Source organism: Hyalella azteca, unplaced genomic scaffold, assembly GCF_000764305.2.
Source record: "Hyalella azteca isolate HAZT.00-mixed unplaced genomic scaffold, Hazt_2.0.2 contig6292, whole genome shotgun sequence".
Taxonomy (NCBI): domain Eukaryota; kingdom Metazoa; phylum Arthropoda; class Malacostraca; order Amphipoda; family Hyalellidae; genus Hyalella; species Hyalella azteca.
The window spans coordinates 62,733-134,608 of NW_025936455.1; the positions used below are offsets into that span (position 1 = coordinate 62,733).

The 71,876-nt window shown below is 37.0% G+C and overlaps 7 protein-coding genes across 11 annotated transcripts in view; 3 read left to right on the top strand and 4 right to left on the bottom strand.

Moving 5' to 3' along the window:
• Positions 1-2,565, bottom strand: part of LOC108677894 — an 11,077-nt gene extending 8,512 nt beyond the window's left edge. Inside the window, exon 1 of the mRNA XM_018166198.2 lies at positions 1,256-2,565. Within this exon, the coding sequence (XP_018021687.1) occupies positions 1,256-2,371 (1,116 nt within the window). The 5' untranslated portion in view covers positions 2,372-2,565. The remainder of the gene's footprint in view (positions 1-1,255) is intronic.
• Positions 2,566-10,612: 8,047 nt separating this feature from the next.
• Positions 10,613-32,392, bottom strand: LOC108677899 (protein zntD-like). 2 transcript variants are annotated; one of them, XM_047880794.1, is made up of 6 exons: positions 30,549-32,392; positions 30,171-30,506; positions 18,069-18,347; positions 15,981-16,127; positions 13,230-13,529; positions 10,613-12,930 (listed from the first exon to the last, which is right to left on the bottom strand). In XM_047880794.1, the coding sequence occupies exons 1-6, from the start codon at positions 31,905-31,907 to the stop codon at positions 12,811-12,813; spliced, it is 2,541 nt and encodes an 846-aa protein (XP_047736750.1). In that variant the 5' UTR covers positions 31,908-32,392; the 3' UTR covers positions 10,613-12,810. The 2 variants fall into 2 exon arrangements, with proteins under 2 accessions (XP_047736750.1, XP_018021692.1); XM_018166203.2 differs by having other exon boundaries at positions 30,171-32,390.
• A 2,414-nt stretch (positions 32,393-34,806) lies between these two features.
• Positions 34,807-39,972, top strand: LOC108677902. 4 transcript variants are annotated; one of them, XM_018166207.2, is made up of 14 exons: positions 34,807-34,874; positions 35,288-35,369; positions 35,602-35,638; positions 35,933-36,068; positions 36,314-36,706; positions 36,887-37,153; positions 37,454-37,489; positions 37,701-37,736; positions 37,903-38,073; positions 38,360-38,432; positions 38,671-38,755; positions 39,036-39,129; positions 39,356-39,494; positions 39,688-39,972. In XM_018166207.2, exons 1-14 carry the CDS (start codon positions 34,820-34,822, stop codon positions 39,902-39,904), a joined length of 1,821 nt encoding a protein of 606 aa, XP_018021696.1. In that variant the 5' UTR covers positions 34,807-34,819; the 3' UTR covers positions 39,905-39,972. The 4 variants fall into 4 exon arrangements, with proteins under 4 accessions (XP_018021696.1, XP_018021698.1, XP_018021697.1 ...); XM_018166209.2 differs by having other exon boundaries at positions 36,314-36,694; XM_018166208.2 differs by having other exon boundaries at positions 35,291-35,369.
• Positions 39,973-40,789: 817 nt separating this feature from the next.
• Positions 40,790-48,836, bottom strand: LOC108677900 (structural maintenance of chromosomes protein 4). Its single transcript, XM_018166204.2, has 8 exons — positions 48,074-48,836; positions 44,945-47,425; positions 44,507-44,674; positions 43,698-43,871; positions 43,078-43,269; positions 42,499-42,731; positions 41,992-42,175; positions 40,790-41,554 (listed from the first exon to the last, which is right to left on the bottom strand). The coding sequence occupies exons 1-8, from the start codon at positions 48,551-48,553 to the stop codon at positions 41,336-41,338; spliced, it is 4,131 nt and encodes a 1,376-aa protein (XP_018021693.1). The 5' UTR covers positions 48,554-48,836; the 3' UTR covers positions 40,790-41,335.
• A 7,952-nt stretch (positions 48,837-56,788) lies between these two features.
• On the bottom strand, positions 56,789-61,352 carry LOC108677901. Its single transcript, XM_018166206.2, has 2 exons — positions 61,272-61,352; positions 56,789-58,931 (listed from the first exon to the last, which is right to left on the bottom strand). The coding sequence occupies exons 1-2, from the start codon at positions 61,281-61,283 to the stop codon at positions 57,315-57,317; spliced, it is 1,629 nt and encodes a 542-aa protein (XP_018021695.1). The 5' UTR covers positions 61,284-61,352; the 3' UTR covers positions 56,789-57,314.
• A 4,236-nt stretch (positions 61,353-65,588) lies between these two features.
• Positions 65,589-67,469, top strand: LOC108677898. The gene is made up of 3 exons (XM_018166201.2): positions 65,589-65,604; positions 65,916-66,103; positions 66,661-67,469. Exons 2-3 carry the CDS (start codon positions 65,936-65,938, stop codon positions 67,213-67,215), a joined length of 723 nt encoding a protein of 240 aa, XP_018021690.1. The 5' UTR covers positions 65,589-65,604; positions 65,916-65,935; the 3' UTR covers positions 67,216-67,469.
• A 3,924-nt stretch (positions 67,470-71,393) lies between these two features.
• Positions 71,394-71,876, top strand: part of LOC108677896 — a 3,682-nt gene continuing 3,199 nt past the window's right edge. The window contains exon 1 of the mRNA XM_047880795.1: positions 71,394-71,416. The gene's annotated coding sequence lies outside the window, so the exon portion shown is untranslated. The remainder of the gene's footprint in view (positions 71,417-71,876) is intronic.

Here is a 71,876-nt window from a genome sequence, read left to right on the forward strand (position 1 = left end):
AACTCTCATTATAATTTGGAATGGAAATTTTGAAGCTAACGGTTGAGTGACGTCATAATAACGCTGATTTATAATAGGGATGAATCGTTTCAGTGCTGTAAACTAGAAAAAATATTGGATGGAGAAGAGTAAAATGCATATTTTAATGAAGATTTTATCGTATATAAATGCATAGGTTTTATTCTGGATTAATTATTAATCGTCTAAATGAATGCTGATAAGCGGAGCAGCCTTCTTAGAACACGCCTTATGTAAGAGTACACACTTGAGATTACAGCTGCTAAATAAGAATAGGCGAGAACGGAGATCGAATATATAAGGAACTTCCTTCAAACATTATTATTATATTTGGCATTGCCAAGCTGCGACACGCCACAAGAACTAACTTATCGCGTACGAGTTTTGTCCAGCATCCAAAATAAAGGAGTCTAACCTTGATCCCGTTCTTGTTCCAATGCTGAACAATGATTGATTGCTCTTTAGGCAAGATAACATCGCAGTAAATGAGTTGAAGAAAATTAGTTACATATTACTCCCAAATAAAGCGATTATATACACAATTACTCAAATAATTGTTTTACACCAGCAGTAAATTAATTTATAATCGCATTTAAAACAATCTTCAACACTCATAAGTAGCTTAGAAGCGGAGGAGTTAAATAAATTTGGAGTATAATGCTGTAATTATTAATATGCATTAGAAAAGTTAGGATTTCTTTGTAGATTTACAATTTGCCTGAGACGCTTTTCAAACTTTCTTTTTCTAAATTAGTTCAGTTGCATGAAGCACCTCGACCAAAAACCTCGGCCCTACAGCTCTGAGCGACCCCCTGTCAGTGGTGTCGTACTTGCGCGAGGGGGGTCTCATATAAAAATGAGACCAGGGAAACCACAACAACCAAAATTATCAGAGATTGTTTAAAAAAAGCATAAACAGCACAGTAATGTGCAGCATATGATGTACTGCCCTCTGTTATAGTTTAATGTATCACACGCTTAGTATTCGGACTCTAGCTACGTGGCCCTTTAAAAGGAAATTTCTAAGCCACCAAATTATACACACTACAAAAGAGACTTTTTTTTTACAAACGAAATACAAAACAGCCATTGGATGAACCTGCAAAAGTTATGGCTCACCTAATCTAGAGAACACATGTTGCACCAATTTCTGTAGAATGAAAGTGAATCCATTATAATAGTTCGCTGAACAATCATGAACGACTCATTGTATTGAAACTTTATTAGCAAGACTCACCTTATGAATTACTTCCTCGATGATGTACACAGTGAAGAAGCCGATGCAAATGAGCAGCTCTGCCACAGGGTAAGAATGAGCATCATGTTCATGCTCGTGTTCTTCGTGGTCATGAAAATTGTGCAGGGTATTCCATGATTGCGTGGTTAATTCATTCAAGGATTTGGAGTTTTGATGGTTGACATTAGGCACCATATCTTGTTCATGATGATCCACGTGGCCGAGGGAGTGAGGGGAGTCATTTGTGAAGGGAGCATTTTGGTCATCTCCGAGATTGGCATAAGTTCGGGCGTCGGGACCATAAGTGTCAGTGTAATCGTGAATGTGATCCACATGGTCATGAGTGTGAGCAGTTTCTTCATTCAGTTTACTCAATGAAGTCGTTCCCTTTATCAGGACATTGAGCTTACTTGAGACAGGAATGGATGGAATTTCACTATCCTCATGGTCATTATCCCGTCTGACATGATAGTGGTTGAAATCGTTAGTATTTTCACTATGTGTATCTAACGTTTGAGGTGACATGCCGACCTTCTCGTTCACATGACTGTCGTCCAGAATTTTCAGTCTTGAGGTTTGTTCCGTGACGTTATAAGTGTAATTATGTTCTTGATCATGTCTATGATCATGGTCTCCGTACTCGCGTGCTTCATGTTCGTGAGAGACCTCAGAATTATTTGCATTCTTCACATGCCCATGTATAAAGCCATTTTCGCGGACATGTTCTTCGTGAGCATTCACCTCATGTGCATGCAAAAAGTTGTGATCATGGATATGATCTCCATCATGGGCCTCATGTTCATGGCCTCTGTGAACTTCTAGGCCCTCATGGCCATGTTTAACCTTTTTCTTCATGGCATTAATTAACTCAACACTTTCCCGGGTCTCTGGCAGCATGTGGAGGAAAACCGTGGCCAGCAAAACCCCGGCGCCGAAGCACAAGAGACAACTTACCGCCAGGTCCCGTCTCCGCCTCTGCTTCTTTTGAGTCTCGGCAGACTTGGCGTGGTCAGTTAGTAACATTTTCTTCCAGATTTTTAATGGTATGAGACCGAAAAATATCGAAAGTAAACCCAATAGAAGCATTGATAATATTTTTACCGTGAGAAGATCCATCTTGGAACAGCAATTAAAATTCGCGGATTTGTATTAAATTTTGTTCTATTGCACGACGGAATAGATTGTGTACGACTTACTGAGGGATTATAATTGTTCCTTAAAATAAATTATTAAATCAGGTGCGTTTTGATCAACATTAAATTTTATTTTCAACAATACAAACTTCGCCTCTTTAATTTTACTCTGTAAAACTTCCTGTAAAAAACTTGGTTAGATATCTGCCGAAAATTTGATTTTAAATAATTGCTCTCAGATTTTGCGATAATTTTCATCCCATAAGTTAATAATTCCTCCGTTGGAGAAAGGAAGTAAATCCTGTAGACAAATACATGATTTCTGGTATCCTTTCTGGAAGGATACCAACAGATTTCTTGTTATCATTTATTCAACAGATGCTTAATAAACAAACGATCAAAATAAGTAACACAATATATTCCATTTTTTATTCAAAAATAATATTTTTTAGCAAATTAGTCGTGATATCGAAAATATGTTTGTTGCATTTTGACATTGTAAAGTAGGTACAATGCAATACAAACATAAGAAAAAATTTAAAAAGCATTTGCACCATATATCTTTTTTTTTAACTAGTCAAATATTTTACCTTATTCTAATATTTTAACTTGTACTTTAGCCTTTTTCCTAATACAATTACAATACATTACAAATAATACAATTACAATACATTACAAAAAAATACAATTTGCGTATTTTTCTAGCAATCAATCGAATATTGGTTAATTAATTTCTAATTTTTAGAGTTAATTATTACAAGATACAGGAATAATTTAAAATCCTTTTTCAGTAATTTCAATCTTATTCCCTAGGATTGAAAATTAATTAAATCTTGCTGAACGAAATCTCTTAACAAAGTGGCTGCAGCGAAGCCAGTGCGCTTATGGCACTGTCAAATAGCCAAGGGAGACATTCCGTGGCACCTCACACACGACGCTACTGTAGCGACACTAGTTGAATTTCATCTGGGATTTGCTTCAAATACTTGCTGAATAAATCCATGACGACACACAAGCCTTCCGAGGAGCCCAAACAGAAAACAATATGGCCAGCACACTATAAAGCAGCCAGGCCACGTACGAACATTTCATCAGCGCAAAAATGTCGTGCTCTGAATTCAAAAGATTAAACGATGAATTTTCCTTCTGGGTAGATAATTTCTCTTAATGGCGATTTTAAAGTTTTTGATGAACCCGATAACAAATAATGAGGCATTGATTTTGTTAATGAACCTTGAATTCTGGTGCAAAGAAAATGGCTAAAGAATTAAACTTATTTTTAATGAATTCGGTTTGGAGACTAGATTCATCATCACCTCAAAATTTTATAATGCAAGTAACAACCCTTTACTGTTTAAAATACAAACTATGTATATTAATGTATTTTGTGTAATAATTTCATATGTATATTGATACACTTTGACCAGCGAAAAATAGATTGACGAGAGCAACCTATTTATTAAAAGTCAGGGAAACTATAATAGGCAGACCCAATAAAAGGATCTGACTAACCTCAGCTTGCACCCTGATATTTATCATTGTGGTCATGATGATGACCACAATGGGTCATCAACTATATCAACAACAATAAGTTTACTCTTCTGGGAGCCCAGAACAAAGTTATTTCAAGCTCATGGTCTAGATTTTTTTAATGATTACGTCTAGATTTACGAGAATATATCAGCGCAAGTAAGATTTTCCCATATGTAGCTTAAAAATTTTACAACAATCAGCAGTCCGGAATCCATCGATAATCAACACAGAGCTACACATGCAAAGCCTGTTTCGGCTTTATATGATTCTCACGATTACGATTGATGTTAGTCGAGGCATGACACAGGTAGAAGGCAACTGTTACAACGATAGCCTTGAGGATATTTTCTCTGACTCGTCAAAATTATTGACGTTACAAGTCTTGTCTTTGAAAATACTTATTTTTTAATTAAAGAGAAAATCGATAACTTTCTTAAGAAGCTTCAAAATTCCTCAAACACCATACTCGAAATTATTTTGAATTTTACGGAGAAGGCTCATGTCAAAGCATTTGTTCGAAATTAGGAAATTAAAAAAATAACTCAATACTCACTGCAGTGAGTGACAGCTAGAGAGCGCATTTTCTCGTCGACGAAAACTTGAAGTCACGGACGGACAGACGGACATGGCGAGCACAATAGTGCATTTTTCCATAAATGAGAAAATGCGCTAAAAAGAATAAAAATTGAAAAGCAAAAAAATTTTAAAATATTGCGAAATTTGACTTCCACTTCCGGTTCGTCCGACGTTACGATCTTGAAATCCCGATTTATTTATTAACAAAAGCCTCATACGAGCGACACTTAATTTGCTAATAGAGGTGGAGTACAAAAAGTTTTCAATGAAAATATTTCGAGCTATCGTGGCTTTGTCTCTGATTTTCAACTTCTGCCGAATTTTCGATATATGCAATGAAATGATCCAAATTCATGAATGGTTGTTTAATGAAAATAAACCCTAATAACATCGGCCAAGGATTTGATGTTTTGTTTTGGAAAAAAAATATGCACATGGTACGGATGAATAGTTTACGCGCTATTATGGTCCAGCTAACTAATAAATTTTACATACCAGTTTCTTAAGCAACACTGACCAATGATGAAAGTCAATATAAGGAGATAATAACAATAAAGTTGATTGAATATTATGCATCAACGCAATGCATAAAAAAAGTTGAATTATGATAATTTAACACGTATGAACTCGCTGAATAACTCGGTCAAATCATATAGTAAGTACTTATATTAGCTCTATTACCTATATTACATTACAATCTATTATATTAGCTCTCTAAAACATCGAGGGTGGCTAAACCCCGTAGATTTATTTGACAGGTTTGGTAGCCGCCGGCAAACTGCTAAGCGGCCCGAGAGAACTGAACATTTTATTTAAGCTGTAATATCCATATCAATTTGAAGCATACATAACCATTTTATTCAGACCTTCTTTGCAGTCTATTAATTTATCATAATTAGAAGGCCCAATCGATATTTTTCTGTCAGGTAGCATACTCCATCATGCATAGCTTCTGATCTGTTTCTATCAGACTGAGATAGTTAAAATATTTTTTTTTTGACGGAACGGGTTAACAGGTTTAACTACATTGTAGCAAGGATGTCATTCTAGTGCATGATCTCGTGAGAAATTTAAATAACGTTCTTGTGGACTCGGTACTAATGCGACACTGAGAACACACTCGGTACCAATGCGACACTGCGTTCAGAATTGCACAATCAAACCATATTTACTCTTTTATAATCAAGAATTATAATCATATGTTCATTCAGTCAAATTCCATCAGTAACTATTTACGTGATACTGGCCTTGTGTATAGACTATACTGGCCATTTTTGGCTTTGTGTACAAGCCCCTAACCTGCAATTAGAATTTGAACAGCTTTCATAATTAATCCCGTACTGTCATGGACTTTATTAGGAATTATTTGCTCTGATATACCGCCGTCTCGGATTGTGATCAACATACATATATAATAATTGTCTTGATTTGGCATATGTTGTAAAAAATATAACTCAGTACTCACTGCAGTGAGTGACAGAGAGGACAGAGAGCGCATTTTCTCGTCGATGAAAACGTGAAGTCACAGACGGACAGACAGGCAGACGGACGGACAGACGGACATGGCGAGCACAATAGTGCATTTTTTCATAAATGAGAAAATGCGCTAAAAAATGGGTTGTGATTAACCGTTACAATATTATATTGGCTGGAATTGACATTTTAATTACATTTAAGAGTCTGTTGCTTTCAGTTACTCGTATCTGTAGCTATGCTTTTGCTCGTATCTGCTTTTGTCATGTTCTGCAGGGAGTGAACTTTTCATTTCATTTTAATTGAAACGCTTCGGTATCCTAAGGCAGATCCTTAATATAAAAATAAAAATAATAATTCGATGATTTCCGCTAACCTAAGTGACAAAGTATTATGACTGATTGACCGTATTTAAAATTGAAATTATATTATTGTTCCGTTTTATTTTATCCCCATAGTCATTTGTTTTATTGAATTATATTTATTATTCTAATCAAACTCTGGTACCTTTGGCAGCTGCGTTGTCACCAAAATTCTTCCACTCGGAAAATGTGAAAAAGAAGATTCTCCTCGAATAAATTGAAGAAGAATCTTCTCGTAGAAAACAATTAACAAGAATATATCACTTCACCTATAAAATTCTTCTCGCAGAAAAACCATCAGTAAGACACTTCTTCAACTTAGTTTTCAACTCTACTTTTGCCAAGATATTTTATAGGAGGCTAGATCGTCTAAAATTAATGCCCTAATCTGAAGTTTATTTAATAAAAACTGGCTATGAATGAAATAAACTAATAATTCCATATAAAAGAAATCGGGAAATTAGAAGAACCATTTTTGTGTAGTCGTTTCTTATGAACGCCTGTGAAGGACTGCTCCAATAAGTCGTTACTCCATTATTGTAATATAAACAGACTTTGGGATTAAGTAATTTCATTTCTATTCCACAATTAAGTTGTTGTCCTTGAGCTCGAAGGACAAGGCAAGGTCCTGCAGCGACCATGCATGGCTGGCATCAGTGGCATGACCTCACCGTCTGCAACTCCATATAGTCCATGTCGAACAGGAAAATATTACCGAGACAACACAAATCCATCTCAAAAAAAAAATTTTTTTTGCTGTGAAATATGAGATACGACTCATAAATAATCTCGCAAGCATGTATGTTTTCAATCCGTTATCAATGAATGGCACAATACAGTATCGGAAATTCATAAGTGTCAGTTGAACCTATCTACAGAAATTTTCGCACAGAACGTTGCAAAAAATTCAAGGTTACGACAAAGGTATATATGGTGTTACATACCCACAAGTTAAATTCCTCCTCTTATGTCTATTTTAGTTTCCCTGCTAGCTGTAAAAGTGCACACTAAGAAAAAGATTTGTGTCTTGTTGTCCAAATGGTGATCCACTTTCTGCAAGTAGCACTGATACGCCCTTTTGCCAGGAGTAAACTTGTTTGGGATGACCCACACGAGGCAAAAAATGCTCAATATTTAGACAAAGCCTCGTTCATTCCTCTGAGCAGAGGTGGGCAGTAGCGCGCTACATGTAGCGGTAGCGGCGCTACAATCTAGTGGGTGTAGCGGTAGCGGTAGCGCCCGCTACATTTAGACTTTAGAGCATGTAGCGGTAGCGGGAGCGGCCGCTACATTTCAAAGTAGCGCTGCCCAGCTCTGCCTCTGAGTGATGTTTTATTCACCGCAGGCTCGTCCTTGTCTGTTCCATGCAGACAATCCCTTCCATGCAGACAATCCCTTCCTATGAATCACCGCCGGAGGAAGGCGCGCGCCGTCATCGCTCACATCCTGGAACGACGCCAGGGAGAAAAATCTGCATGGTGCTCGTGACGCTCGGAGCGTCCGCTCACTTCGCACTGCTGGATTCCAGGAAGCAAGTATAGCGCTGGGTGTAAAAAATAGGCAAGCGATTGGATCGGAAGTTTTAAATTTGTAACATTCCCTTCCATGACATGGAAGGGAATGTTAACTACATCGTTAACTCTCCCTTAAGAGTTAACTCTCCCTTAATTTCTCCCTTCCATGTTAACTCTCCCTTAAACTACATCGTGCATGAAGATGCTAGATATGATGGAGCTCACTTCCATGCTACTGATTTTGTATCCTATTTATTAGTATATTATCACTGATTATTATTATGGTTCACCGATTATCGAATAGTTATATGTTTGTATATTAAATGGAAGTGTTAATCGAAGTGAAGTAGTTCCATATCACATCGCTGGGTACGGTCCTCAAAATGTACGTAATTAAATCGTGTATCAACCTCATAGTAATAGATAGCAAAATACTTAGTGTTATCTGCGAAGAGCTGCGGTCTGGATAGAACATCGCTTTTAGAGTCCTTGTGGTTCTGACCTTCAGGCGTCCCAAGACCGGTTCATGAAATCCTATGCGACCCTAGACCGGTTCATGAAATCCTTCGCGATAGCTTAGCATGTCTGGTTTGAACCTTCAACGTGCACTTCATGTTTAATATAACATAACAAAACATATTGATCTCGGCGCTGAAGTGTAAGCCTGATGTGGCCTGTTGCCGATTCTTTTCCTTTTCGTGCCTTGTTCACAGAAGATCTAAAATCATGTTTGACTGTATATTTATAGAAATAATGCAATGAGAGTAGTGATGTATTTACGTGTAATTTCATCAGTAGACATAATTTTCTAGTATCAATAATTTTTGAAAAATGTACCCGAGGCACATTGTGCAAAATTGCGTTCAGTTGATGTTTTATTGAGACTTTATTCGAGCGCCGCCTATTGCGCTGCATCCATGCCACGAAGGTTTGGTTAAAATGTCTTGCTGCTATAAACATTTAATTAAATTCAAGTTGATCCAAGTCTATGATTAATTTCATTCTATAAAATTGAAATTAATTCTATAAAACCTGTGCGCTAATTTTCTCCACCATTCCATAAAATTAATTTACGAAAATCTGCTAATTTTTAATCTGTTTATTTTCTACGATCTCTTGAGTTTAACTTTAACTCACTTAACTTTTGTATTCACATCAATTAATCCAAATAATATGAACTGAAATTTTTGCTCAGTCTTTCTTAAGAATTTTTCGCGCCAAAAATTCTTTAAAAATCGGATATTTATAATTTTCCTGTTCAGGTTTCCAATCATATGGTTGTCTGTAAAAATATCATAGAATCACACATCTCGCATCGAAACAACACAAAATGTTTAGAGCTCTCCTTTGGGTACGAGTGACTAGCATTTGAACAACCGATTAACTTCTATTATTCTGTTAAAAAAAACATGAAATTTATGCCCAGACACGTGCATTGCCACGTAAGGTGACGAATGAGATGCCCTACAGACTTAATGTCGTTTCCGCCGCGGTCTTAGGAATTCGGTGCAATGCTATTCAAACATTTTTAAACCATTTCTGCCCAGGCACATAGTTTAGTCTAATAATTCTTGCATAGTTATATTCCTGCATATTTTGATAAAGTTATTGGTACATATAGAGTTTTTTTTATATTTTAATAACGACGTGACTAAGACTTTGATGAGTGTTAATAAGGCAAAAAATGATAACTTTGGCTTTAAATAATATAACACTCAATTGAACTAGAAATGATGCACCAGTACACAGAAAAAAATTCGTGTATAATTATTTGATGATGAATAATGCGATACAAAATTTCCCTAGTAAAATACTCTGAAATCCACTAGGTTTGGGAGATGTTTTGCCTGCATGGATCAGGAGATCCCGCATCCCTCGTTATCTCCTACACTCATCCGGTGAACTCCTGGTGAATAACTAAGTACAAATTACTGTACAACCAAGTCAAGGCACCAGCGTGATGAATTACTGTAGAAACTTGTCAACGCGCCAGCGATATGAATTATTATACTAACTACTTATTAATTTTTGAATATCGCCAATACTATTGTATTGCTAGGGTTACATACAGATTATCTTTTTCTAGCTACAAAAATAAAATCTTACGAATGACATTTGCCAAGAACGATTTCTTTTCAATAATTCAATTTACTTGAGAAATTATGGACCAATCATTTCTGTTAAGCAAAGATTATTTCTGGTGATGTTTTTGATGTTATTTGAAGAATTCAAATTCTGCCCTGGAATTATATTTTCTGGTTTCTATCCCACGAATAGTCATAATGATCACAAAGTGAAACTATTTTATTATTGACTTGCGGACTGATTGCAAATATACTTTTACTCTTGAATTAACTTACATTACTAAGAAAATAAAATGTATATAATTGAATGAGATAAATATTTATAACCACTTAGTTTTTTTTATTTAATTTGTAAATTTTTGTGTTATCTAGACCTGAATTTGTACTGAATTAATTTGTAATTAAGACCTGAATTACTACGTAATTCAGGTCTTAATTTCAATAAAAATTATTGTGCTCTCCATGTTGCACACATCATCCGCCATTGTACACTTTTACAAAGCACATTGTAAAAAAGTACTATTTTACTAAGCATATTATAAAATAGTACTGTCTTACAAAGCACATTGTAAAATATTATGATTACTCTGTCTAATGATTACAAATTTAGCGAAAGATAATATGTATCACCGCTGCAGTACATTTGAATCATTTTACAGTATATAGGATATAAATTGTAGGATATATTTCACGGTAATATTTTTTTAAAGAAGTAAGAAAATATTTACATCAACATCTTAGAATTAATGGAATGTGATATCAAAAGTATGGACGGACGGCTTGGATAAGCACTTTATTCATTATAATTAATATTTCCTCAAGAAAAGATTATGTACAGTGATCCATTAAATGGATAAAAAATACGGAAGATCGTCAAGATCGTTCATTAATTTTCTAAAGTCGTTCTCAAACCTATTAGGTTTTAAGGTTCTAAATCTGTCATGAAGTACTAAATGAGATTCAGGAGAGTTTGAATGAATAATAAAAGTCTTTTTGTTTTGAATACGCTTCCATCGGATGATGGGAGCCTGAAAAAAATGAATTATTTTACGTTTAAACTCATCGTAACTTTCATAAACTTGTAATAGAATTTTAATTTTTTTAACCTTAAAAATTGTAGATGTTGATTCACAATATGAGTCATGAAAATATTATGAAATTCATAGCAGAGTTGGAACCATTCATTGCTTTAGGCTAAATTATATATAATATATCGCTTGCATTGAAACTTCACAAGGATATGTTTCGATGCAATCGATTTTTCTAACGAAGGAATATACAAGTTCAACATTATGCATTAAATTACGTTTTATATAATGTACAAATACTTGGCTGTCATGTTTACCTAAACTTACGTTTCCAGTTGCATTTTAGATAAAGTGCAACGGCTTAGTCATATTGTCATCATTAGCATTATGCAGTCTGTTGCTCTTCAGATATAGAACAAGAAATTTGTCGTCATGGCAACATCATAATTATGCTTCCAGTTGCATTCAGGCACATTACAAAATTGTGGCTGCCAGTAGTACATATAAATATATAATAAAATTCAACTCTTTTTATCACGGGTTGTGACGATACAATAATTTTATGACGCAATGAGCAACGAAAACAAAAAAAGTAATCACGTGTCATTACATGATTTTATAAATAGGTAGTTTTTAGGGAGAAATATGATATATGTAAGCCTAATTTTCAGGCATAGTTTAATCGGGACTTGTAAATTTGAAATTCCCTGGAGGAAAGAATATTTCCACCGACAATTCATTGCTGTGTCAAAACTCACATTTAAAATCTATATAAAATATAAAAACATATATTCTTAATTATATGTGTTAATTATAAGAGTCATCTAAATTCTACAACATAAGTCTGGATCCTTTTTATCCTGCCAACAAGACTATCGAAATCAAAACCGGTGAATGATTTCAATCTCCTTGTTTTCAGCGTTCTTCAAAGAAGTTTTTACTCCTTTAAAAAATTAAACTTTAATGATAACTCAACTTAATTCAATTTTTATGTCATTTTTTAAATCACTCAGATTGCATGCCCAAAAATCACGTTCTAGTCTCAACTGAAAACAATGAAAATATTAGCCAATTCATCTCACATATTCATCAAGCTCTCAATACCAACTCAGTTGCTTCAATAACACTATCCAGTAGCAACAAGTCTGTAATCTAGTTCCAAAGCTAATTTTTTATTAACAACTATGCAATTAAGCTCGTTGATGATACAGCTAAGAGAAGGTTACGTTGATGATACAGCTAAGAGAAGGTTACGTTGATGATACAGCGTTAGAGAAGGTTTAACAACATCAACTCTTACGCTTGGAATTATATTCCCATTAAAGAGTGATGACAGTTGAGTGCAGGCAAAAATTTGAACTGATTGTCCTAAAACTGCACCTAAAGCTTTTGAAGACCGAATATTTCAGAAGATCATAAAAATAAGATATTTTGTGTGATACTAATATAAGACAGCACTTTATCATTTTGCTGGTAACACTCAAACTAATAAACTGTGCAAGTTATCTCAACTTGCATGGGGATATACGGTCCTTTCTTCTTAAAAGCGGATGCCACATCCTACAATAAGAAAGTTTTGTTCGCGTGAGAAATTTTGTTTTCCTTGTTGCTTAAACGGTAACGAATCTTATCATCATCATCTGAATAAATTTCTATTACTAACAAAATCATTGTTTAACAATGCGCAATTTATCACAAAAAATATCTCTCAAACGACCTGTGGATTAAAGTCCCCGTGTCGAGTGCCCAAATCTTCATGCTAATTTTTAATATTTTAAACAAAAAATTATCGCAAAATTATAAGTAGATCATATTATTGAACACAATTTGGATTATAATATTATTAATGTAACTAATGAGTGTGTTTATGGCCGCCCACAAGCTGGATGAGAGCCATGGTCGCGAAACCTACGATCAGCGCGGCTAGTTTCGAAAACCGGCCGTTCTTGCGGTTTCTTTCGCGTTCTAAAACCTGTGGAAGAGAATAAATTTGAATTGAAAATCAATTAATTTACCTATAAATCAATATGTATTTGTGCTTTTAGAAAGGTAAACTCATGATAGAAGAGTCATTTGTCGTCAAGTTTTACTTATTTGTACCGTTTCTGATTTGGATTCATATTTTTGTAATTTGATTCGGCTGTAATGAATGGAAAAACTTTAACGTAAAAAATGTCACATCTTATTCAAATTATTTGTGTTAATTCAGTGGTGATTTGTTCAATATTCAACATTAGTCAGATGTAAGATAGTTAACAAATTAAAACTCACCTCGCAGAAAGTTACATATAGGATGGTACCCCCAGCCATCCCTTGCAAGACGGTCACGGTCCATAGATGGGACAAGCTGTTGGGTGAACCTATTCCTTCTGTAACGACGATGCCAATGGCGATTCCTAAAGGTGTGACCATTGCAAAGGTGATCATGTAGACGACTGTCAGGACGAGCTTCGTACCACCGGAAATTAGTTCGAGTCCAACACAAAAAGCGATAACGAATTTGTGAGCTGCGATGGCGTAGAACAGATACCATACGTCGGCCACATTCTGCTGTAGGCCCACAGCCAGACCCTGAGGATAGAGATAAAGAAATGTTGAGAAAATATCATATGATTTAAAACTCGATCCTAATTAGGGCCGTACTTCACTAAAACAACGCATTCGCATAATTGTAGTCGTTGCCATCAGTAAATAATGTCAACTGAATTAGGCAAAGTTACTCTAATACCTCGCTATTTTCCGATAGTCTAAATTGACTTACAATTGAAATTGCAATAGAAAAGTCATAAGTTTGATAAAGTCAATATAGAAGAAGTGGCAAGTACAATCTCATTCACCGCCATCGTCGGGACTGCTGTATTGTAGCTCTATGATTTGTATTGCTCACGGTCACGTCTGTTTGGTGCTGCCGTTCAGAATGTATTATGCGTAATACAACAAAACGACCAACAGTTAAAAACTTCATTAATTTTGAGCGTATGATTAAATATGACAGTATTTGAATTGATTCTGGTATGCAACAGTGCAATTAATTCAAGCATGGAACATAACATTTCTATATGACCAATGTCCTATAGTGGCCGAAAAAAGAAGGGGTCTTGCACTGCTGCTGCTAATAACTTCCTTTCGTTCCTCATATTTAATGATGTTATTTTCTAAAATTAAGATAAATTTAATAGCGTTCAAGTATCATATCATATTTTTCCTCTTATTGACATCCCTGATAATTAAATCAGTAATATCTTATCTTAGGAGCTCGTGGTGCGGCAGAAATGCATTCGTATATATAAAACTGATATAAAAAGTTTTTACAATGCCATCATTGTTCCTGCATCATCTAGCACCCTCTTTCTGGGAAAAATTGTTCATCCTTTTCATATTCATACTCAATGCAGATAAATTCTCTAAGTTGTATTAATCTGATTTCAGTTTAATTCTCATTCTAGAATTTATTATCCTTCAAATTCTTAACATCTTCCCGTTACTCCTGCTGCGTGCAGAGTTACTCGAGTTAAAGTTAAATTTTTAAACTGCGAAATTTTACTAGCAATGCATTGCAGCCACACTCACTATGTTGCAAGAGACCATAACGTGCAAATGCAATTCGTGCCTGATTGAGTCAGGTGAAATTGCAACATAAACGCTTGTAAATACATAGGTTTTCCGCAAATGTCAATAGTAAACCTTTCAAAGAAATCTAAAAGGTAGCGCAATGAGGCCTTAACATAGTATGACTGCTTTCTAAAAAAATTCGAATCAGTATGTTACCAAAATCATGAATGGAGAAGACAGAAGATTTCATTCTATTGATGCGATATGTTTGAATGTACGAATTGTATAATTCGTGAGATCACATACAAGGAAAATGCCAAATTAAATTTTGGAATTGTGACACGCCAGCATCTTAAACTAAACTCGTACGGTATATGGTTTTTATTTAAGGATGGGAGCTCCGACATTACTAAAACACACGTGACAATCGAAGTGCGCTGCGACATCAGCCCTTATATTAACTATGCCAATCTGCCATACTAATGCTTAGATTATGAATTAATTCTAATGAAATTATTAATTCATTAGAATTAAGAAATTAAATTTAGAAATTCATTAAAAATTAATTTTCTAATTATGATGAATTAATTCGCACTTGGAAGTCAATTTACACGTGTGCGTCGGTTGATGATTACAAGCACGTGTCTTAGGTTCAATTCGCGAGCCGGTAACTTTCATTTGCGCACAATCTGTGCGTGTTGTGGAGTGGTGAACGGTTAGCAAATGGTTATGATTAGCATAGTGATGACACGAAGAAATTTAATCCCGGATTTTACCGGAATGTTTGAAGGAAAATTATTTAAAGATCTTGTAAGATGTTGAAAATTTGTTAAAAATCTGTTATTTGTGTCTTCTTGGGTAACGGAGACACATATGGGATGAATGAAATTTTACAGTATATGTTAAATCAAAGTAATCCGATAATCATATCATGAAATTCAGTCTATTATATTATATTTATGTCCATAGATTATAGGGATTTTGGAATAAAAAAAAACACATTTTTATTTACAATTTCTCGCATTGCTGTTGTATAAATTTATGAGTCAACTTATACGAGTATAGCTAATCAGAATTATAAAATGAATATATAGTTAAAGAAAACGGAGCAAAATGGACTGATATTTAAAATTTAAATTTCTTAGAAGCCTTTTCTAAAAAAGTCATGAAGGTTGAAGAATTATTTTAAATTTAATAAAATAAGCGGAAAACTTGCTTCAAATACAGCACGGAACTCCTAAAAATATAACTCAGTACTTACTGCAGTGAGTGACAGAGAGCGCATTTTCTCGTCGACGAAAACGTGAAGTCACGGACGGACGGACAGACAGACGGACGGACAGACAGACGGATGAACAAACGGACATGGCGAGCACAATAGTGTATTTTTTCCATAAATGAGAAAATGCGCTAAAAGTCAATAGGGTTCACGAATGATTTTAAATTAAATAAAATAAGCATAAAACTTGCCTCAAATACGGCATGGAAGGACAAAGCGAGCACAATAATGAGGGAGCGCAAGTTGTTGACCCAATCCCTCGCCTTGAGGGATGACATGTCCACCATGTGGGAGTGCCCGTGACCCGCCGTCGAGGGAGTCACGGAGGGACGGGACATCTGCGGGACCAAAAACGGACAAATTAATAAAAATATAACTCAGTACTCACTGCAGTGAGGACAGAGAGCGCATTTTCTCGTCGGACAGACGGACATGGACGGACAGACGGACATGGCGAGCACAATAGTCCATTTTTTCCATAAGTGAGAAAATGCGCTAAAAACAAATACATAATTTTTATTCAGCGAGGCAATAATATTTAGTAGCTGGACGAAAGAACACATGGCCACGTTATGAAGTCAACAGGAATATTATAGCTGGGTATGTATAACATCGTAAACAATCAAAAACAAAACGGTTGATTGTTTTCGATACTTGGCCGAAACCCGTCATTTTGTAATGTTAAGGTGACACCAGTTTCACGTTTTCCCTAACTCATTTCTGTTTTAGCGCATTTTCTCATTTTTGGAAAAAATTCACTATTGTGCTCGCCATGTCCGTCCGTCTGTCCCTGGCCTCAAGTTTTCGTCGGCGAGAAAATGCGCTCTCTGTCACTCACTGCAGTGAGTATTGAATTATATTTTTTTAGTTTTGAATTCGGGTTCGCAATATATCGTATATTTCAATGATGGTTTTCGGACGAGGCCCAAAGTCAACTCCAAATCCAGCGGAAGTGACAAAATTTTAATTCCATGCAGGGCCAGTTTATAGTTTCTGTTCAAGGCCAGTTCATAGTTCTATTTCTGTGATATTTTTTTCTCAACTGCAGATGCAAGAATACGAGCGCTAATAAAGTCCAAGTTCCATAATTATGGGTTTTTCAGTTTCTGATGTTATTCTTGGAGGGGAATTAAATCCGAATGGTGCGTGATCCACAGCGTAACTCGCGGGATAAAGTTGATTGCAAGTCCAATAATTAATATGTTTCGTAAGAATAAGTGCAGGAAAGGCAGGAAGCCCAGCGTTCGCACATGAAAAAAATGCTTAAAGTTCAATTTCCTTTACCTTCTTCATTTTCTGTCAATTCAACGTTACATTTTATTTTGACTACCGAAGGATTTTTGAAGACAAATGCTTTATTTATTGATATTTTCATTACATATACAAACTTTGAGATGCAGCAAACCACGATAGTCACTATTGATACAAAATATTCAGTGGAATCTTCATTAGAATAAGATTCGCATAAACCGCACTGGCTTGGACTATTGACAAGTCCAAGGTTCATTTTAATTCGGTTCCTTAAAATGCAGGAGAGAAGCGAGGATAATCTCGCTTGATACTAACAAATTTAAAAGAAGGATCGTCGGTTGTTTTGATGCCTTCATCTGACATTCAGGACCACTTGTTTTCATCAGGGAGTGACGAATTTTAGAGAGACATAAGCCAATTTAAAATTAGACACGGTCCCAAAAAAAAACAAGACAACTAACACTAACGTGAGATGAATTCCTGCAAATAATTCGTTACGGATACGATACTATAAATTTCGTCCTCTGACTCAAGGACAAAATCTATAGTAGATATCATATAATGCTCACGATTTTGGACCATGATGCTCATGTGAATACGATACAATCGACGCCACGCAACTCGTGGTGTTGTTCGATAATTTCAAGGTTTCTTGTAAATTTTATTTTTACATAAATAATATAGATTGAGACATCAAAATGACATCAAATTTTCGAAACAAAGATGATAACTTGCATCCGATATCTAGGGATGCAGGTGGGAAGAGCAATGACTTCAAAATTTATTATATAATTATTCATGGTAGTTGATAACTTATTTTGCAAATAATTGGCACTGAAGCTCTGAGCACAGCGTATGGTAGAGTAGATATGAACCTCCAATATAAGTACCTTTATTATTGATTAACAAAATCTGTTTATATATTACTACTATACTATTGACCTATTTGCGAACCCTCCCTGCTATTTCCAAAATAACTATTTAAATTTAGAATGCAAACAACTCTCTATATATACTGTACTACATACCTGCATCGTCATATCCCCGTCATTCTCTGCTATGAAGGAAGGATTATCAACTCCTGTCGTGGCCCAGGAATCCTTAGGAGGCAGGTTGCCTCCGTTGCTCAGATCTGATGATCCTACTTGACCGTTCTCAGCGACGTTGCTCAGAGAGCGGCTCCTGTAGGTGCCGTTGGTTATAGGTGGTAGTTTGTTAGCGTCTGAAAATCTGTTCTTGAGCACCATGCTGTCGTCCTCGCTCGAGGCTTTCTTCGAGGTAGCATGTGAATGTGTGCGGAATACCACCTGGAAAATTAGAAGAAATTGGTCACTTTTAGACGATGGTACAATTAATGTTATTAATATTAACAATTTTGATGGCATGAATAATGTTGAACAAGAAATCTGTCAACGGCGAGGATTTTTATAATAAAAACAGTTGGTCTAATGACAAAACTAACTTTCGGCGCAGTCCGCCTCAAAAGTATACACTATTCATCAATCTACAATATTAAAGATGAAACTTTCGTAATCAAAATCGCATGCTTCGTAGTGTGAAACGTATACTTTCGATGCATTAAATCTCAAGATATAAAACAACAGCTTTATATATCATCGAAAATGTAGTATACCTTGAGTCATTCACAGAAATTTCCAGTGCAGCTGATGTCTAATTACGATAAACTAGTTTGCGTTTGACGCACGTTCATTATTCACCCACCAAATTACGCGATAAATTAGCTCAAGAACGACGGTATTCCTGAGCCATAGTAGTTCTTGATAATATTATACAAATAAAAAAATCATCTTCCAAAATGCAAAGAAAAATTGATTGTAATCGACATCTTTCAACGTAATTCTTTGATTAACGAAATCAAATTTTAATCACGCGAAATTTCACAAATTTCACAAGGATTGTTTGGTTCAAAAGTGTCCACGATATATAGTTGAAACTCCGTTTACAAGATATATTTATACGCAATTAACGACAACCAACAGTCGATCAACTGCCGGCCACTATAATGATATGAGGATAGTGATATAAGGATAATGATATAAAGATTTGGATATTAAAATAATAATAATATAAGAATAATGATATAAGTATAATGATAATTATCATCCTGAAATCAAAATGGAAGCTACTGGCCCTGATGTTGCATACAGGATATTGAAGAAATGTGCGCAGGCAGGCAGCGTGCACATGCGGAAGCGAGCTCATTATCATGAGCCTAATACGTCAAACGCCCTCATGCGCTGCTGTGAAGTAGAGTGCATGAGGGTGAGTAAGCCGTTATTGTATTCATTTCGTCGTATAAAATAATTGTTGAGTAATATTTCCTGCCCCGTACAGAATTTTAGCAGCAAGCATATCTCATCGAAGATATTTAATTTAACATTATGTTCCGGTAGAATTTATTTAAATATATTAAAATATTTGTGACCTATTAGGCTATTCATCAAGGCATAAAATTCAGTTGGAGATCAATTAAACTTTTTCACAGGACACCGTAAGGTTACAACTCGTTTCACTAATAAAAATATGTAATTCTAATTTTCACTATACTTCGGTTTTATTTATTTATTACAAATTCTTGCCAGCGCTTCATACGCAGTTATCTTCGCAAATTTTTAGAGGAAATTCCAACGCTTCAGCCGTTCCCGGAATAAAAAAAAAGCCGGAAAATTCTTCAACAAAGATCAGACTGATCCACGGATACACTCGAGCTCAGGGCTAATTTATATTTCGCTAATTTGATCTTAGCAAAACGGTTTGTCTGGTCAGTGTACTGATGTGAAAACCTGTTTTCTTTTGTGGATTTCGAGGAACCGAACCTTCATGCCGACGGTGATCAGACTGCGAAGCTTAAGTTTTCAGTGTTCACCCACCTACCTTGCGTTGCGTTCAACCTTGAACCCAGACACATGCTGTCAGAAAAATCCAGTTCATAGACAAGACGAACAACTTTATTTACTTTACACAACTACCTTGTGTCATTTTGCAAACTATGACAAAATATTTATGACGAATAACAAACATTGAAAATTATTAAGTCGTCAAGAAACTGCCTTTGTGTTTTACCACAGGCAAAAAATATTGTAACTCTAAAACAAATCAGTGCTCAAAAATACTTTCGAGCAAAAGAGTGGAAATCACCCATAGGTACCTTTTATTTAAATAACTTATTTATAAATAGTGACTCGTGAGTAATAAAAGCTTTCAAAATAATTTTAGTCCCAGCGTACCCAACAACCGATTAAAGTAACAGTCAACAACTTCAATGGAAATTTCTATAAATAATGGGTACACGATAACTGTAAGAAAATGGACGCCTTGACTCAGTTATATATGCTCCAATCGTTGAATGACCCACGATNATTTCTATAAATAATGGGTACACGATAACTGTAAAAAAATGGACGCCTTGACTCAGTTATATATGCTCCAATCGTTGAATGATCCACGATACTAGACGTATCAATCGGTCCACTATGCTAGACAAGTCAATCGGTCCACGATACTAGACGGGTCAATCGGTCCACGATACCAGAAACGGCAATAGATCCACGACACTGGAAGTATCAATCGATGGTCGCCTTTAGGACAGCGTGTTCGCGACCGATCGAATCGTTAGTAGCGGCCTTCAATGTCGCGTTGAACGCTTCGGTCGCTACATAAAACGGTTGTTAATATTGCTATGTTGTGCAATGGCACCAGAGGATGGCCTTCAGTATATCGATCTCGCCACCCGATCATCCATTGATCAACCTGCACTCATGACCTTAACACCATGTCAAGTCATGGTTAAGTGTGAAGTGATGGTACGATTATCTGCTGATATGTGGAGCTTTACTAATCTTCGTTCAAATTACTGTTTTGAGTTACAATTCTAATACAGTAAAGATTGACTTATTTTGAGTCATTTTAATATTCCAAATTATTTTGAATTATTGACTAACATTAAGATTTCAGGAGTCCGTTGCTGTTATTTTGTAACCATTGAAGTCTACAATTCATTGCATCACTATATGCAAATCATCATCACAAATCGCATCACTAAATCATAGACCGGATACGTTTTTATCTGATGATATGCCGCGGTGCATTCTAATTAATCAAAAATCAATAATCTTCTGTTTTGATATTGTGTTTTTGTTCCGAAAATGCTCAATAATCAATAGCAATAAAATGAATGTATATTCAGTTATAAAACATGAAAATGGAACAAATTTTGAATTTTTCTCTTAAATTAAATTAATACAATTTATAACAAAAAAACTAATATTTCACATTTTAGTAAGTAGGGATTACAGGTTCGACCAAAAATATTTTTGTTACAGATAATAAAATTACAAATTCAGTAACAATTTCGAGGCGATTAAGGTTTGAAAATTATATGAGATGTAATACCGTGAATGATCGCTATAAGCATAAAACTTAGAACAATTAAACTCCCGCTTGCGGCCAGAACAATTAAACTCTCGCTTGCGGCCAGAACAATTAAACTCTCGCTTGCGGCCAGAACGATGGCGTAATTATGTTACGAAGGCTTCGAGTTCGAGACGATTCAACATTGCTAAGTTCTGCTCGTGATTACGGAAAAATTTTAATATGAATCAGAGCGCGGGTAAGATTTGTTCAACTACTATTTGAAGAGTAATAGTACGAGGTCATTCATATCTAGTGTTGTTAAACTGTGACGAAGCTCGTAATTAATTTTTGGTCTAAATATCAGACAAAACCATGCATCTCAAAACATTGCACTCACTTCGGTGTTAATACTATAATATCATACATAGTAATAATTGAATATCATTCGAGTATCACGTAAAAAAATGAAAAAAGAGATTAGTTTAATAATTGTGTTGCTTATGTTCATGTTGTTATGTCCAGATGAAGCGTTCTCTTTCCAAGGTTGGCCATTACTTTTAATTATTGGTTTACGCCTCAAGCTGTAGCGTAATAAGTATACGCAGGTGAGAAGAACAAGAATTTCACTCACAAATAACAGATTAATAAGACATAACGCCTCGAGTACAGAAGCAAGGTCAACTGTGACTTCTGAATTAAAACATCGCGCTCAGCTAACACATGAGAATGCGTACTGGAAAACGTTCGTAATTCAGTGCGGTCAGCGGCAGAATTTCGTAATAGCGTCTGAAGCAGCACTTATCCATGCACGCAATCGACCTTGGACACGAACTTACGACGGCTCACTAAACGGTTTAAATGCCAAGCCTGAGTTTTTTGCCTTTGCCAAGTCTTGCCATTTAATCTTGGCATGTTAATTAGAAAAAAAATCAGCGATGCATCAGACAGCAACTGACATTACCCATCTTTAAGGTAAAGGGAAAATGTCATAAGAAAAACTAGGATCTTTTAATCCAAGAACTGTGCCTGCCTATAATAATTTAAGCTGTACGCAGAAAACCCATTGATAATTAGAGCTGTATAAGCCTTGATTATTTTAATTATCATTAGGCAAGTTTGAGGATAGGCTCCATATGAAAGTATTCTCAATTTCAGTGACGGAATAACATACGAACCTCAATTTGCCTCTACCCGCAAAAATCCTGTAATCCCTACTTACTAAACTGTGAAATCTTAGTTTTTTGTTATAAATTGTATTAATTTAATTTAAACTAATCTCTTTATTAATTTTAAGGTGAAAAAATTGTAATGTAATAGAATCTACTCGTGCCAAACCACTTAAAAATAGGCTTAGTAAATAGTGAATGTAATAAAACATTCTCTTCTATTTTACTGGCCGCTCGTTATTTTTCTGCCAAATCACGAATTTAACAAATTCATTCATCAGTACATTTTTAGAGTCTTTGAGACAATTTTCAGCCAACCATGCAAGAAAAGAATGCAATCAACTAATATTCAGTCATTGCATTACATCGACTTGATTTTACGAAATTGACGATAAAAACGAAATTTTTAAGATTATTTTTCATGAGAAATTACTGAAAATGAGTAATAAGCGTGACTAACTTATAAAATCCCTCTCCTGTGTTTCTAACCTAGCGTTTATTGGAGCGCGTTCGTTGTAGTCAAATGTACAACAAATTATGTATTTCAACATAGAATTTCATTGTACAAACTTAATGCCTGCTATAAGCTCATCGTATGTCTGAGTTTGTTACGGTTACGATGAATTGTTTCGCTGTTGTAATAGCGCGACCTCCTCGAGCCTTGATTGTACGACATCAGTCACCTCTTTAGACCTTTAAATTAAATCGAGACGCCTAGAAGCATTCAAAAACAGTGGTTATTATTCACGATTATAACCTGCGAACTAACTTTAAATTTGCTAATTACTCATAAAAATCTTTGGGCGTCCGTCAACAAACGTTGCAATAATATAAATTATTTATAAACGGCTCGAAATTATTTGATATAAGCCTGCAGTAAGAGTACTAATTCAATGGTTAAGTGTCTTAGAATTAAAATTCTTTGTCAATTTATTAGAATTATTTTGCACTAAGCCTTATTGAGAGTCGGAGACTAACCAGCTGCGGAGATGACAGGCATATTGAACTGATAAATAATTGGTGCAGTCTTAACCTAGCCCAACGTAATTAATTGTAAATACTGTAGAGAATAATTTGTAAGAGATATATTTGTAACAACTCCGGCTGTTCGTCGACCATATAACGGCCAACAATGTCTTGGTCATAAATTACAATAGGGATTACGCCATCTTATGTTTACCTTCGCCATTCACAAGCAAACCTCGTACTATTGTTGATGTAGAGTGTTTACTACAATTCAACAGCAGACATGAGACAGCCTTGTTCTTAAAATAATACAACATTAATAGACTCAATAACAGGCTTTAAATACTGTGAGTTCAATCGTCGTTCGTGCTGACTTCCTTAGAAGGAGAAAAATAGTGTGCATCTTTCTTTCACACTTGCATAGGCATTCAAGTATACAATGGTTTAAATAAAACATTAACCATCATTCCTCAACCGTATGAATAACAGATTAGAAACATATGCTCATGAATTTCTTTGTAAATCTAACCAATAAATTTGGTCGGAAATGTTTGAGATGTTTGATGATATACATGAAAGAATCAGGATAACCGAGCAGACAGAATTGCTTACATCCATTACTGTTGGTTAGGAAACTGCAGAATTTTTACTACCGTATTGTTCTTTCAAACTTTCATGATGCACTATTGCCGTTTTCAAGACATGCAGCAATTAACATTCTCTGCATTACTTAGCATATTAATTCATATATAAAAATGTTGACTGCCTTTTTCCGCCATTCACCATGATACACTATTTTTTTCATGACATGCAGCAACATTTTCTGTATTACTTAGCATATTAATTCATATGTGAAAAGGTTGACTGCCTTTTTCGCCATTCACTAAAAAATTATGAAATTAAACTGTATTTCAGGGGAAGGAGGATGGTATTTCCCAAGCAAATGAGAAAGGGAACCATGTGAAATGTAAAAGCTTTGTTAATTGTGCAAATCATGGTGTGTTGAAACATTCTGTGACTCAGCATTTTCGCGATGCAATAAACTAAAAGGACGCGAGAGTTTCTGCGAAAAATGACAAACAGTGTATGTAATTGAGATAAATTCATTATATGTATTACACTTTTACCCATCCATGGGATTTTTGAAGGATTCCATTGAATATTTCTTCGATTTTTGTTCATGGCTAATTTTGAAAAAATGTAACTCAGTACTCACTGCAGTGAGTGACAGAGAGCGCATTTTCTCGTCGACGAAAACTTGAGGTCACGGACAGACGGACGGACAGACAGACAGACGGACGGACGGACATGGCGAGCACAATAGTGCATTTATTCCATAAATGAGAAAATGCGCTAAAAATAACTGAAGATGAAGTTAAAGAATGTTTTACTACCAATTATGTTAGCTATCCACATAATATCCATAAATATTCTACTCACAGCTAAGGAAAAATTCACTATTTTGGAACGTGCACGGAATTAAATGCCGAAAATAAGTTGAAATCCTTCCATAATCTGATCAGATAACTTAATCACACTCGTATTCAAAAACATAACTAAGAATGTATATTTATTTATGTCAAGATCAAGCATCTTGTCATGAAATAAAAGATTTGTAAAAAATGTTCATAGGAACAACTTATTCCAAAATATACCTATTCATGTGAATATATGAGCATAAACTGATAAATGTAAAAATAGATGTATTAGCTTCACATACAAAAACATTCCGTTTATCTTCCTATATAAAATTATACAATGAAAAAAAAAACAATACATGAATCAGCGATGCCGATTTAGTAATCACACATTGTGATGATTGTCCCAAGTGATATCTCTCCTGCAATTATTAATTATTATACAGTTGACGCTCGGCGTGCAGAATTACTTTGCTATATAATAGAGCCCAGCAACAGCTCGCATTTGCAATACTGTTCATAAAGTGGACGTGCACTGAATTATTTGCTGCCATATTGATTATTATTAATTGCCGTATTGATTTCTAATATAGTTGTCTTATTATTTGTTGCCGTTTTAATTTATAATATAGGTAATATTGCATTAGAGCCCATCATCCGTTTATTTTGCTTGGCGTAAACATATTAGCGGTGGCGGGTGAAATCAACCTAGGCATTGTATGGTAATCAACCTAGATAGTCACTTTAAGTAATTCCGTGAACTACTTTATCATGTTAATTAACTACCTGATTCCGCATATGATTAAAGTAATTATTGCCAACGCTAACTGAGAAAGTTCCTTTGTTAAAATGCAAATCTACTATAAATTTTGAACATATTGCGTCAACAGAGAAATTTCGTGTGCGTCTTGCTTCAGATTAAAGCGACCGTGTCATTGCACCTCTCCGGCCGCGTGAGGTACTCATCACGGCCTGCTCATTCTATCGAACAAAGAGTAATGTTACCCAACCGATGTTACGGGGATGCTAACTTCTTTCATGACTTTTAAAACGCACAACTTGTCTAGGGACTTTATATCTGTCCATTATGCCATCTCGCTCACGAGATTGGATGGCGCATCAACTTTAACCAACGGACGAGAATGAGCTAAGTTACACTGGCTACGATCGAGATCAGAACTCGTCGCAAACATATTATATTTCATATATTATATTAGACTTCGTATAATATATTAGACTTCGTATAATAAATATAATATAATTCGTATAATAACCGAGCAACGCAGACTAGAGATCGTCAAACTGAGTCCTATGTAATAGCCATGAACTGACATGCAGGGGGATGAAGCTCGACCCGCTGGCTGTGTGGGCTCAGCTTCCATGAATTGCAGCAGCTACGCAGCTCTATACTGATACTCATCGAATACAGGTCAAAATATCCTACTGGGAAGACTCAGTAAATAAATTAAACTAAAGTAACAGTTATTTCGAACCTTTTGTACCCCTTTATATCGATCAGAATAAATGTGATGTTATTCTCAGTAGTTCTGACTCTCTATCGAAACTCAGGTATAACAAAATTTATAAATTTCGTCCATAAAATACGGGAAAATCCACACTGGCAGATGAATATGAATGAAGGTGTAAAAAATTTAGCACGTTGTATCAACGACATTTTATCATTCTTAAATTCAAGTGCATAGGACTTTATCAAAGCTGACGGAACAAATCGCAATCTAAACCGACCATGAATCCGAGGCTTCGTTTTCAAGGCTAGAACGTGACTCACGAGCGACTAATGGCAGGATGGCTGAACTGTCGACTGAGGATCTTCAAGAACAGTTCAGTGCCATGCAGGAACAATGGTAAGCGTTTCATTGTTCAGGCGGAGGAGAAACGGAAAATAATTGTTTTTATAAGTCAATTGATGCATTCCTGCATAACGACGATGGACCTCGTTTCGTACCACAGTTATATTTTGCATTAAAACAAAAGTTATCTAGTAAATCGGAAAATTAAGATACAATTAAGTAATTATAAATCAATATTTAATCCCTCATTTTTATTCGGATTATTGGTAAACAGTTCAAACAAATAAGCAAGCATTACTACAAATCCACAGCGATTAACTACAAATACACTGCTATTGACTACATATACAAAGCGATTTACCAAAAACACTGCGATTGACTACAAATACACAGCGATTGACTACAAATACACAGCGGCTGATTACAAATACACAGCGATTGACTCCAAATACACTGCGATTGACTCCAAATACACTGCGATTGACTCCAAATACACAGCGATTGACTACAAATACACAGCGATTGACTACAAATACACAGCGATTGACTACAAATACACCAAATGATTTACACTCACTCATGGCAAAAACCCTAGGAAATTATTGGTCGCGTGTTACCGGAGGCCTTTCCATAGTTGGCCACCGATGATTGCCCGATGCATGCTTGGTTGGCCGCCGCTATTTCTTCATATAATTGAGGGCGTATCCGCATAACGTGCGTGTAGAATGATGACGTTACTTGTGAGGGAAAGCGTCATCGTTGTGGCGAGATTACGATCATTTAAGAACGGATGTGCTAGGCCCTGGTTTTAACAGCCGCTGCACTCCGCGTTAGGCAATATGGCTGACGTCCAGCCTCTGCTGATGTTGTGTTGAAATAATGTTATTAAATGTTTGGGGTCTCTCTTGAACGAAAGTAAACGCCTAAAAAAATAGCTGAGAAGCAATTAAGGATAAATAAGTTGGTATTTGAGTAAGAATAAAGTAAATTTCGCTTTGCGTGCCAATACACTGATACAATTAGTTAGTCTGATCGATTATTTATTTATACATAATTGCTATAGTGTATGCTGGTCAAACTTCTTGGTCTAGTCTGTTCTTGAAGTCAAGCACACTCGGAATTGTTACTTGGATGTGTTACAACGCAGTTTTTTTAGTTTATAACCGTGGCCCCTAGCTGGTGTTGGTTTTTGTTTCAAATTCCAATAATCCTTCTGGGACCTTGTATAAACCGTGGGTATACTTGTATGCTTCAATGAGATCACCACGCACACGTCGATAACGGAGGCTTGGAAGCTTCATAATCTTTAACTTTTCTTCATAAGGCTCGCCTTTTAATCCCGGAATTATCCTTGTTGTTTAAAAACCTATCGTTATAGGGTTAATTTCTATGCAATCTTCAACTGCACTATAGAGCTTTTTTTTATTGGTATTCACTATTTTCCATAGGTATTCCTCATTGTTAAAAACTTAGAATATGTTTACCGAAGGCGCCAAAAGTGATAAAATTCCTAATAATCTAATGTACCCCCTAAATTTATTTAAATCTACTGTGATATATGTATTATTGAAGCCTATTTTAACAATTTTGTAGATGCAAAACTATAACTTTTGCATGAGCATTTTTCAATAATAATTATCATTAATAAGCCCTTGCGTCTGATTAAATAAAAAAATGACATTTTATTTGATATGCTGAGTTTCTCTGATTGTCATGCAACCGTCATCATCCCACGCGCGCGCACTCACTGGGCTAATTAATTACGTAGCGAACTTTCACACTAAATTCACGCGATCGCAGCAAGTGAAGTACGTTAGCATAAGAGTGAAGCTCGAGCCTTATGCGAAGAAATTGACTTGGTAATGAGATTTAAAATATTTAATTAAGTAATTATTTAAGAGCGACTATAATATTGCACTTCCATAATTAAAGGAAATTGATATAATTGTTGGTGGGAGTGAGTTACATACATAATATTTAAACTTTCATGAATCAAAATAATTTTGAAGTATAGTTGAGAGAGAGACTAAGATGAGTTTAAGCAGTTTTAGATGAATGATATAAAGTAGGATTAATAAACGTTTTCGACAGAAAACTTTCAAACGTAAAGACTCACTGTCAAATTCTGAATAATTCTCATGAAAGCAAAAAATTATATTTCCGTAAAACATATCAATAATAATCTTTCCAAATTTAGTTCACTATGAAAAGTCATAGCAACGGACGCATTGCTTCCTTTGCCATGAAAAATTATAGTGTGCTTTAAATTCGAAGCAAGCGGAAGCGGAACTCCGCTCGCTCTCCTTCAACAACTCGCTACATTTATTCTGAATAAAAAAAGTGGTAGTGTTTAATCTATGAATATAAGGCTGTCAACCACAGAAGGAAGGCATACCGATAAAAAAAAACATCACTTATGTAGTTCACCAGAAATAATTTGGACTATACACAGCTAAGCAACATTTAGAAACACAGAAATATCAGTGAAGAAAAACTCATCACAGCTCAGAGGCATCAAAATTCTACAAATTTAGTGGTAGCTAATATATTACGAAACAATATTTTATTATAATTAATTCAAGAAATTTATGTCAAGATCATAGGAAATTAATGAACAGGTGCAAAAGTTGACCTGCCGGAGAACACAATCGAGTCCATCCGCTCCTGCAAGCCAACAGCTGCACTTGACGTCCGCAGGTCACAGCGCATCCGCAAATCAGGGTTCAACGAACTTAATTATTAAGATGATGCAGGCAGATATTCAACACACGGCATTACATAAACTTAAAGCTTTAAATTTAAGTAAATTTTCGAAGTTAAGTAATCATAAAGCCGCATTTATCTTTTTAGTACATATTTTGGTTATTGTACAACATCTTTCGCTGATACGCTGATGCTAATGGTGAGAATAAATATAAAAACTGGTCTTGGAGACGACAGCATTTTATATTACCCACGCAACCTTGGCAAGTGTTAGGAGCCTGCTCCCCGTCCGGGAAATTTCCCCGTAGTTAAATCAAAACAAGTTTAAACAGTCTGTAGTATTAAAGGCTATTCTAAAAAATAGATAATTAAATTCAAATCAGAATAAAATTGCCGATATTATCAGAAAATATTGTCTAAAAATGTATCAAAAGCTCCACGAATAGGCATATTTCTATCCCGCAATATGTCTCACTGATGATTTATGGAAAAAAATTAACAGTGTATTTAAGAATACGTTTTTTCAGCTTATTAACAAATGTAAATACCCGTTCAAATGAAAAGCGAAATTAATTTAATAGAGACTAATAAACGCATTGTCATGTACCTAAAAACTTCCAAGCGACTCACAGAAGAGACAAATACTGAGTAGAGACAAATGAGTATAGCGAGAAATAAGATCTAAAACTTACCTTATGAATAATTTCCTCGATGATGTATACAAAGAAAAAGCCGATACAAATGAACAGCTCCGCCAGAGGGTAAGAATGCCCATCATCTGCATGGTCATGTTCTTCGTGAACATGAGCTTTGTCTGGAACATTGCTGCTCGTATTATCACTATTATTTGCAGGCATTGGTTCCATTAATTTTTGAATTGCGGCATTTGAGTTTTGCTGGTTGAGGTTAAGCACGATGTCATGTTTATGGTCACCCTCAGTAGAGTGAGGGGAGTCATTTGTGAGGGGAGAATTTTGATCATGTTCCAGATTGGTGTGAGTTCGGTCGTAGGGACCATGAGTAACTGTGTGACCAGCGTGATCGTGACTGTGACCAGTGTGGTCGTGAATGTGACCAGCGTGGTCGTGAATGTGACCAGTGTGGTCGTGAATGTGACCAGTGTGGTCGTGAATGTGACCAGCGTGGTCATGAACTTGAGCATTCCTGTCATTCAATTCATTTCTTGAAGCCTTTGTCTTCATTGAAGTATCGGTTTGGTTTAAAACCGGATTGGACTGCGTTTCGCTATCCGCATGGTCGTGGTCATGATTATGAGTGCTATGATTGTCATAATTAATGTCATGATGGTGGTTGTGATCATGCGTAGAATTATCGAGTTCATGTGAGGCATTACCGTGACCGTGTTTATCAACCGAATTTACTTCGCCATGAGCATGTGTGTCATCGTTGTCATGATGCAGATGACCTGCATGATCATGGGCATCATGTAGAACTTTATTCGCTTCGCCTGTTGCAAAACTACGATTATTATCTTTATGAACCTCCAACAAGTTTTTGATTAGGATTGGATCGGTTCCACCAGAACCTTCGGCGGCGTTTTCAGTAACAGATTCTATTAAACCTTCTCGTTCTTGAGATGGAACTACTGGAGGAAAAACCACTGAGATCGATTCATTGTCTTCATGTTCATGATGATGCGCTCCATGATCATGCGAATCGTGAAGAGAACCATGGACATTACCGATATGATCGTGGTCTGTATGATGAAGATGAACATTTTCTGTTGTGGCGGCAATTCCTACCGTGGTTATTGGATTGCTTTTATCGTGTGTAATGCCAGCGGCATCCACAGATCGTTTATGAACATGAATGTTTTTCTTCTCACTCTCTAGATTGGCTTTCATATTTTTTATCCTCGACGGTCCTTCGGTTGCATGCTTGCCTTCCTCATGTCCATGATCTCCGTGGTCGTGATCCGCATGTGCGTGATGTACCTCAGAATTATTCGCATAACCGTGATTCATGGTGATGTTTTCATGCGCATGGTCTTCATGCACATGGTCTTTATGCGCATGGTCTTCATGCGCGTGGTCGTTATGCGCATGCGAAAGTTCGTGATCATGATTATGATCTCCATGTAAGGCCTCATGATTGTGGTCTCCGTGATCATGTAGAGCCTCATGGCTATGTTTGCTCTTTGCGATCTTGGCGTTTATTGCCTCAATATTTTCCCGAGTCTCTGGCAGCATGTGGAGGAAAACCGTGGCCAGCAAAACCCCAGCGCCGAAGCACAAGAGACAACTGACAGCCAGGTCCCGTCTCCGCCTCTGCTTCTGTTGAGTCTCGGCAGACTTTGCATCGTTAGTTTTCATCAACTTCTTCTGGATTTTCAAAGGAATGAGACCGAAAAACAGCGATAACAAACCCAATAGAAGCATGGATAATAACTTGACCGTAAGGAGATCCATCTTTGCTCAACGATTCGAATAATATTTTATTCAAAGTAATTTTCAAATTAGAATTTTCACGCTGTAAATGCGACTAGATTTTGATCACAGTTAGAGGCAATCTGAATGTCCGTTTACTGAAATTTCTCACAGTTAGCAGTTGAAATTTCCGAATAAAAATTTCATAATTTCACTTTTTGCAATTTTTTATGGAGCAACGCTTGATCAAACTATAACTTCACCAAATTTAAGTTATCAAGTTATCATCTTGCAGTGAGTGTTAAAAGAGCCCTACAACTTGCAAAAAAAAATCTGGAAAAAAGATGCTAAATGAATGTTTCACAATGAAACATGTCACGCAAATAATCGTTGTTTCATTGATTTGCAATGTTCAATTAGGAAAAATACATGTGTACCGTTTCATTAACAAATTTTTTACCTTTTTTTGTACACATAGCAATGGGTACAACGTGCAAGACATGAGCCAGCACATGACGATCATGAACTGAAATAAATATGTGGGATAACAATCCTCTTTAGATAATAAAATTACCAGATACTTTCAAATAAGTTAGAAATATGAACACTTTTTCACTTTTCACTAGAATAAAATAATGATGTCGGGATGTTTTGACCCTAAATGCATGTACTAATCAATTTTTTGCATTCCAAACATCCAGTTATAGAAGCTCACTGCTTAGCCAGGCTGGACATCGATTTATACATAAATTCGTGGCTCATTCACAATCTATTCCAATAGTTTCCATCTGAAATTTAACTTATAAAATACCACTGACAAACTGACAATTTAAGGAACTATTTCAAACAACTCTTTTCAATGAATCAGTAGCGTCTTGAATCGGTAATGGCATGGGTCACACAGACAATGGAGAAATTTAGCACAACACCTCACACGACTCCAGCTGCATCGACACTAAGGTGAACTTCCTGTGGGTTTACTTCAAATACCTGCGGGCTCGAGCTTTGACGTCACAGGTCTTCCGAGTAACCCCTGACAGGTAAGAGCAGCAGGTAAAGCCGGAGCCCGCAGGCACGTTCAACTACATGATGCAAAAATATTCGACCGAACTTTACCGGATTTGAAAATAGATTTTCCTCCTCCGGTTTGCTTTTTGTAATCATCGTATGGATATAGAGATATGTAGCGCTAATAAACCGTTAACTAACTACTTTAATAATCTAACTACTAACTAACTTAATAATCTCTTATGGGCATTCACCGAATGCTAGTGAATGAAGTAAAATGACGCTAGACAATCACGGAAAAAACAGTTTCGTTCTAGCCAAAGAACGATGCCTAATAAGTTGGCAATGGATGCGTATGCTCTATACGTAATTATTTATACATATATAGGTATGTATTTACGTCCGGGTGGCTGCTCGTGGATTGAATTTTCAATACCGCTTATTGATTTCCCAGAAACCATGTAAATAAAATGGACACGCCATGGTTGATATTTATTCACAGAGACATGATTTTGAAGCTTCGTATGCACGTACTAAAGTACGCCATTCCGCTTCGTGCGATGCTTTTCGAATAATATACAACAACTGTTTTATCGTCTGCCATCATCCAACTACGTACACAAAATGACCAAAATAGAAGAGATGAGTGAAATCCAAAATTACGCTCTTAATATTAATTTTGCGAAGGAAAAAACATTCATGGAATATTTGATTGTAGCATTGGTCTAAAGAGTAAGATAAAGTAAGATAAATCGTTTAATTAGATTTCAGGTATAAATGAATTGAAACTGTCGAGTAAAATAGTTCATCACTTGCGCAATTTATATTTAAAAGTTGTGAAGAATGAATAGGAAATAAGTGTCGAAAAATCATCAACTAAACTAAAGTAATCAAATAATGAAGCTAAAAAAATACATTCTCCATCAAATTGTGTAATCCCAACAATAATTCGATGTCAGCTTTTTTTCCACCCACTTTAACAGGACAAAATTTCTACCAGAAACGACACAACTACAAGCGCGAATTAACGTTCAAAAGAGCAATTTTACGCTCGCAAAAAGTCGCATTAAACTGCGCTGGAAGCCAAAGTCTACTGCGCTGATAAGACGCAGTCTACCTCGCTGAAAAGCTACAGTCTTCTGCGCTGACAAGACGCAGTCTACCTCGCTGAAAAGCTACAGTCTTCTGCGCTGATAAGACGCAGTCTACCTCGCTGAAAAGCTACAGTCTTCTGCGCTGATAAGACGCAGTCTACCTCGCTGAAAAGCTAGTCTTCTGCGCTGATTAGCCTGTCCAATGCGCTGAAAAGCCACAATCTATTTACTGCATCGACTGACAAATGCCCGCAAATTGAGTAGCGAGTTTCCGAGTTAATTAATAAAAGGGTCCAAACTGACGTCATGTGAGCTCGCGCTTGACACAAATTACATAAGATTCCTGTGTTCGCATCCCAAAATGAAGGTAAAATACAGAATTTCCTACACTATTTAAGGTAATGTTAGCATAATTTAAAATCTGAGAGGTTATAGAAACATCAACGGCTTCGAAAAGGACACGAAGTCACCTGATAATAGGTTATATGCATTGATTGAACACATGATGGTTGATACGAATAACATGCGTGCAGCTGTATAAAACTGGAAAATTCAGTTTCATTTGGATCAGATTTTTGTATTTCTATATTTTTTATTTTTATAGCACAAAAATAAAGATGTCCATATATAATTCGTATTTTATTTAACTATTAAAAAAACAGAAAGAAAATGTATCATTTGGTTTGATTATTTTAGGCAATTTTCCAGAATCGGCATTCATTTCGTTTATAAAATATTTGTGTTCTATAAAATATAATTAGATGAAAATCAGTTTAAGAAAAAATCGAATCCAATGTCTGTGAACGCAGTTGCTCAGGAACTTAGTACTGAATGAGCAACTGTAACGTGAACATGGGTCGGCGGTCAAGAATGGTTGGGTGTTACGTAGTTGTTCTTGCGGTCATAGGTAAGGACTTTTAAGGCGTAAATTCCTTGATGTGGCTATGTATACGAGATTAAAGGTAAGGGATGTAAGGTACGATTGTACGAAGCATTCATGTCAACCATTAACTGGTCGAAGATCAACTGTGTTAGCCGGTTGTGATGCGAGGCATGTTTAAATAGGTTTCACTGTTCACTTGTGCGTCATGAAGTTTCCCGAAGCGTCGGCTTGGCATTGCTGTCAATATTTGTTTCATCTTCCTAGGTGTGGGTATTAAAGTAATGTACATTGTACAAATGTCTATTGCTAGAAGCGTGGTGGTGAAATTTGATCAAATTTGTAGTTTATTATGTGGAGACAACCGATCCACAAGATCATCTAGATCAGTTGAACTAGATGTAGCGAGAATTCTAAGATCATATATCTATCTATGCGAGCAGTTGCGGCGTCTGCTGCATCTCGTGGGCCTGAATCGTCGCGAGCCCGGCGAGCCGCTGTGGATAATGTGGACGTTTACACGTGAGACCTAAGGCACAATATCATGGCTTAGGAACTTTTTAAAAACTCTACTAGGATATTGTGGTTATGGGCTAGATGCTGCTTGAAACGATGATTTCCACATTTGTCGATATCTTCAAACTTTACCTGTACAATAGTAGGTTACCTTCGTTAGATTAAGTTCAAAGGTGCAACTGGTACATTAGATTCCCTAATATGACTTAATAGAAATACGCGTTTTTCTGGCTTTCAGAGGTGACGTTCATTACCGCTACTCACCCGAAAACACGGTAAGTACAACTATCTTGTATATAGTTCAGGTTGAATATCTCCTTATAAAAGCCTCTTCTGGATAATTGTAGTGGAACTACTATGCACTCCAATCAACTTGAAGTATCAGAGACAGAGGCGGCATTCGAGATATGAACGTTCTTACTTCTAGTTTATTGCTGAATCTGGCACACCAGCATTGATTCTACTCTAGCTTCGTGCAATGCCAACGTTTTCGCTCAAAGTCGTCCCCCGCAGTTCAGCTAGCAGTTCTTCCCCTAGTACCTCAGTCCATTTTTCTCTGCCCGTTTCAGGAAATTCTTGGCGATCAACCAAGACCAGCTTCGGAACGCGTACCCATCTCAGAGTATGCCTTTGAAAAGAACAGATTAGGGACCACTCCTGCGGTTCCTACCGAGAAAGGCCGTCGTAAGCAAACCAATGCTAGAGGTAAAAATTTAGACGACAGGACCAGTCTTATAGTTCTAATTAAACCCGACCTTTAACTTTAACTTTAATGATTAAAATTTTCTTGATTTCCAGCCGTTCTCGAATGATCATCTATTGTACGTTAATACATTCCTAATGTTGTGGCGATTACCAATTTAATTTAGTGGAGAAAGGGTGTCAGAACTAAGTAGATAGCCATGCCTGTACCTTCGAAATTTTAACAAGTTCTGCTCCAACTCTGGCAGAATTTCCCCAGCTCAGGCAGCCCCGCGTGGATGACCAGTATCCTGACATCACTTCTAGGCTGGGAGTCAAATCTCCAAGCAGTAATTTGCTTCCACTAACCGAAGATCGGCGCATACAGCTTGAAAACTTCCAGAGAAATAACCTATTATTGAACCGGGAGCAACTTAGACAGAGGGAGATAGAGCAATGGGTGAATTACACGTTATCTCTATCAACTACCCCTCGACCCGTTCCTACAAATGCTGGACAAGGTGCTTCGAAAGCCACGTCCACATCAGAGGGCGGCAGGTTCTCGCCCTCTCGTCCAGGGTCAGCTGGATTGTATGGTGCCACTCCGCTGCCACCTCATGCAGTGGAGCATACAGACGCAAGGTCTTCCAGTGCGTCGAGAGGTAGCATTTCACTTGAAAAAGGGCGAGCCTCGCAAACCTTTATCACAAATTTATTTGACTCGGAGACTGTTACTGAAATGGACAGTTGTTTAGGTCAACAAGGCTCTCCAAAAGTTGACAACATTCTCTACATGAATTGAAAAGTTTTCGTTTCAATAACTTTATCGCAATTTTTTTCAGATACTGGCGCGAAGGTGGCGGTCCACCTGGAGATGCCAGGAAGGAAAATTTCTATGACAGATTCAGACTCTGAATTAGTTTCCAAACTCTTAACTACCTTGGCCGAAGCCACTACCGAGTCATCTGCGTCCAAAGAGGAGCCTGTTCCTGAGAATATATCTGTTCAAAATCAGCAGCTGGTGGTAGAGACCCAGCGCAATAAGGAGCGCGAACATATCGATCCTAATTATTTTAATAAGCCACTGATAAACTTCGTCGATTATGCACGTGAGTTTACCTTAGAAAAGGTTTTGAAGTAACGGGAGTGCAAGACTTCAAGTTCATTGCCACCACTGGGTAATACAGTCGAGCTATAGTAAAGTTTGATTAAAATGGGTCCAAATAAATTGTTCAGTAATCGCACATTCCTAAACTTTCTCCATAAATGCTAGCCTTCACCATTACTTGCTTTGAATAAACCACAACGAAGCCTAACCATTTCATAGCCCAATTTCTGCACGAATATAATGCGCCTAGCTCCACAAGGATTAATGTAATTCTCTGAACTTTCTCTTCTCTCGATTCCAGTGCTCTCCATCGAAGACTACCAGAAAGAACTAGCAGGTGAGTACTTTTCGTAGCCGACCCCTTTATGGTCATTGGGTATATGCTCGCGTTTTCGAGTATAAATCACCTTTCATTGATGAACTTCCCCCTTCCAAAACGGTTACTGTCGGTCATTCTTGATCTGTACCAATAAATACCTTGCCTCCTCTAAGAGCGTACTTCCTGTAGTTGATGCAATGAACGTTGACGCTAGTTCTGTCTTTTCCAGCACAAAACGTGGAGCTTCCTCCGATGCACAGACAACGTGAGCGAACTTTTTAAGCGACTATTATTCAAAACAGTTTTATCCTGTTGACCTCTAAATTCAGATACTATCGCATAGCAACTTGTATTCACATCTTACTGTTGAAATAGTTAGCATTTACACAAACGCTAACTTGTTGACCTGAACCTGGTTTTCTGGTTTTCAGACTTGGTTAGTGCTGACCTGACGAGCCCTAGCGATTCGCTGCACATGCGACAGGCAGGACCTCTGTGTGGAGTTTTCCTAACGCCTCTCTTCAATGCTGAAGTTAGGGCCGTCAATGTCTCTACATACTTGATAAGAAATATGTACATGAACTCACGGATCCGTTCTACTCGTGAGTACACGTCTTAGATCATTGGTAGATTATGGAATATCTGGTTTGCCTTTCTTGTCTCGTATCATCCGTGCTACTTCGGCAGCTCTTGTCTTCTGGAGCTCAGGTCGTTAGAAATTTCTAGACCTAAGGTCCTTCGGGAGACGCAGTGCACGTTTGGGCATAACGTAGGGCTGTAATGCTGCAGTTGTTAAATTTTATTGTCCAGCTTCGTTCGTAAATTTACAAGACCTATTTCATAGGGCGTTTATGATATGAAGTGATGAAAGTTTTTTTCTACATCCAGACCTCAGGTTCACGTTTCATTCCCTCGACGGAGTCGGAATCTACAACTTCACCCTGGACCCCTCCGACCGCTTGTAAGTGAAGGCTGGTCAGGCAATGACTTAACGCGTTGGTATGAAGATTCCTTACTCAGAGCTTCCAGTCCTGGAGCAATTTCTGGCTACAATAAGATTTAAAGGAATCGTGCTAGATTTTAAACGTATTGACGTTGATGCAGTTTTTTTTGTGGGGGGGGGCTTGCGTTTCTATTTACTTTGAAATATTCTGGGTTAATTGTCAAATCGTCATTGCTACGAACGGAACTTTCAACAGGGAACTTCATGATCATCGTTTCTTCGTAGACATGCCGGGTCATCTGTCACGAACAAGAAAGATTTCCGTCGCTGATAACCTTGGCGTAAGTTTTTTCTAACCTCATTCTGTGACCTTAATCCTGGACATCTCGACTCGTTTGAGGGACCCAAGTTTTTTCTTAAATCTCCTTTATCATCTTCGAATTTCTGCCAATTTCCTCTGACAATCATTGGTCGTTCCTATCCTAAAAGTTGAATAATAAATGACCCAGCAAAACGACCTAATAAAATAGTTATCTCTTTATTTAATCAGATACATTACGCAAATGCCCGATCTTAATTACCGTGTTGAGCTACCTTACTCAATCTCCCGTGTCTTTGCAGTATTTCAACACCGAAATAGATGTATCACAGTGCGTCGTTCCTCGAGCCCTGACACTTGGCCCCTTCATTAGTAATCAGAACCTCATTCAATCCAGTAAGTTTTGCATCTCTATTCTTTAACTTTCGGAAAGTGTCTTGCAATAACATGACAATTCTGCGTCCAAAGTAAGCCTTCAATTAATTACTGTAACTTAGATTTGGAGTTTTTTGGCCACCTTTTTCTCTAGATTTTCTAATCGCCTCAACAGTCGGTAATTTTAAAAGATAATCCGTCTCTCTACTCGCATTAGATATCTGTATCCTGATTTTTCATTTCGCAGGAAACGTCCTGCTTCGCACTTCGAACGTGATGACTATAGAGGGGTTCACGTACACTGGCACCGCATCCTCTGTCTACTTCTGGGCCGGCGTTGGTAGAGATATCGAAGACGGTGTGAGGATACCGTCTGAGACCGGCAAGTCAGTACCTCTTGCCAAGGGAGTCTTCATACTGGATACCTTGGTTCCATAATTACTACTTAGTCACCTGAATGCTGATAGTACAGTAACAACTCTGACCAAAACTTTCGAGCTGAATTTTTGCTTTGAAATTGCTAGCTACCTCTTACATTGAGTTCGCAAATTTCTCATCTTGAATTGAATCTTTCAACAGCTTGGATCCGATTTCGAACTACATCAACAAAGACATAACCTTGAAGTTGCCGCATGCGCTTACATTTTACGACATTGATTACGTGGCAGTCATTTGCATCGAGTACCGTAAGGTCTTTGGCTACATAAAAATTAAACAAGAGTGGTGGGGCCGACACGTTCTCCCACCGGCCATCGTATCGGAGCGAGTCTACGATGAAAGAAACTATAATCTCTGAATTGGTTGGGCAATATCCAAGTTGTTTATGTTTTGTTTACTTTGAATAAATGTGATAAATACGTTTGACTCGTTGCTCCAAAAATTTTACTGACCTAATTTAGCTAGGACAGACTTATCCAGGAGACAGACGCACGTATTCGTGCAGATTGTGCTTACGGGAAAAGGTAATTTGGATCAAAAATCGAACCGTGCTATTGAGAGCGGAGAGGAACCGAAGAATATGTGGACAAAATCATGATGCTGAATTATACTAGAGAAATAGTTGAGCGTAATAAAATCGGGACCATTTTAAACAGCACTGGAAAGCAATAGAGATGTTGAAATAGCAAATTGGATAAGGGTAACTAGAAGGCACTGTTGCATAAAAAACGGCGTCGAGTTGAACCGATTCCTCACTACCGGCTATTTGTTCGAAAACTAAAATTGAGGCTTGTTAGTTGAACTGTTAACATTCTCCCATATGAAATGAACTTGTTCGAGCAAAACCTGGGCTGTACAGAGCAATGGGAAGCTTGATTAGTCTGCTTACATGCTGGCGAACGTGACAAGTTGTTACGCGTATGGAGCCTGACCGAAGTGCATGTTTCCCCCTAGCACCACAACTAGTGGAACGATGTTCAAAATTGCACAGTAACTAACGTTTGGATGTTGTTCCGGAACTTGGACCTTGTGCAAATTGTTCAATGCCCATATTACGCTAAATTCAGAAATTACGCAACAATATTTCGGGTAAATCGGCAATAGAAATAGTGAGGTAACCTCTTCGATGAATTTGAATAGACTGAATTATTCTAGAGACGTAGCAATCTATAAAATTCAATCGCATGATTGGCCAGCCTCTATGAACTTGACAAAGGATTCACTTTAGGTTGCTAGGCGAAGATGAATCGGTGGAAAAGTTTATTCAAATCTCCATTCAATTGCAAGCATTCCTATTAATTTTCCATGCATTCCTTATGTTAATCTAAAAAATAAAGATGAACAAAACTATTCAAAATATCGTAAATTGAACCCGCCAGATTCCGATTTCTCATTCTTCTAATCGTCATGCAATAGGATTTAACGGTTAACAGGCAATCTACAAGAAAAAAAAATGCGCGAACTATCAGTAGTACCACTAGTTATTTTCTCACAAACCAGAAATGTTTAGGATTTTCACATGTATTCTTCCAATCAAGATGCCATTTGATTAACCGGGAATCCTGAAATCAATCAAAAACTCGTACGAACAATCAGATATTTAGGTTATTTTTTCGCAAACTAGAAATATTTTGGATTTTCATAAGCGTTCTACCAATTGAGATGCCATGGGATTAACCGGGTATTCTGGAATATGGAATCAATCAAAAACTAGTATGTACTATCGGATAATTAGGTTATTTATTTCACAAATCAGAAATGTTTTAGATTTTCCCAAGTGTTCTCCCAATTAAGATGCAATGGGATTAACGGGTTTCAGGGATTCGATCATCACAGCACCACTAGTGCTCTTAGACGATGGCGGCGCAGGGTTCTCGTAGAGACCAGGATTGATGGTAACAGTCTTGGTGCAGTTGTAGGTCTTGTAGATGCCAACCAGGCGATCCGCGAGCTCGAACATTTGCGACCGCAGAGAAATGATGATAAATTGCGCGTTCTTTGTGCGTTCCTGCAACGAAACACTTAAGTTTGATGCTCTGTGTAGGAACTGTAAATTAGGCTTTTCTCAACTTACAATCAGAATATGAATAAATTACTGTTCTAGCTCTCAATTTTAATTCTATCTGTATCCCCGTATTCTAACTGCTAAACTATTCAATAGGTATATCGCTTAAGAGAAGTGAATAAACACTTCCACGGTAGAGAATAGATGAATAAAATAATTTCTTAAAAGATAATTCTTTCTTCTTAACATTTAGAGTAATATAACGAAAACTCAAATTATCTGCATTAGATTGAGCATGTGCGACTTAAATATGCCACCATGAGCCACTAAAATAAGCCACCATAAGTAACAGATTCAAAGCCCCGAACTCTGCGACCAACTACGAAACGGAGAGTAAAAATAAAACCGAATTCCAAACTGTAGAAGCAATGTTCAAAAACCTTGATGTAGTTGGCAACGATAGAAACATTCTTGAAATCGAGAGCAGCATCGATTTCATCCATCACGTAGAGGGGCGTAGGCTTGTAGTAATGCAGGGCAAAGACAAGAGCAAGTGACGACAGCGTCTTCTCTCCTCCAGACAAGTTGGTAATGTTCTTCCAGGACTTCTTGGGAGGCCGCACACTGAAAAATGCGAATTGCAAGTGAAGTGTACGAAGTAATTATATGTGAAGCATACCGTAATCCTATGAGCACAGAGCAGTGTTATTCTCACTACCAAAGAAAATATTATCTATTTTTCAGTGAATCATTAACGATATCTGGTTCAAAAGAAAAACTATTCGAAAAAGAAAAATGCGGTAAGATGGAGAAATAAATGCATTGTAACATTTTACCGAAGGACCCAAGTTTAACAATAAATTAAAAAAAAACTTTTTTTCGCTCACCTCATGGTATTATTTAATACTGAATAGGTAGAGGCTATTCCTGTTTTTTTTTTCGCTCACCTGAAAACGATTCCTTCACTAAAGGGGTCTAGCGAGTCTAAGAGCTCAAGTTCAGCGTCCCCGCCGAGAGTTATCATCTGGTACATTTCCTTAAGCTTATTAGAGATGATACTGAAGCCAGCCATGAACTCATTCAGGCGCTGCTTGCGCAGATTGTCGTGATGGCGGCGCTGGTCGTCCCTGCTAGCCGTGATCTCATCTAACTCCGTCACGCGTTGCAAGTAAATCTCCTCCTGTAATAAAAATATGATTTCAATATATTCCTTGTGCGACATGGGCGGGCAACTGCAACTGTGTGTTGCAAATTTAACTATATTCGAAATATATTATAAGTTATAAGCAATCCTACAATATAGCATATGCTATATATGCAACTTAAAAATAGGCTCGTCAGATTAGACGTTGAGGGCAGACCTGTGCTACGATAAACATGTCATTGTTGCACAGTTAAATAGAAAACTATTATTAGGTTATCTAGGTTCAATTCATTCAAATTTTAAATAAAGAAAGAGCTATCAATACCAATATATAAAAATAAATATTCGATAAAGAAATTAGACTAGGTACGGAATCACTGACCTTTTTCCTGTATTCTTGAATAACAGCGAGATTCGGTCTGGACTGAGCGATATTCTCTTCCAGATACTCCAGGTCATACTCCAGTTTCTTGATGTCAAGCTCCAGCAGCTGCTCTGGGGTGAGCTCTTCTAAAGTAAGAGATTCTTCACCCTCTTTTGCAAGAGGAACTTCTTGTAATTCCAAGCGTGAGTGCTGAAAAAAGTCATTTTTTTAGAATTTGCAAAAAGATATTTTTTAAAAACCTAACTATAATATGAGCGAACCTAGAATGAAATTAACAAGTCATCTAAACTATGGCGATACCACAGGAAACCCAGGTACAGATAATTATTTTCTTTGTGAAATCTTGCAGTGGACAGTTCAGATAAAGAAACTCCGATCAAAATTTTCTTTTTAAATGTATTACGTAATTTAGGTACAAAGAAGAATATAATTTGTATGAAGCATTTAAGATGTTTTTAAACCCTAATCCCTTTAACAATTCATGGACCTCCTTAAATTCTCAAAAGACGCATAACTGAAACATAAAATGAGCATATGGCCTATTTTTCAAACAAAATTAAACGCTTACAGTAACTGGCACGAAAATTTCCTGATCTCAAATCAACTTTACCAATTACCTTTTTCTTCCAGTGCGCAATCCTGGACTTTCCCTCCTTAATGATGCTGTCGCACTTCTCAATCTCTTGATCGATTTCAATTTTGCTCGCCTTGATCTTGTTCTCCTTCTTGACGATCTCGTCGTAATCGGATTTGAGGGCAGAAATTTCATCGACAAGTTGTTCTTCTTCTTGCTGATGGAATTAATAAGAAATTAAAAATTACAACAGGGGTGAGACCTAAGAGACCCATGAGAGAAAGACGTCATCATCATCAACGCTTAAATAACAGATTATTCGCATCAACTGCATAACATATCGAAAATACTCCAATGTTTCACCATATTCAAAACGTCAATGACTAACTCCTTGTCCAGAGAATGGAACAGCATTGAGCTAACTTCATGCCCAAATGCTTAAATGAGTACATGTGTTTACATATATACGCACTTGTTAACCGAACCAACTACCTTCCAGTCATAAATTGAGCCAGCTATCTTACTAATACTTTTTGTCAACTCTTACAACAGTATCGAAAGTTAGGACAAAAAATTTGCGGTGCTGTAAACATTCTAAAACAAGTTTGAAGGGCCCAAAAATTTGTGCCTTTTCTTTATGAATTTCTAAAAAAACTTCGCTTCATACTCTAAGCAATTCGTAGCACAACTTATCCGATATCTACAAGAATAAAAATTAAAATATTATCTCCTGATTCCAGGAATAAAAAATTGAGACTGGCATTGTAGAGTTGAAATTTGGGAATAGTATTAAAAATTCTATTTATGAGATAAATCTTCGGCTACAACCGTGTGGACGTAGAAAATATTTACCATTTTCTGTTGAAATTTCTCCATGACTTCACCAGCCTCCTTCTCAATCTCTTCGCGCTTTTTGGTCATGCTGAGTAGTTCTGCCATAGCTTCCTCCTGTTCTGTCTCCATCGTCTTGATCTTATCCTCCGTCTTCTTTGTGTTGCGGTCAGCTGTCTTAATCGCGACCTGAAATCAACGAAAGAATTACGGGCTGTCTTTATTATTACGTGCTACAGAAAATAAACTAAAATTATTTCTTATTCAATCGATACCTGCTAACAAACTGTAATTTGATAATTATAATTATGCATTACTCATTTTTCAGTACGGTTAGCTTAATTTGGGATGAAAAGAAAGAAATGAACGAATACATTATGCGGTAGTGCAAATCAACCTTGTGTCAAAATTAACGATTTGTTCAAAGAAGACAAAATTAGCCCTATGGTCATTACTCACAGTCAATTTTGAAACTTCGGCATTGAGCTTTTCGAGTTTCTTGTTTATTTCATCGAGATTTTTTTTGAGGGTCTTCATCTTGCCCCCCGTGATGGCCAAGATCTGTTTGGTTACTCTCGAGACCTCGGCTTCCACACCCTCGGCCTTGCCAGCAGCTTCAGTATAAGCCTCGACTTTCTTCTCAATATCAGCCTCCATTTTCTTTACTTTCGCGGGATCGGATTTGACCGCTGCAACTTTCTTCTCTTGCTCTTGCCGCTGCTTTTCGAGAGAGGCCAGCTGTTGCTTGCTGCCCTCGATCTCCATCTTGTACTTATCAAGATTTACTTTCATCGAGGATAAATCTCTAGTGAGCTTCTGAAGCGCGTTTTCAGACTCCGTCCGTTGTTGGCGCAGTTCTGTTAATCTTTGCCGCAATTCTTCAACGCGCGATTCTGTTCTGGCGACCTCGGCGGGGTCAACAGTAACCACAGCTTGAGCGTCCTTCCCCATTCGGCCCTTGAGCACTGACCTCCCTCCGCCGGACATTGTACCTGTAGGTTCAATGAGATCTCCCATGAGAGTTACAACTCTGTGACGTTCACGACCATAAGCAATTCGTGAAGCTTGATCCAAATCGTTGGCCACTAGAGTGTCACGAATCGCAAAATAGAATGCAGTTTTTACGCGCTCATCATTCACACGAATTAGATCGAAAAGACGTGGAACGTTTTCCGGAGTTTGAATGGTCCTTCTAGTGTATTCACGCCATTTTTCCATCTTATCGAGAGCAATGAAAGTTGCAATTCCGGTATTGCTTCGCTTCAGATAGTTAATGCAAGCTTGTGCGGTCTCGACAGTGTCCACAACAACGTTGTCCAAGGGGCCACACGCGGTACTCACCGCAACATCGTACTTGGCATCGATACCCCCGAGGTCGCCGAGACGGCCAAAAATACCAGGAATGTTGCCGTTTTGTTTCTGCTCCATGATTGCATCGAGAACACGACCTCGCGATCGAGAAGACTGCATGGCGCTGCGGGTTTCTTCTAGCTTTATTCTTTCAGAGTTAAGTCGTTCTTCGACATCTTTGAGTTCTCCTACCATTCGCTGAAGATCTCTCTGAAGCTTCGTTACTTTATGTTCGTCTTCAGGAATAGACTTCGTCAGCCTAGCAACTTCTTCTTTGCGCGTCTGGACAGTTTCTTTAGCCTTTTCGATAGATGATGTAATTTGATCCAACTTTTTCTTTTCATTACGCTCCGTGCTAAGATAAATGTCGAGTTCAGACTGAGCAATATCAACGACGCTCTTTGTTTCATCAACGACCTTACGCAAGTCAATAAGCGTAGTTTCGAGCTTATTTTTTTCGTCTTGTAGTTGTTGAGTCTCCGAGTTCAGCGACTCCATAGCCTTGGCATAAGCAGCTTCCTCTTTCGTGCGGCTCGCTTCAAGCGTACTTTTGAGCTTCTGGCACTCTTGTATGCTAGCTTCGTTCTTTTCTGGAAGTGCTTTCAGCTCCTCGAGTTTCTCCCGCTCTACTTTGAGCTGAGCTATTATCTTTTTGCGCTTTGAATTCTTGTGCTTCAGCTCTTCTTGAAGTTTACTGTCTTCTGTATCTAATAATTTGAACTTGGCGTCATTGGCTTCTCGCACTTTTATAACCTCCTCTAATTGCACCTGGAGCGTTTTCATACCAGTCTCTTTCTCGACTTTGAAATTGTTTAGCTTTTCCAGTTTCTTCTTGACGTCACTCAACCCGTCGTCTATCTGCTGTTTCTTTTCCTGAGCGTCGGCGATAGCAGCATTGGAACTGTTAATGTAAGCTTGATACAGCTTGTTCTTCGTGCGCGTGATCTCATTTTCTTTTTTGATGAAAGTCACAGCGATGTCTTTCGGGCCTTCCAATTCATCTTTCTCTTTTTCTACCAACTTTAACCTGTTAAGTTTCTCTTCTCTTTGTTCATTGAGATCATCAACTCGTTTTGATAGTAGCTCAATCGGCTCTTTGAAGCGAGTGGACCCAACGATGTCCTCGAGGTATTCCAGCATGCCACAGTCGTGCTCCGTTGCTGCCTTAGGTTTCATCATGGCGATTTGCTCAACTTCACCTTGTAAAATCAAAAAACGGTTGTGGTCCAAGTCAATTCCTTCTTTCCGAAGAAGTTTAGCAACAACTTTGAATTGGCATCTTTTCCCGTTGATTTGATAAAAAGATGAATTGTCTTTAAAGACGGTTCGTGAAACGACGAATTTCGTATCAGGCACCACTTCAAACTCATCGTCGGAGATATCAATGATCTTCTCAAAATGAACCGCCACCGAGCAGCTTTCAACATTCGGATGAGCTTCTGAGTTGTGGATTAAATTCGAAATTTTTTTCGAACGCGTTTTTTGGGCTCGGTATCCGAAAACAAAGAGCATTCCATCGATGACATTACTTTTCCCGCTGCCGTTGGGTCCCACGACGGACGAGAAGCTTTTATGAAACGGTCCAAGAACCTGAGCAAGAAATTGAAGCAAGCATCAGTAATTAGGAAGTGTCAGCCAACGGGGATAATAAAGGCTATTCCAGACATAGATGATGATTTTCAAAAATATCTGCTACTTCGAGAAAGCGTTAACGAAAAATACAGTATGTATGAAAATGTGAGAACATACCTAGTTCAAATACTAGCCAAAAATTAACAAAATTAAAAAATATCATGTGCGCGAAGAGAGTCACAAAAATTAAGAACAATCTTATAGTATTAATGCAGAAAATGGTTTCAAATAAAACTAATGGTTGAAGAATAAATAAATAAACAATACACTAATAAACAATAAACTAATGGTCACACCTGCGCATATTTTTTATCCAGTCAAATTCGTCATTTCCATAACAGTGCCATCACCAACGCAAAATTAATCTAAGTTTTAGACGCTGACGAATATTCACAGCTGGCTTAGGGACCTTTTTTCGTGGTTGCAACCACCTTCGTTGCGACTATTCATATCTAAAGATCTGGCAACCAGAGCGAACATCGATAAACACAGGATTTTACTCACTACCTACAAAAATGTATAATGCTTCATATTTAAGTCATAGTTTTAGTTATATTTTTAGAAAATATTTCTTCCTGCAATAGACAACAGATAAAACAAGCTCACCTGTTTGCCGGCATAGCTCTTGAAGAAGTCATTCTCGATATGCGTGATGACGAGCCTAGGGCCGTTGCTATCGAAAGTGCAGGCCGGGGGAGGAGGAGGTGGCAAGTAAATGTCCCCAATCCTGATGCCTCCTTCTTCCTCCTCGTCCTCCATTTCGACATCATCAGTCGCACCATCTTTCTCTTGATTATTTCTAGTCGGTGCCTCAATACTGGGCCTGCTAGGGCTGGGCGAGTCTCTCGCTTCTGCGGGATTTTTGGGGCCAGGCTTCACTTCAGGGGCTTTTTTCTTGAGCGGAGGCTTCTTTGTAGCCTGGGATGATAATCTTTTATTGTCTTTCTTGGGGGTTCCGACACTGGCATCGGAATCGGAGTCTCCCGCAACGCTAGCCTCTGATGTTGACATTTCTTCAGTATCGTCTGATGCAACTGTCGTGGCTCGACTCCCCCTCTTCCTAGTGGCTCTCTTAGGAGGATCCATCCTCGTGATTTAAACTCCCAAACAAAGTAAAGCAACTTTCTCAAATATAATTTGGTTGAAACTTATGCTGGAGGGTGAAAAAATGATCAAAGATTTTAGTACCGGTATCGGTCTTCCTGGTCTGATATTGACCTTACAAGGGCTGATTGGTTGAAGAGGCCGAAGCAAGTTGAAAACTCCAAACATAAGTTTATTATCAGATCATGAGGTAATTCAATAATAACAAGGGAAATTCAATTCAAGCCAAGAGATCCAGAAACCGTTACTGACTAGCTAGTTCCTCAATCTTTATCTATTATTTTGAGAACAAATTATAATTTCATAGCTTCTCTCTCAAATTTCTCAAGTGGATAGATACCTAGTATATAGACATATTTTACGTTAAAAACAAACAAGAGTTGATAAAATAAAAAATCAATTATCAGTTACATTCTATTGCAAAGAAAATATTATTATTCTTCAACACATTTAAGAAATTTTAATAAAAAAGAATGGTTTGTAGCCTCAGCACTACTAGTAACGTAATGCACCAACAATCAGAACATTTTACTGGCTGCCTTACAACCAACAAAACATACTAATAAAAAAGAAAATTAGTTTCAGATCCAAAATGTATGCACTTGTTCACAAATTACTACTAAAGAATTTTATCCTGCTTGGTTGTAGCTTCAATACATAATATTTTCTATGCCTGACCTACCATCAATGCCACTAGCCATGTCACAGCACTTGTGTGATCAGGCTTCAAAATAAAAAATCAATTTTGTTAATAAAACTAAGCCATAACTTTCTTGCATGATCAAAAATGATTTTCAGTTTATTTGTCAATAACCCCTACAAATCATAATTCTGACCAGTATTATAGGATTTTTATTGATGAGCAGTGAGTCAAGTGCAGTAGTAGCTACTGAGTGGTGACTTACATCTGTCTAGTGTAAGGGTACGCACACAGTGGAAGCAGGTTTGCCCGCGCGGGCAACCTTCTCCAACATGCCACAAGAATGAACATAGGATAATAATGTAAGTGTTCACAGTGAAAACCTGTACGAACAGGCTTCTGTATTCTATGGTTTCAGGCGCCAGCCTGAGCAGGTAACCAGCACGCTGGCAACCTGCTTTCACTGTGTGCGTACCCTAATATTAGCTCCTTTGTTGCAGGTGTTCAGTTGATGCCTAAAGACAGAACTATTTCATAGAGCCTATGAATCAGGTGCCTAGTCATTTTTATCCATTCTCATCCTTTCTTGTGTCTATTTTTTTGTTTGCTATTAAACTTGGGTGTAATGTGCCCTCAAAATTTGATTGAACCAGATGCCATGCTAACTGCTTTGTAGAATAACAATAATAATAATAAGCGTGGAAAAGCTATACTCTCCCAAGACCAAACACAAGCTGTCTCACAAAACCAAAAGTGTTGTGTGCATGAATGAATTTTTCAGGAGGCTGACAGCATGACCACAACTATGAGGACAATAACTAAAACATTTTGTGCACAAAAATTTAGGAAGGAGAGTGATTCTTAATGCAGAACATTAATTTTTCTTGTAAGGACATATTTGTTAGCAAAATTGAAATTTTCCTATTTGTAACTGAAATCTTAAAGCTTGAAAGTGAATAATTTATTAATCATTTAAAATATTTCAGATAATCATGCACTTTTGTTAATCATACACTTTTCTTTTGTTATTCTTCACATAACACATACACTTTTGTTATTTGTCACATTGGAACTGCAAGATTACAGAAACAAGTAGGAAAATTCAAACCCTGTTGCCAGCCAGCACCATTAAAGTTACCTGCCTTCAATAGCAACAATCTATCTTACAAAACTGAACATCTTTCTAGCACAATCAAAACAGTTTTTAGCGCATTTTCTCATTTATGGAAAAAATGCACTATTGTGCTCGCCATGTCCGTCTGTCTGTCTGTCCGTCCGTCTGTCCATGACCTCAAGTTTTCGTCTACGAGAAAATGCGCTCTCTGTCACTCACTGCAGTGAGTACTGAGTTATATTTTTTTAGTTACTTTGTGTTTGTGGCAATCATTCAGAGTCTTTGTGCCAAATTGCAGTTATACAATTTTTAGTGACAAGCAGGCCACTGAGCAGCAAAGTATTTGCAGTTTCCACTGAGTGGCAACTCATGTGGCCCTGACAGTAGATGTATTCCATCATTTCCTGGTTTGTTTGTGAGTTGCACAATTTTTGATAAAACCTAAATAAATAACTTTGGAACCATAAGATTTCCAATTTGATAAAAAAGTTATAGGTAAGGTGTGTGGCTTTGGAGCTGTAATATTTTTGGAAAAATTAGAATTATTCCAATCATCATCATGCCTTATGTGTGATCGAATACATTATGAGAATTTCACCCTGTCCAGGCCAAAATAAGGTCTTATTTGGAATATCAGACAGAAGTTTCCTGAAATTACAGATAAAACTGAATATTTCATGGGTGATTTGCAAAAATTGCTACCAAATATATGCATTTAAAAATTAATTTTTAAAGACAACACTTCTAAAGATGGTGTCTCCAATGTTGCACATCAACAGAGAATTTATACTGTTATTTCCATATATTAAAAAAATTAATTTTTAAATTTTTTTAACAAAAAAAAATCTGCAAATTTACAAAACTATTTATTGTGTCAATTGAATCATGCATTGTCTCCAACTTTACTCAAGTGTGCAAAATTTCAGATTGATTGGTCAGGTAGAAGTGTGTTGAATATTGATTCTAAGATTTGTAGCAGACAGGCAAGAAGTGAAGTTAAAGAGAAGTCTTAAAGAAGAAGTAGACTTGTCCACTGAGAGCTTCATATCAGCAGCCATATAGCATTTTTTCTGTGTCTGTAAGCTTACAGGATGGCTTGTAATTTCCAAAATTCACACCATTTTAATTCCGTCAAGTGAATTCACTATAACAGAAATAGATTGTAAAAACGTACCTGAAACAGAAAGGAATATTTTAGTGTCAACCACCATATTTTTTGAAAATATAAATCATAATTTAGGTAATTACTTTTCATTCTATGTTGCCAGGTGCACTATTCTAATTATTCTATCTATGACATTCTATGCACAATTTTTGATGATCAATGATTCATAAATTTTTGTTGAGTTAATTTTTTTTTTTGCTGAGTGAGGTTAACATATTCAAAATTCTTTGCTGTTATCATATTTTGAGCCTTTAATAACCAAGGATCATTCTGGAGCCTTTAATAACCAAGTTTATACTGTAAATGCGTTTTTAAGGGTGTCCTGTATTACCAGGGTCCAGGAGGGCGTGTTGCTTATTACTCATTGTGCAGAAATGGCCGTCATTTTGTTTTGGATTGAGGTACGAAGATTCCATAAATGAAGTTTTAAAGCAGACACCTGTTTGCAATTCTTTTTAAACAAAATTCTTTAATACAGCAATTTTTTTTTTTTACTTCAGAACTTAGCAGAAGTTCTTTTTCAAAAATATAACTTCAACATTTTATTCAGGGATTTTTTAGAGCTAGTATATGTACAATTTCCTAACTTCCTTTATGCTACATAGACAGGAAAAATATTGAAGTTTATGCCACTAATTTTAGTTTTACAATATTTCAATTAGTTTTGCTGCTATAATATTTTTACGCCATGGTCGCCTTTACTCTAGCGCCACAGGGTGTAGAGGGTGCAAGCAGCGTTGGTGTTGACAAAATTTAGATTTTTAGCCCAAAGCAACACCAGCCGTTTTAAAGATCCATGGCTGGATAATTTTTAATAAGAAAATGCTGCAAGCAACTTTGACAGTATATCCCTTACTCTCCACACACCGCAAAACTTGCACACATCACAACTGATTTCCAGACAAGCTTCACTGGCTCACTGCATCCTGATCCATCTGGCGTACCGGAAATCTTACTGTGTGCGCTTGCGGTCTTTCAGATTCGCAGTAATTTTGAAGTAATTGCTAAAATGCAATAATTTCAATCCAAATGTGTTGGCAAAATCTTCACAAGGGGTAAATTTTGCTACTGATGTGTAGCCAAATATCTTTTGATATTTGCCCGCTTTCTGCACCCTGGCCCCATTGAGAACTCATCCCTTATTACCACGTTTGACGCTTTGATGGTAATTGCAAGCTGTAATATCAATATGTTAGCTTGGTTGCTAGCTAACTTGTTAGGTTAAGCCTTAAAATTGTTTCATTAGGGTAAATGCACCATATTCCGACATTGTGGGTAATTCTGATATTTCCCAACTTTTTCCTTTATACTAAGCTTTGTCTTAGTTCCACGCATGCGTAGATGGTTGAAATAGTGACGTCATACTATTGCACGCCAGATTTATGCAAAACTCTAGGTTTGGTGGGAAAATGTTAAAATCCTCAGAGCAAAAGTCCACGTCACCCAGTGAGAACATCAAAAAACTTGTCAAAATTAAAACCTTGCTTGACCAAATAGTGATGGACTATTTGTGTAGAAAGAATATTATGGTTTGAGACTTTTAAATAAGTCTGTGAATATATTATGAATCTTTTAAGTATACTTGTATAGTTGTATTTGCTGATTTTAAGTGCTAAATAAATTAATAGATGATTAAGTTAAGAGATGGTTTTAGACACATAAAATTTAATTCCAAGATAGCTAGGAATTAGACACACACAGCTCGTTCCGAGCTGTGTTCTATTCCAATACAGCTCACACCATCACACAGGGTGTCGGAACTACGAATTATGGTTTTGAAGCGCTCTGTCTGCACGTCTACAGACATTACATCACGCATTTCAGTGACGTCGGAATTAGTCTCACAATATGCCAAACTTAGTCACATACAGTGTCAGAATTCAGCAATTTTGTAGGTTTTCATTTCTAAAGGCTTTTAAATAAATATGGCAAAAGTTTGTGACGTTTCATCATTGCTGGCACATAGGGTAAACACGGTATATTCCGACATCGTGGGTAATTCCGACACTTCTCAACTTTTTCTTTTATATCAAGCTTTGTCTTAGTTCCACGCATTCGTTGATGGTTAAAATAGTGACGTCATACTATTGCCAAAACACTAGGTCTGGGCTGTCTGGTGGGAAAATGTTAAGATCCAAAGAGAGACAGTGCAAGTCACCCAGTGAGAACATCAAAAAATGTGTCACAGTTGATAGTAGACCTTGCTCTACCAAATAGTTATAAACTGTTTGTGTAGAAAGAATGTTATGGTTTGAGACTTAAATAAGTCTGTGAATATAATGGGAATCCTTCAAGTATACTTGTATTTGCTGATTTCAAGTGGTAAATAAATTAATATATAATAAATTAATATATGACACACACACTGCTAATTCTGACACAGTTTGGAATTAGTCACACACAGCTCGTTCCGAGCTGTGAGCAAAAATTAAAATTTTCTTAGTTAAAAGCTTAATAGCTCTTAATTAAAAGCCTATTAAGTAGTGTTCAATATTCAATAGTGTTCTAATACCGAGCTATGTTTTATTCCAATACAGCTCACACAGCGTTCGGAATTTGAACACAAGAGGGTCGGAATTACGAATTAGTAGAGTTTGAAGCGCAGCCGGAATTAGTCTCACAAAATGCCATATTTAGTCACACAGTGTTGGAATATATGGATTTGGTAGGTTTGCATTCTAAAGGCTTTAAAATAAATAAGGCAACAGTTTGTGACGTTTCATTGCTGCTGGCGTGTAGTGCGGTGTTTTGAGAGTGACATAAAGCAAACTGAACTTGAGTTGCGCATACCGTGATTTTTTTATAGCCATTTATTCTTTGCTACTTCCTTAATGTGTCTGAATATATTGCGTTTACCCTAGTGTGGTGTTTTGAGAGTGACGTAAAGCAATCAGAACTCGAGTTGCGCATACGGTGATCTTTTTAAAGCCATTCATTCCTTGCTATGTCTTTAAAGTGTTGGAATGTGGTGTGTTTACCCTAATACCATAATGACAAACCAGAAAATTTTTTGAATCAGTTCATTTTTAATTTCATTTACTTAAGATTCAAACCAAATTCTTATGTATGATAATGCTGGTATGAGTGGTATCCATAATACTTTGCTGGTCTAGGGTAAACGTGGTATATTCTGACACATTAAGGACGTAGCAAGAAATGAACAGCTATAAAAATATCACCGTATGCGCAACTCAAGTTCTGATTGGTTTACATCACTCTCAAAACACCACACTACCTGCCAGCAATGATGAAACATCACAAACTGTTGCCATATGTATTTGAAAGCCTTCAGAATTCAAACCTACAAAATCCCTGAATTCCAAAGCTGTGTGTGACTAAATTAGGCATATTGTGAGACTAATTCTGGCAGTGCTTCAAACTCTATTAATTTGTAATTCTGGCGCCGCCGCCCTGTGTTGGAATTCCNCAAGACCTAGTGTTTTTGCAGTATTTCGACACGCAAATGTATGACGTCACCATTTCAACCATCAATGAACGCATGGAACTAAAACAAAGCTTAATATAAAGGAAAAACTATAGAAGTGACGGAATTACCTACGATGTCGGAATATACCGCGTTTACCCTACCGCATTTAGCCTACTTATAGGACTCAAAAATGGACTTGAGGAAGAGTCTAATCTCTAAAAATCTCTCCGCTTGAGCTTTGTCACTATGATTATATTTTTAATACAGCCTTAACCAGAGCCCAGGGCCCAGGCTATGGAGAAGACCTGTGAGAGGCTGTGACTATGACTGACAGTCAGCCTTGCCGCCTCACTCAACTGTAGTCAGGATTCAGGGACAGGAAGTGTTGAGACGCGAGACCCGAACTTTTTACATCTGTACCAATTATACTCCAGTCTAGAATATTAATAAGCAGTATGCAAATCAAAGGTTTTCAACTTCCAAGAATCTGTGGCATCGGGCTATATAGGCGTAATTCTACAGCTACAGCCTACAGGAGACAATCATGAAGAATATAACGCTCAAATATTGCATTCCGGAAACTCGTAAGTTTTAAAATGGATACAATGATATAATTTGTTAGCCAAGCTTTGTTCTAAACCGCATTGTTTTTAATCATTCCCCACACAATACTCTTGAGTCTTGACGCGTGATGACTCGTAAGTTTTAACTTGGATACAATGGTATCATTTGTAAGATAAGTTTAGTTCTAAACCGCATTGTTTTTAATCATTCCCCACACAAATACTCTTGGCGCGTCGTTTGAAACTTGAATCGTGTAAACAAAAGTTCACAGTGCCAAATCGTAATAAAACATAAATTTATCACTATAAAGTTTCTTACTGCATAAATTTTATTACTTGATCTTTTAGTATAATTATAAAATATATTTTCCCGCCGTGAAACTGGAAGTATTAGCATTAGTATGCAATGAATTTATTGAGTATTTAGGAACATTTGGCACATTCTAAGTTCTTTATCTCTGCTTGAAAGAAGAAATTTGGGTGAGTTGGAAGAAGAAATGTCAAAGAAGTTTTAAGTTTTCAAAAAAATTCAGTGCTACCAATGAAGTAAAAAGAACAAAAGATATCTGTAACTAAATAAAAACAAATTAAGAAATTTCAGCAATACTCAATAGTCTCCGCATTTTTCAACCGATTCGACACTTCAGCGAACTCGCCTGCGAGCTCGAATGTGTAGTGATCTCGGCAGTATTGACCATCCCCTTCTTCAAATGCAAAACCTAACATCATTTTCAACTCTGGCACTCATAACTCCTTATGAGTGCCAGAGTTGAAAATGAAGTTAGGTTTTGCATTCGAGCTCGCAGGCGAGTTCGCTGAAGTGTCAGAATCTTTCTCAGAAATCTTTCTCAGAATATAGCTCGACGCCTGCGGATATTTACTGCGGTAGGAGTTTCCTTGTTTATAGAACGTGGGTTCATACTAAACATTAAAACGTAGGTTCATACTAAACATATTCAAATTAACTACAAAAATTCTCAATAAAATCTTTGAAATTGTCTAATTTCTTTCTTTATTGCCATATTCCTAATTAAGTGGTAACAATTGCAAAATATTAAATTTGTTATTGGCCATTAACATGAGGTTCAAAATTGACAATGTGAATTAACCACGTCAGAGTTTCCATTGTTTCAAGTCGTAAATTTTCGCAAAGTGCCGTTGAATCGAAGTTATAATTAGCCTCGATGCACAACTATATTCATTCTTGATCGGAAATACTTTTTATCAATTAGTATTATCGATTCTGATGAGTCTTCTTCCGGTAATTGGGAAATTTTTCACACAACAATAAAAAGCTATTTTATTAACAAATTTTATTAAGTTCATTTCGTTTTATCAATAGCTAGAGCAGGAGTAAACACTTTTCGAAAACATCGTAAATAGGCATGTTTGAAGTTTTATAAAAAAACTTATATTTTTCATTAAATTATAATTGAATTAGGGCTCAATTATGACATGCCATGAAACGTACAACATCATGATTAATAGACCAATATTTTTAATATTCGGCAAGCAAGGACCATCGTTTAGCATAGTCCTGAGCTATAAACAAAATAGGTTTGCAGAAGTGCACTTCGTGTGGCCGTAACTTCAGGTGTATCACGGATACCCACATATGCATCGCCGCCGTACTAATGAGCTGCTCTAAGAGATTAATGATGGAAAGTTGCTGCTTGGAATACAGGAGTGTGTGCTACTGGTAAGATAAGGTTATGTGGACCAGATGCCTGTTCATATGCTGAGTGAGAAAGGTAAGCTTGTGGTCCTTGGTTTACAGAATAGAAATGTTGTAGCTAAGCTATTGTACCTACTGGTACTGCATGTCATCACTTCTCTACCAACGCGTAGCATGATCAGCTTTGATCTTCTGGTATGCGTATAAATGGGCGTCTCTGGCCGCTGCAACCTCAGGAGTGTCTGGTATTCCTACATGGACGTTACCACCATATTTGTGGGCAGCGCCTAGAGCTTGTAGATGATCGTAAGTTGCGGCTTGCACCTCAGGAGTCGGAGTAACGGGAACGTGAATGTTGTGTGCACTGGATGCGAACTGGAATTGAGAATTACCTTGGTAGTCATGATATTGTTGTGGGGTGTGTGAATGATAGGCATTGGACTGCCAGTTATGGTTAAATCCCCTGTGCGCTTCTCGTTTCCATCTTTTGAGATGGTCGGCTTGAATTTTCTGATAAGCGTAATGATGAGCTTGTTTGGCGGCCGTAACTTCAGGAGTGTCAGGGATTCCTACATGGACATTGCCACCGTATTTTTGGGAGGCACTTAAAGCTTTCAAATGTTCGAAGGTCGCTGCTTGCACCTCAGGAGTTGGAGTGACAGGAAGGTGGATGTTATCGGCGTTAGACGCATACTGCTTTTGAAGGGAATAATGATCGTACTGCGCCTGGTACGGCTGAGGACCTAGCTGATAGGCATGCGGCTGATGCGCATTCCTCTTCCATCTTTTAGCGTGTTCAGCCTGAATTTTCTTATAAGCGTATAGATGCGCCTCCCTTGCCGCGGCAACGGCTGGAGTGTCGGGAATACCCGCGTGAACGCCGTAAACATGAGCTGCCTTGGCAGCTTCAAGGTGTGCGTGAGTCGCTGCTTTTACCGCCGGGGTTGGAGTTACGGGCACAAAGTGCTGGTGACCGAAACCTGGTCCTCCAAATTGGGAATGTGAGTACGTTTGCCGCGCACCGTAAGATCCGTGAGGGCTTCGCTTCGATCGCTTCTGGTGAGCCCGCTTGATCTCATCGTAAGCTCGCAAATGTGCTTCTCGAGCAGCAGCCACCTCAGGAGTATCACTGATACCAACATGAATGTATTTACCTAAAAGTTTTCTTGACTTCTCCTTCTTGACTGCCTGTAGGTGAGCTCTCGTGGCCGCCAAAACCTCCGGTGTTTGCAACACAGGTTCAGGCTGGTAATTGTTCAGATTTGTTGCTACCACTCTGAACCCATTTCTATCAGCTACATATTTGGCCGACTGTTTGTGACCAAGATCGTCGTAGTACGAGTAAGTACCAGTCACTCCTCCATTCACAGTTCGTTCCTCGTGATGGGAGGCGTCGTTATGGACGTAACCATAGGCGTACTGACCTAGCTCATCCTGGCTGTGGTATTGAGTCTTCAATTCTTCAGGAACGATCACCTCCTGGTAGACTGGAATTTTGACCTGTTCGCGTTTAGATACTTTAGAATGGAAAACAGGCACGATGGTATTTTGATGCTGTGAGTCGAAAGACTGGCTTAGATATTTTGACTCGTCAGTGGGAAGAATAGGTCGAACATCGAACGACTTTGCTCTCTTGAAGACAGCAGGAGCTCGGAAGGCATAGGCAAAGCCAGCAGCGACAGGAGTGTTGTCACCAGCATATCCCACGGACGGTGCAAAGCGGACTAGCGTCTGCGCAGCGCAGCAGGCCACCGTCAGCACCAGCGACACAGCAACCTGAAAATATAGATGCTTTGAAACGGCAATAGAGTCCTTATCTTGATCACTGAAAATTCCAACCTTTCGAATTACCGAGGTATCACATGAGAGTATCTCATGAATAACACGATGAGAACTTTTAATGAAGGGGACAATTTCAAAATATCAGATGCAAATAAGGGGAGTTGAGTTTATATTCGTAATCAAAGTTGTTTCAGTGCAATTTTGCAAAACAACAAATAAAGTCATCTAGGTCCAGGGGTGCATAACTCTGCTATTTTGGCGCGCATCTTCCTTATCATATATGGAATGCCCGAAAAAATTTATTCCTTTTATATATATAATTTTCTCTAAGTTGGCCATAATGTCAAATTTCCCATCAATGAAATGAATCGCTAATGAGTGAGAGACGGCGACTTTTTATTCACTGGTTTCAAGTGCATTTCGTGTCTTCCGTTTCACGACATTCCGCGGCATCTAATATACGTACGGCCGACCCCTGCCCGGCCTTGGCATTTAGGAAGCTGCATTACGAGGCGACAGGGTCGCCCCAGCGCCGAGGGCATGGGAAAGTCGTGCATCAATAGCTGGAAATTATGGAGCCCGCATTTCAACATTGTTAACTTTTTACAAATCAAGAAAAAAAGTTACATACAAATTTTTCGATAAATTTAAGGCTTGTTTAGATATACTGGCGTTAATTCTCACAATTAAAATTTGGCAGAAGATTTCCACAACCTTTTGTTTACGAAATGGTAAATGTAAATTAAATGTCATCCACATTGTCAGCTAAGTTCAAAGGCGTAGTTTCCGAATTGGACAACAGTTCATATTTATTCGAGCAACTTTCCAGTATCACCGAAGTAATCGTACTTCACTGATACAACGAATATAATTCCAAGAAATATGTCCTTTCTTTTAGTTATTTGCTCTCGAGACACCGAACCGACGGCCGTAAACGAAATACAGTCAATGCGCTGTTCGCAATTTTCATTTAATGAGAACTCCGCAATAATTTCATTTTAGTAACTTCATCACTAAAACCATTACGGAACTTCTTGAAAAATTGTGGTGGACTCAATGACACATAACAACGTATCGTAAAAACAGCGCAAGATGGCGGCACTTCGGCAGACGATCCTACGGGCAAAAAAGAACGAAGGTCAAGCCTGGAATTTGTGAGAGAATATTTTCGACGTGGGAATGATCGCGCAGACAGCTTACGAGCGCAATAAATCGTGTTAAAAATAAGGCAATGCCTGATTGTGTAAATGATCGGTCACGAATTTCTAGAAATAAGAAAATTCTTTTACTTGGCCTGCGTTGTGGAACATAGCGTGTTGATCGAGGTAACCATCTTGTATGGGTGACTGCGTCGAGGTGTCATCTTGATGAACGTTTCGAATATTAATATCCTCAAATCGAAATGTGTAAGCTTAAATGAGATAGCGTAGTGCATTAAATTTGTGTTACTAACTTTGGAATTTAACTAAAGATAAATTGTTTTAATGTTCTGTAAGATGCGCTAATATCACAACATCAACATAGATGAATATTTTACACCGAGATGGTTGTTAATGGCTAACAAAAACAGCAATGGATTTTAATTAGCGCCGGCGTAGAATGTAACTCGAAATGCAAATGTTGTAAAGTGGATATTGAATTGCATTCACGCAATCTGAGGTGGTAACACAGCAATGAAATACGTACAACTTTGAGTCAGTTGCTACAAGCACCAAATAAATATTTCCTTGATTTTGCACCTGATTATTCAGCTGTTATTGTAATATAAAAGTATACATTGCTAAGTTGTTTACCTCTGGAAATACAACTAACACTACCAAAAAAGAATGAGCATGCAGAGATACACTGAGAACATGTCGGCATGTTTGATGCCGCTCTAAAGATATCGTACATATAAACATGCGCTGCTATTGGAAATCAAATTAGAGTCGCAATATTAATGAACAATTCACACTGTCCACCAAACTTAGCTTTATCAAGGACGCCTGACCATGTACTTCAGAGCTCATCTGAATGACAATGGGACAACTTGAGTATATTTATTTGGTAAACAAACTTGCATGAGCAATGTCAAGTTAGTCGTGATACAGCATCGTCTTAGCAACGAGTATATAGGGATTCTTTACTTAATACTCCAGGTCTATAATAGTAATTAAGAAGGTCGTTTTTAAAAATATTTTTTAATTCATTCCGGCTTTCAACAAATTTAAATCGTGTTAACTTCGAATTTAGAACATCAACTCCAATTTCTTCACTAGCCATAAAATCAAGAAGTCAGGTAACTATATGTCCTAAAAATATATATATATAGCAATTCTCAAACTGTATCCGTACCGAGCGAATCATGTCGAATCGACGGCTCTCTTATGTTTCTGTCTTGTGTTGACGTAGCGTAACCCTCACTCCAGCAACGTCTGCGCCACACTGAGGCTGTCGGAAGCTGGCGACCGCAATATATGGAATGACCTCGCTGGCCACCGCGGCTCCAAAACCACGCCCGCGGCGCAGGAATAAAGTGTTTTCCAGGGGGAAGAACCGATGAAACGTGCCAGTAAATTGGACCGAGAAACACGCACGTCTTTCAAGTGACCTTCTGATGTAGCGAACAGGAGCTTAGTGGTGTTTTAGAATTGGAGCATTTTTTGGATTGATTTTAGTTTAAAGAGCATTGATGTAAAAGTTACTTCGAAAGAAATTGATGCGAGATTATTGTCGGAGTGTTGGAGTTGGTTCACAGTAATGTTATTGCTAGAAGTGGCTTCAAGAAAACTATTTCCGCCAATTAAGAAAATATTCGGTGCGTCAGCTTCATTAATTTCCCTTGTCGGCAATGGAAAAACAAACATTTCGCAATTATGCCTTCAATACATGTAAGCAGGAATAGAGATCCAGTAAATTGCAAACCTACTATAGAAATTTCTTCAGCTTCATAATTTTTGAATAATTCGAGACGAAATTATTGGATTAAAAATGCAGTTACAAATTTTAACGGCCGATTTGTAACCGTTGTGTTGGCTAGACTTCTTTTAACTATTAATTTGCAGCTTCGTTCAGTGACCCCAATCAATCGTGTTATTAATTTGGAATGAAATATTCTAATAAAATACTTTCAATGATTTTTACTGTAAAATTCTATGTTGTCAATGGAGAGCATGTCATAAGTAAAGCATGAGGGTCACCTTGAAGACGACAGGATATGACTGAAAATTCACCGACAGCCATACTTTTACGCTCGACGATATCATGTGGAAATTCCAGAACGTTTTCGCACTTTATTGCCACCGGCATTAAAGTTCCAGCCCATTTTGTGGCAGGATGGAGACTGCAACAAACCGCTCTCGAAATGAACAGGGGTTCCCCTTTGGAAGAAAATAACTTTCTTAATTACATGAAGAAAACGATTTGTTGATTGCTCACTGCTGACTTAGTCTCGCAAACAAATAATGTATTTGAATCCACATCACTAATTTGTGTTAGTAAAATTTGTTTTTACGTCTTCTGACTAAATTATTTATCAGGTTGGAAGATATTTAACTTCTAAATCTGATTTAAAACTGTTAAGTCATAAGGTTGATTATGGCGTTATTCGAATCATAAATTTAGACTAAATTGTATGAAACCCATGTAAATTGGGATTAATTTCAACTTACCTTGTTCGATAAAGACACATATTAATGGTGAGTTTTTTCGGAGAATAAATGCTCAATTTATAAAGACTGATAAACATGAATTTTTCGTTTTTATGTCGTATTATTGTCCATGTTGCAGAAATTTCATATCTTCGTGCCTCTACAGACCTCAATATGAGAGTGGGGGTTGATTGATGCTTCGAGCCGGTACGTCTGTCTCAACAGCCGCGAGTAACTTGATAACCATTTTCCTGGTTCGGAGTAATTATTTTCAACAAGATACTTTCAATGACATATCAAACCCCAACGACATTCACGTGCAAACTGTAAATTATCAACAAAATTAAATATTAATTTATGTATCGAACTTTTTGGGTCAAATTTTAACTTAATGGGGGCCAAAAGAAAAAGAAAAATCAATAAGGAAAACAACCAATTTTTTTCTCGTATGTCTAAGTGAAAAATTTCAATGACAGTAAATAAATTTCAAGAGGTTTTATGTTATTTTTGCCGGCCAATTAAGTTTGGAAATGGCACAAATCTTCATAATTGGCCGGAAAAAAGGCCCATTTGACAACTCTGGCCTTTCTGCGCTCTTGTATTCTGATCGCTTGAAGCTCGGTCGGAGTTTGGGCCTCGCCGAGTTGCACTCTAAATGAAAAGAATAAAAATAAGGAATATTTATTTATTTTTCTTCTAAAAATATAGAATATTATCTTTCATCCGCCAAAGCAAAATCAGTGTCTGCTTACTCCTGAGTGAACACCATTATTATTGCAAAAATAAAATTATCCATCGTGTCGTAATTTGTATATCACTTTTGGAATAAGTTATTTCTCATTTTACGAGTTGCAGCACGCCAATGATCTTGATCAAATAAAAGTTTCGCGTTAGGCATTGCTGGCTGAGTTAGTACGTTCCTGTCTAAATACGTGTGCGTGAAGTAGTACCATATATGTTCGAATTTGTAGTTAAAGACTGTTAGCCCAAACCAAACTATATATATAATTCAAACTCTAAAATTGGTGACGGTTATTCATGGTGGTGCCACCATGGATAATCAATCTGCATTACGTCGCGCCAATTCTCCCTTCTCCAGGCCACTCCCTCCTCCTTGTTACTCTATTCTTCCTATCTTCCCTTTAATCTAGTGTTTGTTTCTTTCCCATTACTCCATTCCATGTTTGTTTATGTGTTGGAAGCCTGACACCGCACATATGCAAGAGCTGCACGGCCGCGTATCCACGATACTCTCGTGTTGGGATATTACCAGGACTTGGAAATATATTTTTAGTGGAAGAATAGTAAAGGTAAGGCATTGCATAACTGTGAAAAACAGATTGGGTATATAATTTCATTTTAAAACGGGAGATTGTTATTCAAACCGTTCAAGACTTATATAATTTAACTTAGAAGACACTAAATGGTTTTTCCAAATGTTGAAGGCAGTCAGTTGGGAGTTGGGGTTTAATTACTATTAAAGCGCAATTCACATTAGTTGAATTATTATTAACGCGTTATTAACTAATTATTATTAGTTTAACCTATTAGTTATAAAATTGAGGTTCTGATAGTAAAATGATGACTTACGAAATTGAGCGTAAGAAATTTACCAGTGATGCGACAAGCTTGTAGTCGCAAAAAAGCGCCATTACTCTGAAAACATCAGGTATAATGCTGGAATGAGTGAACGTTATGTGGTAGATTGAAAATTCGTAAGGCGTGATCGATTGTTTATAAAGTCCACGAAATTATAGACTGTCATGTCGTTTTCAATTTGAAGGGAAAATAAGAGGTGAAAATGTCACGAAGAACAAAGGCATCTGTGTCTGCTTGCATGGTGCCCCTTCCTGAACCGATTCGCGGGCGATTTCGGTTGCCAGCTAGTGTTTTGTTGTCAGTTGCGTGCCTCCATCAGGCCCCATGCCTATGTGACTAGTGTCGCTTGAACAGTTGGAGCTATAGAGTGATGTTGTTGGGTCTGAACCACTCGAACGTAAAACTATTCCAACGTAAGATCAATCCTGCGATACGCGCAAGTGATAAACTGTACAGGCGAGTATTCGTGTTTTACGCGTTTTCCCTCCAATGAGTACTGACGAATCAGATTGTTCAAGCAAAGCTCAATCTAAAATAATATGCGTTTAAAAATACATTTTTAAAGACAACACTTCCAAAGAATCCAGTGTCTCCAATCTTACAGATGTACAATTAATTTCTCGTTTAATTTTCGAAAATTAAAAAAATTAGTTTTTCAATTTTTTTAATATATAAATTTTGTTTAATATCTAATTTTTCAAAATTATTTATTCTGTTAATTAATTCATGCATTGCCTCTGACTTCACACAAGTGTGCAAAATTTCAGATCAATTAGACAGGTAAAAGTGTGTCAAATATCAGTTATAGGATTTGTAGCTGACAATGTAATAAACCAACGTAAGTTCCTTGTTCTGTTGTTCATTCCATTGGCATTGCTTTGTCTTGCAGGTAATAATATTCTTATCCAGGACCTTTTTGACAACAAATGTGTGGCTTTTTAGAAATCGGTAATTTTATATATTATTATTTATTTTCCTCTTAGCGGTCGCTTCCAACAAGAATAGGTAGCTAGCTTCCAATGCAGGTGCTCTGTTCTGTAGAATCATCAAATACGACCCATTATTTTCCTTATCCTATCTTGACAATCAGCAACCAGTTCTTCAACTCGGAGTTGGTAGTCTTTTTATCACAAGAAAATCTATTCGTTTTGTCGACATCATTAATTCATTCGTCAAGATCCAGTCATTACCGATAAACATAAGCTCTGCTGTCCACCTATCGTCAGTACCTATCATGATGTGCTCGGTCACGGTCTCCTGTTCGATGCCAATTTTGCAGGCTTTCCTGGTCACTTATTTGGTTAAGTACTTTGGTATCTTGTCTATCAGGCTTAAAGCAATGAGAACAGGAATAGATAACAGTTATCAATGCTTTATCTTCTGCAGTGGGTATGACCGACGGCAAGATTCATGTTCATTTTACTTGGGGTTTTCGCCTGGTAAGGTTAACCGGATGATCTTTTTCTGCCATTAAAAATATTAATTCATTCTCATTAATCATTATTTGGCTAGTAATTGTGGCTTGAGATAATGCTGGTAATGCAAGACAGAATTAAAGACTAATTACACATAATATAACTGAAACAAATCTATAACATTGCTACATATAGAATTATAGATCATAAGACTACAGGTCTAGCGGAAACCGCATAGTGATCATATTTTGTTTTGAAAATGAACAATTTTACAGTTTTATAGCGTTCCCGATGCCTCGTATAAAAAATGTTCTTAAAACATGAATCTTTTGCAGGCTTCTGAATTCCCGTAAATATGGCCCACCACATGGAAGCAGAACTTCTGGATGGTGTGCGGTACGTTAATTTGGACGAGATTTCCCGATGCTTGCATTTGAGTGACTTCGACCGATGCTACAGGCGGTCGACTCTCATTCCTCACCGACTCAACAGCGAAATTGTGGATACCCGCTTCGTGAAACCTGTGAGTTTGCATGGGTGTGTGGATAAGTGCATGATACTGGCATACCCTAGTTGGCTGTCTTCTGGAAACATGAGCAATTAAAAACATCAAAAATATCACGCAGGGAAAGTGACTACTCGAAGCACATCATTTGAACAAAATTTTCAATTATTGTTTCTTATATTTTATGGAAACGCTTAGTCTGGCATTTGAAGACTGAAAAAGCTGTCACTCGTTATAAAAAATGGCTGTGACTTATTGTGATTGCACTTTGATTGATACATTTATTGACTGAACTTCATTTGCTACAAACTGACCCAAAATGTCAGTATTTTTCTGTAATCGCAACGGTGCGGTATCGTAAACAAATAATTCATTAGACTGCATTCTCACCTTTGAATGCAAAGCGGAAAACTTGAAATGCATGGGTTGTTCACAACCAGTTAACTTTCTCTACACATAACTTTGTTAGAATTTTAGCTGGGTTTGTTAAGGCTTACAGATCTTTGTGATTTTTGTTCAATTTTGTGCATTTTAGCATTCATATCTTTTTTATTTTCTGGATCCTCTATTTTCAGGTGCTGTGGTTCTCTCCGGCTATGCCATCTGAGTACCACAACATGTACGGGAACGTTAGCTTCACGATCTCAATGAGTGACCTGTTGAGGAGTTTCTCGTTCAATTTCTACTACATTGACCGCATTGAATTTGATACCCACACATCGACGCGAGTGCTCTTCACTGAGAAAAACTATGATAACGTCTTCGAAACGATAGACTTCAAGGAGTACGGTTCTCCGTTGAAACGATCGCGTTGGAGGCATGCTATACAATGCGAGTCTGGATACAGCGACTATCACAGCCACAAAGTCGAGATTGCTATTGAAGCCAACAGAGAAGATCGAGATTGGCTGTATGAGAGCTGTGATTTGGTTGCCAATAATCACTCATGCGCCAACATTCTTACATTTTCTAACAATCGTGCAAGATACGATCCACATGTTTGCCATCGTTATAATTTGTTTGGTAGGCCTTGCCCGTCGAATTTCTTCCCTGAACACACCCGGTCAATTCTTTGCTTGCAGTACTGCGTGCAAGAGACCAGTTACAACCGATTCCAGATACTAGTTTGAAGTTATGGTTGAGTTTTTGCAGTTGGTCTAGTACGACTTAAATTGTGTTTCTGATCGGATTTGACCCGCATTGGTTCAGGAACTGAAGCAGAAGCAGCAAGCAATACTGGAACGTAGAACTAAATTGAATTTCATGGACAAATAGTAATACTTCCTGTGCAGAGGTATTCGGTTAACGAATAAGGAAATGGTTAAAGTTTTGGTTCATGTTTTGTTCACAGAAGATCTAAAATCGTGTCATTTGACCGGATCATTTCACGACTGACGATAGTTTGAAGTAGCTACTAGACTTCCACCGGGTTCGATATGGTGCTAGGCATTATGGAGGTTGATTCACCGGAAATTTTTAGCGCATAATTTGAAACCCTTTACCTGTAATTTTTTTAACATAATATAACATAGTGATCTCGGCGCTGAAGTGTAGGCCTGATGTGGCCTGTCGCCGATTCTTTTCCTTTTTGTGCCTTGTTGACAGAATATCTAAAATCGTGTCATTTGACCGAATATTTTCATTACTGAGGAAGTAACTACTAGACTACTACTAGGTTTGAAGTAACTACTAGACTTCCACCGGGTTCGATATGGTGCTAGGCATTTCAAATCTGTTTTTGACCCAGTTGCTGCTAATTTATGAATTAGCAGCAACTGTAGCTATAATTTTATATCTTCAGTTATCAGTTGAAAAGTTATTTTTTAGGCTTTAACTTCAAACTTACAGGGCCAAAAATTTTTGTTGCCATCAACTGTAGTGGATGTTTCTAGCTCACTTCTGACAAATATAATCTATTAGTTGCATACAGCTATCATTTATACATTAGGTGATTTATACTTAATTGTGCGTATTTTTATTAAAATTTTTAGCCAAATGAGCAACGGTGCATATTAGCAGGATTTTTATGTGAACTGTTTGAATAAGTTTGGTCGAAAAATGTTGGATGTAAATTAATATGTACTTGAATAAGTATGGTCAAAATTGTTCAGCAGTAAATCAATTTGTACTAACTGTAATTTTTATGATTTGTTCCTCTCATTATATGGTTTTTAATCAAACTAAAATCATTCCTAAAAATATTTCCCAGCAATCAATAGGCGTTTTTCATTTTTCATAAGTTAATGGTGCGAAAACGGTCCCAGTACAAATTTTTTATTTATCATGTGCAAAATTGTTCTATATTGTATGCTAAAAATTTCATAATTTTTCCGCAAAATTTCACAATTTTAATGCAAAAAAATCAATATTTTATGCAAAACTTCCATAATTTTTATGAAAAAAATAAAAAATTCGATACAAAAATTTCAAAATTTGATAACAAAACTTTCGAAATTTGAATGCACAAATTTCATAGTTTTTGCGCAAAAATGTAAACAGTTAATGTGGTCTTAAATTTATAATATTTGGTGCAAAAAATAATTCATAAATTTTGGTCCAAAAGTTTAAAAAAATGCATAATTTTTGTGCAAAAATGTCATAATTTTCAAGCAAAAATGACATAATTTCTATAAAAAATATAGTTATTTATGCACAACAATTTAATAACTTTTATACAAAAAATTCACAATTTCTATGGTAAAATTTCATAATTTGCATGCAAAAATTCCATAATTAGTTACTTAGCATTTATTTTTAGCCAAAATTTTTTAAATATCTACATACTTTCTCTTACGACTTTCTGATAATAGCGTTTATTATCAGTAACCACTTAGATCGTTTAAGCAGGACACCGCGTTAGGTAATTCAATCTTCGGGAGGTAAAAATGGATCAAAATTGTCATTGGAATATTTTAGATAATTCTTATGTTCATGTGAACCGTAGGGAAACTTGGAACACGGTAAAAAAATATACTAAGCGTTTAAATTTACGACCCTATTAACCAGCGATCAACAAGGACCTCGAATTTATATTAAGGGTTTTAAAGTTGATTGAAAAAGAATTTTCATTTATGAATGAAATACCAATATTACAAAATACACTTTTAATTTCTGTTAGAATTCTCCCTTCTTCCCTCACCCACTTGCATTGCTTCATGATTCGAATATCAAAAAAAAAAAAGATTTCAGGCTAAGGTGATATCCCTAAACATGTTTTGTGTGAACTAACTCGAATTACTCTCAAGAATGTAAAGATTTATGAAAAAACAGCGGGTTAACAAGGCGTCGCTAGCTGGCGATCGCTTATCCGAGAGATATGATAATGTCATTCTCGTCAACTAATCTTCAATGCTGTCATTTCATTTTCAAATTGAAGCAAAATGAATTTTAAGAACAGTCATTGCAAACCCTCTATTAGTAAAAAAATTCATTAAAATTCCGTTTATGAATGTGTAATAAATTTCATTGCAGCTGGTCGATATTAAGAAAAATCTTATCTGGTTGTCACTTCAATTATACTTAGCAATATTAACCCCTGAAGAAAACGAACAAAATATTGCAAGTTGAAAAGTGGGTGTTGAAATGAAAAAAATTGTATTCAACGTGCTCTAATTTTAAATGCAATAATGGATTAACTTTATGAACGGGAAAGCACCAACATGGCTATGAGTGAATTAAAATTTAATTTTTAAGTTTACACTGTTAAAAGCATTTAGAGAGCGGAGTTGCCACCACTAAGTCAATTATTGTCAAGTCAATACGCCGGCCGATTTTGACTTGATATTATTTATTATTTCAGTTTATGTTGTCGTATGAAACGACTCATGGAATCTAGACTAAATTACAGATTCCATTCCTGTACATTCAGTCACTTTTGTTCTCATTCTAATGGAATCTGTGGCAGAATCCTGATAACTATTTTTTTTATTAAATTAGAAACAATTAGTTTGAAATCGAAAGCATAAATTTACCAGCAAATTGGCCGTGTAATTGTCGGTGCGGTTATCCCTGCATTCTACACTTGGGTGCAGAAAGGTGTATGAAATAGGTTTGGGTCACTCGTAAAATTTAATACATAACTGTCACTAATTTCAGATGCGATTCTATAACAAGGACACGTGTTTTCCCTTTCCCCAATATTTCAGCACGTTATCATTATCATATCATTATGACATCATCGTGGTTGGACATCATCTTCTCATTGGGCAGGCATGCGTCAACTAACTTATCTTCTATGACGAGATTGCGCTGGCATTTATATGTATGTTCACTCCAGTCGTTGGTGTTTTTTTTATGTGAATCACCACCAACACTTTTGGGGATTGAAACCCAATAAAGATGAGTCAATAAATTCCAATTCCAGAAAATTTGAGTTTTTACAAGGAAATTAAAAAGCCGCACTTAAATGATGATATATTCTAATGAATTATGTACCCTGTATAGAAGACCATATCATTCATACATTTTTTTTGTTGCTGAATCACTTTTTGACCTGTGATTTATGAATTTATGAACCATTTTTTATGCACCGTATTTTAAAATAACTTTTGCATAATTAAATGGTACAAAACGAGCATTATTCATTTTCAAATATACGCCTGTTAGCTGTTAGACATTGAATATTGTGGTATCTGTACCATTGTTTGAGGAGGGAAAAATCCCTGTATATGTTTGAAAAAACAAGCTTATTTAAAGACCAGAAAATGAGTTTTATTTATACTGATATTATCAGTTTTTTTTCAATTAGTCGAACAATATTTTCCGTTTTAATCAATATAAAATCAGGTTATAAAATGAGATTTTTATTATGTTTACAAGGTTCAGAATATACCAAAATTCATTATCAAGCGTCAAGGTAGTTCAGCACTAATTAATTTTTTCAGCAAAATCTCCCAACAGTATCATGAAAAATAATCTTGCCAAGAAGAAAGGCTAAACAACTACAAGAACCGAAATAATCTCGTGATTCACTCGGGATTCAATATCGATAAAAGTTTAGTCATCGATAAGAAATTGATGGATCAATTTCATACGAACTTCGATAACATAGTATCGACGTTTGAACGTGTTATCCGGTCATATATAACTCGGATCCAGCGAGTTGCATCAAAAAGCGTAGTCATGACTCTTGACAGTGTCAGTTGCATGAGGCTATCGTAAGTGGTAAGATGGGCGTTTTCATGCTCTTAGAGATAAAATCCCATTACTGTTCTTTGAACAGCGTAAATTGTATTAATTAATTTTGGCGTTGAATCAAGTCTAAAATTAGGTTCGAGTTAAATTTATGTTCTTAAAGCTGGTCAGCAATTTAGGATACCAAAACGATTGATGGTGAGGAAACGATTGAGCAGTGTGAGGCAGCAGAGGCACTTTGGTGTTACAGTGACTGTGAGCAATGAAGTTGCAAAAACAGATTCGCAACGACTCAAATTTGTAATGCAATTGTTATTGAGTTTTTTTAACCTAGGAGTTTTCATTTCTCCCGACTGTACCCTCTCTTTATATGAATTTGACTTACGTACATCGATCCTCATTTGCTAGAAAAACAGTAGGTCGATTACTGCCCCAACCTTACCAAGACCTTCAGGTAAATGCTTGAGAGCTTGAAATGTTACGAAGTTGTAGGAGTTAGGACCGTAATATATTCTCAAATGAAGAGTTCACCCCTGACAAACGGAAAAATTCATATAAATCATCGCAAAAAATAGTATTTAATTAATAGTACTCTAGTAGTAGTATAGATACAACGACTATCGAGAAATTTATGAGTGTATCAGTAGCATCTGTTTAC

Excerpts from the sequence above, each read along its gene's own strand:
- LOC108677899 (XM_018166203.2), bottom strand. The coding sequence starts at position 31,907 with ATGGATCTCCTTACGGTCAAGTTATTATCCATGCTTCTATTGGGTTTG. Across the intron at positions 16,128-18,068 it reads ACGGGGATATGACGATGCAG|ATGTCCCGTCCCTCCGTGAC; the intron begins GTATGTAGTACA and ends TTGGTCCCGCAG. Across the intron at positions 12,931-13,229 it reads TATATGTAACTTTCTGCGAG|GTTTTAGAACGCGAAAGAAA; the intron begins GTGAGTTTTAAT and ends TCTCTTCCACAG.
- LOC108677902 (XM_018166207.2), top strand. The coding sequence starts at position 34,820 with ATGGGTCGGCGGTCAAGAATGGTTGGGTGTTACGTAGTTGTTCTTGCG. Across the intron at positions 37,737-37,902 it reads TCCTCCGATGCACAGACAAC|ACTTGGTTAGTGCTGACCTG; the intron begins GTGAGCGAACTT and ends TCTGGTTTTCAG. Across the intron at positions 39,130-39,355 it reads TCAGAACCTCATTCAATCCA|GAAACGTCCTGCTTCGCACT; the intron begins GTAAGTTTTGCA and ends TTCATTTCGCAG.
- LOC108677900 (XM_018166204.2), bottom strand. The coding sequence starts at position 48,553 with ATGGATCCTCCTAAGAGAGCCACTAGGAAGAGGGGGAGTCGAGCCACG. Across the intron at positions 44,675-44,944 it reads CCGAAGTTTCAAAATTGACT|GTCGCGATTAAGACAGCTGA; the intron begins GTGAGTAATGAC and ends CGTTGATTTCAG. Across the intron at positions 43,270-43,697 it reads TTGCGCACTGGAAGAAAAAG|CACTCACGCTTGGAATTACA; the intron begins GTAATTGGTAAA and ends GACTTTTTTCAG.
- LOC108677898 (XM_018166201.2), top strand. The coding sequence starts at position 65,936 with ATGGCCCACCACATGGAAGCAGAACTTCTGGATGGTGTGCGGTACGTT. Across the intron at positions 66,104-66,660 it reads ATACCCGCTTCGTGAAACCT|GTGCTGTGGTTCTCTCCGGC; the intron begins GTGAGTTTGCAT and ends CTCTATTTTCAG.